This window comes from Hyperoodon ampullatus (assembly GCF_949752795.1).
Source record: "Hyperoodon ampullatus genome assembly, chromosome: 10".
Taxonomy (NCBI): Eukaryota; Metazoa; Chordata; class Mammalia; order Artiodactyla; family Ziphiidae; genus Hyperoodon; species Hyperoodon ampullatus.
In genome coordinates, this window is record NC_136923.1 from 81,517,127 (window position 1) to 81,589,215 (window position 72,089).

General features: G+C 46.0%; 1 protein-coding gene across 2 annotated transcripts; it reads right to left on the minus strand.

Annotated features, from left to right (window-relative positions):
• Nucleotides 1-22,515: 22,515 nt before the first annotated feature.
• Nucleotides 22,516-46,379, minus strand: ELOVL5 (ELOVL fatty acid elongase 5; the record flags this gene model as incomplete). 2 transcript variants are annotated; one of them, XM_079712339.1, is made up of 7 exons in its annotated part: nt 22,516-22,659; nt 24,131-24,265; nt 26,406-26,530; nt 28,211-28,382; nt 29,186-29,263; nt 43,014-43,201; nt 46,322-46,379. In XM_079712339.1, 7 exons carry the CDS (start codon nt 46,377-46,379, stop codon nt 22,516-22,518), a joined length of 900 nt encoding a protein of 299 aa, XP_079568465.1. The 2 variants fall into 2 exon arrangements, with proteins under 2 accessions (XP_079568465.1, XP_079568466.1); XM_079712340.1 differs by lacking the exon at nt 26,406-26,530 and having other exon boundaries at nt 22,523-22,659.
• Between the last annotated feature and the right edge of the window lie 25,710 nt (nt 46,380-72,089).

Consider the following 72,089-nt stretch of genomic DNA (forward strand, 5'->3'; position numbering starts at 1 on the left):
TGGGCTTGGGACCAAGGGTGGCCGAAGCATCAGTCCAAGGGTCAGTAATGATGCCAAAAACTCGACCTCTGTGCGCCAGTGCCGAATGGAATCTCAGAGACAGAGTTTTGGGTGAAGTAGAAAAGAATAGCTTTACTGCTTTTCCAGGCAAAGGGGGCCATAGCGGGCTCCTGTGGGAAGATTTGATGAGTTTTATAGCAATAGTTCAAGGGTGGGATTGCTGACAAGATTAGGGTGTGTGCAGGGCCTGCACTCCTCTAATCTGGTCACAGGTAATCTTCTTGATGAGCTTCTCTGGTGCCTGGCCTCAGGTGGTTTCTTGGCTGCTCCCCCCACTTGATAAGCAACTGTTCGAATCTGCCCTTTGGAAGTCTGGGAAGGTCGTGGAGGCTGGATTCTGTTCCGTACAAACAAGAAAATGGAGAACAGAAAGGCCCAGGAGCCCCACAGGGTCCTGCTCGGTTTCAATAAGACGGGAAGAACCAAATTCCAGTAAATAGATCCAAGTGCAGGTATACACGGAGTCTCTCTCAGCCTCAGCACTGTTGGCGTTTGTGACCAGATAACTCTTTGTTATGCTGCGGCTGTCCTGTGTGTTGTAGGAAGATTAGCTGCATCCCTGCATTCTACCCATCTGATGCTGGGAGCACCCTTCCTCAGGTTGTCACAACCAAAAATGTCCCCAGGCATTGCCAAATGTCCCTTGAGGGGCAACATCCCTAGTTGAGAACCACTGGTGTAGACTGGAAACCAGCGAGGAGAAGCGGCGAGCCAGTAGGTGAAGTCCAAGAACCTGCAGAGTTTCTCAGCCTGCCAGGACCCTCAGTGAGGGAGCCTTTGCCAGGTCCTTTGGCTGGAGCTTTCGGGCTATCAAGGAGCCACCAGGAGAGTCCAGCTGGTTTGCATGTTGGTCTCTAACTTGGCCTCCAGGTCAGGAGAGCTCAGGATCATTTGTTCAGGGGTTGCACTCTGGCTATTGTCCATTTGTTCAGGGGTTGCAAGCACAGGCTTCAAAAGGCAATTCACCTGGGCAGGTGACAGGCTTGTTTGCAGTATAAACAGCTTAGGATCTATTATCTTATTTCACTTCATCTAAGTTAACTGCCAGCTCTTCTGACCCCTGGTTTGTAAAGGAGGGAGAAAAGGAGGATGGTGGAGATTCTGGGACCCAAGCAGGGCCACGTCAAGCCAGCACAGATTAGTTTGTTTAGATCGGAAAGAGTGCATCTTTGGTGGGTGAATTAGAATAGCGAGTACCTCTGGGCGGGTCAGGGGCAGGGCTGGGAGAGCAGATGGCATGTGATCTGCAGCCCTGGGCCCACTCAGCAGGGAGCCCAGCAAGCAGCTGCCCAGCCCAGGGAGGCCAATCTCCACCTCCCACTCTGCATCCCATGTATTCCAGGAGACAGACGTTCACATGTGAAAACCTTGGGACTCAGATGAGGCACTGGGGAGTCCCTAACTATGAGAGATCCTAAACTTTCTTATTTTTTAAAAAATATTTATTTATTTATTTGACTGGGCCAGGTCTTAGTTGAGGCATGCGGGATCTTCGCTGCTGTGTGCAGGATCTTCATTGTGGTATGTGGGATCTAGTTCCCTGACCAGGGATCAAACCCGGGCCCCCTGCATTGGAAGCGTGGAGTCTTAGCCACTGGACCACCAGGGGAGTCCCAAGAGATCCTAAACTTTTTACCAGCAGAATCAGAATTTCATACAACACATGGTCGAAAACAAAGGCAATGATTCTGTAGGAATGAGTGAAAGGTAGTTTAGAAATATTCTAAGTGAGGAAAGGAAAGAGTAAAACGGGCAGTTAGAAGAGGCTGTACCAGCTGCCTCTGTGCATCTTGCTGGACGAGCCTGTTCATTTATAACTTTAGGACCTAGATGATGAGGGGGCCGCAGAGGTGAACAAAAGCTGTGCGCTTTTACGAGTGAGGGCGGACCTCTGAGGGCTCTCCTGAGTTTCAAGCACCAAATGGCCCAAGGCCACTAGTTTAGGAGATGCCGTTCCCCAAAGCTACCCATGGTCTGCTGCGTGCATTTCTGTGAACTTCCTTCGATGACCCTGGAAGACCAACAGTGCTAATCCTCTTCCTGGTTGGGCAAGGTGTCATCCTACCAAAGGGACAGAGAAAGACATTCTATAAACTTAAAGAAAATTTTGATTTATTTATTTGGTTGCGCTGGGTCTTAGCTGCGGCAAGCGGGCTCCTTAGTTGTGGCATGCGAACTCTTAGTTGTGGTATGCACGTGGGACCTAGTTCCCTGACCAGGGATTGAACCCAGGCTCCCTCCTTTGTGAGCTCAGAGTCACTGTGCAACCAGGGAGGTCCCAAAAAAGACATTCTAAATCAAGAAAACTCTCATTAAGCGCAGAGGTCTCCCTGTGTTATAGATGGAGACCCAGAAGCACAGTCAGGCAAGCTGCTGACACTTGCAGGGCCTGGGGTGAGAGAGGATAAGTATACTTATAAGACAAACAGAGGAGAGACAGAGGGAGGAGAAGGGGAGGCCATGTGACCAGGCAGCAGAGGTTGGAGTGATGCAGCCCCAAGCCAAGGAGTGCTGGCAGCCATCCGGAGCTGGAGGAGAAAGAAAGGAGTCTCCCCTGGAGCCTTCGGAGGCAGCACTGCCCTGCCAACATCTGATTTCAGACTTCTGGCCCCCAGAACTGTGAGAGAATAATTTCCATTGTCTTTAGTCACCACATTTGTGGTAATTGGTTATGGCAGCCCTAGGAAATTAGGGCTCATTACAATGATTACTAATATGTTGAGCATTTATTAGGCCTGATTATGTGCCAGGCACTCTGCTAAACTCCCCCCACTTTTTTTTTCCAGTATTATCTCATTTAAGCCTCACAACAGCCTCATAAGATATGTGCTTTTATTATCCCCATATTACAGATGAGCAAAGCGAGGTTAAAACAGGCAAAGTAGCTTGCATGTCTTGTAAGCTGGGGTTGGACCCAGGTCTTTCTGACTACAAAGACCTCCTTTAAGCACTCATGGAAGCCTCCCTGCCTGATTCATCCAGCTGGGTGGCTTCTGGCTGAGGGTCACGTGCTCTTTGCCCCCATTCTTAAAAAGAGGCCCAATTCTTTCAGCGCCCTCTCCCCCAGCCCTCCTCATCACCACCTCAGAAGTGAGGTGTAAATTACAACTGCCTGTTCTTCTAACTCAGCGGATCATGGGAACACCCTTTCCTGTTATAAAGAAACATTTTAGGCACACACAATCACACATAGTTCTTTGTACCTCTTTAGCCTCTAGGTCATTGGAGTTTATTTGCAGATGTTGCCAAGATGAATCAGAGATCTGGGGAAACTATATGTCCTTGGAGAAAGAGAGCCGTCAGGATGTTTTTCTGTTAGTTTCTTTTTGCTGATTTTGAATTTGTGTGAAGACTATCCCTGTGTCCCGGGAGAAATAGTTAGAAAAGTTTATTTTCTTAGGACTTAAACTATATTCTCCAAGCTCACTGAACTATCAGAACATCATCACTGGACTCTGCTGATGGCATGATCTAGGAAGTAAGCATTTCTTTCCTGCTCTGCTTTTGTCTTATCTTTTGGGGACTAGATGGGATGTTTTTCTCTATCTGCTGATGACCCTAATAACCATGTGTGTATATGTGTATGTGTGTGTGAGTGTATATGTGAGTGTGAGAGTGTGTGTGTGTATATGTGTGAGTGTATATGTGTATGTGTGTGTGAGTGTATATGTGTGAGTTTGTGTGTGAGTGTGTGTATGTGTGTGAGTGTATATGTGAGTGTGAGTTTGTGTGTGAGTATGTGTATGTGTGTAAGTGTATGTGTGAGTGTGAATTTGTGTGTGTGTATATGTGTGAGTGTGAATTTGTGTGTGTGTATATGTGTGAGTGTGTATGTGTGAATTTGTGTGTGAGTGTGTATATGTGTATGTGTATATGTTGAGTTTGTGTGTGAGGGTATGTGTGTGTATGTGAATGTGAGTTTGTGTGTGAGTGTGTGTATGTGTATGAGTGTGAGTTTGTGTGTGAGTGTGTATGTGTATGTGTGTGAGTGTGAGTTTGTGTGTGAGTGTGTGTGTATATATATGTGTGTGTGTGTATGTGGTGGTGGTGGTTGGGGGAAGGGGGTCTGGATGAAGTGGTTACTCTTGTTGCCCTTTCTTTTCTTTCACACAAAGCTACCCCATTTTACAGGTGGAAACGTTGAGTCCTGGTACACTGAAAGAGTTTTCTCCGAGGTAACTCCTCCAGACAGACTTAATTACAAATGCTGGCTTATCTTCCCAGGAAGCCTTCCATTTAGTGACAACGGGAGCTGTTATACAATGAGTTTTGAGGCTAATTTTAAAGCAAGTCATGTGCCCCTCCCGTTGCTCTGACCCAAATATGAAGCACGGATTCTAAGTTGCACACAAAGGAAACTACAATCAGTCTGGAGGCCCCACAGGAGCAGTTTGGTTGATTACAGGAATGCGAGCCTTGTGTCTCAGCCTCTGCAAGGCTCCATCCCTTGGGATTCACGTGGCATCCAGTTAGGGTCCTGCCTGGGGGACAGGGCAGAGGAGACCCCAGTCCAGTGCCAGGCCCCGGGACTGACCCTGGGTCATTATCTCTGCCAGATACCCAGAGCCATAAAGAGATGCTCCTCTAACCTCTCCTGTGTCTACCAACAGCAGCTGATAGAGGTTTGAAACCAGTACCAAAATGTCCTCTTGACCCCTTCGGGGGGCTGATAGTGAAAGGGAAGGACAGAGCCGGGACTGCCCACAATCCTTAAGGCAGCCGGGAGCTGAGAAGCGTTAGTGCAGACAGAGGGCTCTGCTTTAATAAAATGAAAACTTACCCCTGATCTCACCTTTCTGAACCACTTTTTTCTGTTCGAGGCTCCTGTACACAATCACCGGCTCCCCGGCTCCGGGAGCTTCCCTCCTCTTTCATTTCTCTAAATCAAAACCTGCTTCCAGGAAAACAACTTGATAAATTCATTTGCATCAAGAAGAATGGACAAATGTTATCTTCTGGGGTGCATTTGCATTGTGAAGACTTAAAGCAAAAGTGATGGGTCTTTGTGCAATGTCAGGGTCAAAGAAATTAGGTAAGAGGGGAGGGACCTGCTTAGGGGCAGGCAGTGCAGCAGGGGAAGGTGGGCAGGAAAATGAGTGGGAAAGCAGGACGTCATTTTCAGAAAGGAAGGCGAAGTCAGGAGAAGGGGTCTAGCAGCAGATAAAAGAGGTGATGGGAGCTGAGATGTGAGCCTCAAACACCTTGAACTGAAAACTCATGTTGGAAGTTATCTGCTTTTCCCTTCAAATAAAACATTCAAGAAAAGCAAGTGTGTATGTAAAACTCAACTCATTTACTCTTTTATCCATTCACTCATCCAAATGCAATTGTATTTACTATGTTCCATGTATCAGAGGCAGCCAGAAACAAGATACTTGAGGTCTCTCTACACATGGAACCAAGGAACATTCTCTCTGACTAGTGGGTGAGGTTAACAATAAACATAATTTCATGTGGTTGTAAGTGCTTTGAACAAAATAAAACAGGTAACGAGATGCAAGGGTGTTGGAGCTGAAGGGTAGTTGCCCGGGGGAGGGGTATCTAGATGAGGGGTAAGGAGAGACTTCTATTTAGGGTGGCCGGATTTAGCGAATAAAAATACAAGACAGACAGCTAAGTCTGAGTTTCAGATAGATGATGAAAACTTTTCCAGTATAAGTATGTCCCATGCAATATTTGGGGGCATACATGTACTACAAAAGTATTTGTCATTATTCTGAAATTCAGTTGTAACTGAGCATCCTGCATTTTATCCTGTAATACCTCTCCCCTTCTGGGACCCCCATGGAGGAGTGTTCCAGGTTAGAAAACAAGGAGTGCAAAGATTCCCAGGCAGGAATGAGCTTGGCTTGCTCAGGAAGCCCTCCGTGGTCAGATTCGAGGGAGCAGGGAGGACCGTGGTAGAGATGACCTCACGCAGGGGAGCAGGGGCCAGATCACGTGGGCCCCAGGCCAGTGTGAAAAGTTTGCATTTTATTCTGATCTGTGCCAAGTTTGAGGAAAGCTCTCAGCACTGCAATTATGTATTTTCATGAATACTCCAATTTAGTATTGTGTTTTCCAAAACAGGTGCCACTCACTTCGCTCTAAGACCAGATTTTAGGACTGGAGAGTAGTTGAAACTGAGCAGGATTCTGCAGAGTCTTCTTGGGGACAGACCCCCCATGTCCCCTGCCTCTTGTTTGTAGAAAAGCTTTAGCCTCCTTGTCCTTCCCTGAGTTCCAAAGAGCAAATTTAATCAGAGAAATGAGAAAACACAGAAACAAAAGAAAACGATGAAGCAAGACAAAAAAAAAATAGTTGAGTCATAAAACAAAGTCAAGGACATTCAGTTCTTCCTCAAGGGTTATAGATAATATCTTGAGCCATATCCTTGAGTTGTTTTACAGATACTAAAACCCTCACCAGGTGGAAGAAATCAATTGCTGACCACCAGCATGTAGACCCCAGACCAGTTGGAACCAGAAGGTTGATAATGTTAACTCCTGAAATACCACCGTTACCTGACTACCAACCAGTCAGAAGGATGCCCACGAGCTGATAGGGATCCGGCAACCTTTACCCCTAATGTTACCTTTAAAAACTCTTCCCCAGGGAATTCCCTGGCAGTCCAGTGGTTAAGACTCCACTCTTCTTCTGCAGGGGGCATGGGTTCGATCCCTGGTCAGAGAATTAAGATCCCACATGCCATGTGGTGTGGCCAAAAATAAAAAAATTAAAACAACAACAACCAAAAAAACCCCTTCTCCAAAAGCCATGTGGGTGTTCAGGTCTTTCTAGCATGAGTTGCCAGTCCTCCAAAAGCCATGTGGGTGTTCAGGTCTTTTTAGCATGAGCTGCCAGTCCTCCAAAAGCCACGTGGGTGTTCAGGTCTTTTTAGCATGAGCTGCCAGTCCTCCAAAAGCCATGTGGGTGTTCAGGTCTTTTTAGCATGAGCTGCCAGTCCTCCTTTCTTGGTCCCACATTGGGTGCCTTGCAATAAACACAGTACTTTCCTTCATCACAACCCGGTGTCAGTAGATTGGCTTTACTGCACATCAGGCAAGAGGACTTAAGTTGGGTTCAGTAATGTAGGTGATCCTGGCCTGAGGGAAAGTGAACAATATCTCCCCTAAATTCACTTGACCTCCCCCATCTCCTTCCACCCATTCACTACTGTCTTCAGTTTTCCTAGCACTGGATAGTCTTTTATTATACCATAAGAAATGAGCTTAAAATGCTATTGGGAGAAGAGATTTGGGGATTCAAATTCTTACTAGTGTGTAAATGACTACTAGAAAGTGTTTTGAAAGTGTGGACGGAGAGAGCATGTAGGTCAAGGGAAGATGGGGAAAGAATAAAGAAGGGAAATTTGAGGGTGCTGATGTCAAGCGCCGGTGGCTTGACAAGTTCACCTAGCTGTGACCCTGAAGCCGAGTGTTGGCTGAGTAGAACTACAAAGCAATTCGCCCCCCCATCTCTGTTAAGGTGCCCAAGAATCTCTTGGAAGAATGAGGCTGGCTGTGAACTGATACTGCCAGATGGCAGAGCAGTCAAAATATTTACTGTGAAGCCCACACTGTTTGGGAAAAGGCTGAACTTGCATTCCTGCCACAGACCTTGGCGGTCTCCTGCCTCCTCTGCCATTGGCTTCCGTGACTCACCAAGTGAATCATGGCTCATCTCCGCAGGGATTTATCGATCTGAACCAGCCTCCCCTCTGGCCTTCCAGTAAAAGATGCCCTGGGTTGAAAGGAGTCCTGACAGCATTTCTGTGAGAATGGCCCTGCCTTACTTTCCATGTAATGTAGGGGTTTAGGACTCAAAAATAATCTTGTGAGGTGAACAGAAAAGCAAGCATTCTCTCCATTTATACATGGGGAAACTGACTACAAACGGACCGTCTTGCCCCAGGTTTCAAGGGGACGAGCAGGAACTTGGACCTTGGACTTGGGTCTTTTCTAACACAGTAGGGGCTGTCAATTAGCCTGGAAATTATCTAAAGACTCATGCAAGATCGCATAGCTTTGGGCTTCCCTGGTGGTGCAGTGGTTGAGAGTCCACCTGCTGATGCAGGGGACACGGGTTCGTGTCCCAGTCCGGGAGGATCCCACGTGCCGTGGAGCGGCTGGGCCCGTGAGCCGTGGCCGCTGAGCCTGCACATCCGGAGCCTGTGCTCTGCACCGGGAGAGGCCACAACAGTGAGAGGCCCGTGTACTGCAAAAAAAAAAAAAAAAAGATCACATAGCTTCTTGCTGCCTCTAAAACAAAATGTTATTTTTCTATTAAACGACGATTTAGACATCAAGAGCAGTATCCTCAAGGGGAAAGAGGGTGTCTTCAATTTTTTGCAAAGCACTCATTTCAGATAGGTGGAATCTCTGGGTGATGGACTGACTGATTCTCTCAAAAAAAATTTAATGACTCTCCCATTATACAAATAATAAGTATTTATTGCAGAAATTTTGGAAATTTTAGAAAAACACAAAGGAGAAAATAAAAATCACCTGTAATCTTCCCACTCAGATACAATCACTGTTGACATTTTGATATGTATCCTTCCTGTCTTTTTACATACACATAGAACCATATTTTAACAAATTGGAAAAAATGAGGTATAAACTGACTAATAACTCACTTTTTCATTTAATATTTCCATGACCATTTTTCTCACATGATTCAAGTTTTTTCAAAGCATGTTTTTTTTAAATATAAATTTATTCATTTATTCATTTATTTAATTTTTGGCTGCTTTGGGTCTTCGCTGCTGCACGCAGGTTTTCTCTAGCTGCTGAGAGTGGGGCTACTCTTTGTTGTGGTGTGCGGGCTTCTCACTGCGGTGGCTTCTCTTGTTGCGGAGCACGGGCTCTAGGCACACGGGCTTCAGTAGTGTGGAACGCGGGCTCAAGAGCGCAGGCTCAGTAGTTGTGGCGCACGGGCTTTGTTGCTGCACGGCATGTGGGATCTTCCCAGACCAGGGCTCGAACCCGTGTCCCCTGCATTAACAGGTGGATTCTTAACCACTGTGCCACCAGGGATGCCCTTCAAAGCATGTTTGATCCACTGCATACTATCCTATGAATGATGTACGTAATTTACTTAACCCATGCGCACCTTTAGGTTGTTACCTTTTTTTTTTTTTGGCCTCACTGCAAGGCATGTGGGATCTTAGTTCCCCAACCAAGGATTGAACCCTTGCCCCCTGCATTGGAAGCATGGAGTCTTAACCACTGGACTGCCAGGGAAGCCCCACAAACTTTTTTTTTTTTTTTTTTAATTATAAACACCACCACAATGGGCATCCTTGGTCTTTTAATTTTTTTTTTTTTTTTTTGCGGTACACGGGTGTCTCACTGTTGTGGCCTCTCCCGTTGCGGAGCACAGGCTGCAGGCGTGAAGGCTCAGCGGCCATGGCTCACGGGCCCAGCCGCTCTGCAGCATGTGGGATATTCCCAGACTGGGGCACGAACCCATGTCCCCTGCATCGACAGGCGGACTCTCAACCACTGCGCCACCAGGGAAGCCCATCCTTGGTCTTTTAAAAATTTCCCAATGTAAAGTCACCCAGTGATCTTGTCTGGGTGTTGGCTTGCAAAAAATTTAAAATGAGGGCAGACATAGAGATAGTTAATAGGCTATGATTTTTGTCAGTTGGAGAAGGGAGAGAAGTGAGGCCACCGGTTCTCCTCTATAAAGGTGTCTCCTCTATAAAGGTCCCCTCCTTCCCCTGTGCTCTCAATTCTGCTCCTCTAACGTGGCTTTCACACTATGTATCATCTCGGCCTCCACTGCAGCTGCCACTGCTTTCAGCTGTCATCCTCTGCTCTCCTCCTGTCCCCGCCTTGTGGGTGTGCTCTCATCACAGCCCCTCTGGTCTCCCTTGCTGTTGATGAATGTTTTCTATGTCTCGACTCAGTGCCCAAAAAGTTATTTCTAAGGGCAGCACGTCCTTGAGGGATCCTTGTCACAAGTCATGCCCACAAAGCTCTTTGGCAAATCACTGCATGGTTCTCCTGTGGTTGCAGCCCACGGCCAGCTAGAGCTGCCCCGGCAAGTGGCGGGAAGCTCAGGAGTAATTAACAACGGGGCCACCTCTGGGTTTCTCTCGGTCCCTCACTGGACCCGGCTAACATCCTTCCATTCTCTTCTCATCAGGCACCATGAGTTTGTTAGTTCTAATAACAAGTAGAACAATTGGGATGATCATTATTTCCAAGCTGTAATTCAAGAAAACAGATGAAGAGAGGTCGTAAAATCAAATAAGGCCCAACTGAGGCGCCTTTAAATAAAATCTCGTTGGTTGCAGGCTTCTAAAAATAGTTCCCAGCCCCATCCCTCACCTTCACAATTATTTTTGTCTTCATTTCTATATCTGAAGGGCACAGAGCAGCAGAATTTATACATTAAGTTCATAAGAGAACAGACAGCTCGTTAATTCTTAACATTCGTGGGATATGACTCTTCACCATCATATGCTCCATTCCGAAATATATCTGGGCCCGCTTTGCTGACATGACTAAGATATCTTATTGATAACCATGGTGCCCTTCTTTTTTTTTAAATTTTTATTGAAATATAGTTGATTTAAAATGTTGTGTTACTTTCAGGTATACAGTAAAGCGATTCAGTTATACATATACGTATCAATATAAATATATACATTCTTTTTTTACATTCTCTTCTACCAGGGTGCCCTTCTTATGAGAGACAAGGTCACAGCTCTCCTCCCCCCCACCCTCCCCTACCAGAGGGTGTGAGCGACCTCCACGATAATCATCTCCTGTCCATTCATTCACAAATTCATTTTTTCAAACATTTGAGGGCTTCCCTGGTGGCGCAGTGGTTGAGAGTCTACCTGCCGATGCAGGGGACACAGGTTCGTGCCCCGGTCCGGGAAGATCCCACATGCCGCGGAGCGGCTGGGCCCGTGAGCCATGGCCACTGAGCCTGCGCGTCCGGAGCCTGTGGTCCGCAACGGGAGAGGCCACAACAGTGAGAGGCCCGCGTACCGCAAAAAACAAAAACAAAAAAAAATTTGAGACTCTTCTATGTGCCAGGCAAGAGAAAAGGCCCTTGTCTTCTAGGCGGGAGACAAACAAATAAATACATAAGAGAATGAAACTCTTACACAGGAAACTAAAGCCAAGTAAGAGAAAGGAGTGTGTGAGGAGGGTGTAGGGAGGTATTTTAGACCTGCTACTTAGGGAGGCCTCTAAATTTAGGGAGGTGGCATTTAAGTGCAGAACAAGTCACAAAAATAACTTATCTGGGGAGGAGCCACACGGATGAGGCCTCAAGATGGGCAGGGCTCGGCTACAGGGAACCAGCGAAGAGGACTGTGGCTGAAGCCATGAGCCGGGGGTGGGCGGGGAGGTCTGAGGGGGCCGAGACAGCTCCGGAAGAGCCTGCAGGCCATGGACAGATCTAGGATTTTATTTGCTGCTGAGCAATTGTCTGGAGGTGGCCCTGAGGTGGGGGAAGCTGGTGACCCCGAGGGGACCTTGGGTCAGCTCTACCATGCGCTATTCTAAATGCCAATTCACAGCTGACTCTCGAGTCCCTGAACACAGGGGTTCCCACCTTAGGGGGTCCCAACAAGCTGGGAACATTTAGGGATTTTTTTTTTCAATTGAGGTATAGTTGATTTACAATGTTGTGTTGGTTTCTGGTGTACAGCAAAGTGATCCAGTTATACATGTATATATCTATTCATTTTCAGATTCTTTTCCATTATAGGTTATTACAAGGTATTGAATGTAGTTCCCTGTGCTATACAGTAGGTCCTTGTGGGTGTTCTCCTTTATATATAGTAGTGTTTATCTGCTAATCCCAAACTCCTAATTTATCTTTCCCCTATACCCTTTCCCCCTGGTAACCATAAGTTTGTTTTCTAGGTCTATGAGTCTGTTTCTGTTTTGTAAAGAAGTGCATTTGTATCAGAGTCCCCCCTGCAGACCCTGTGATCTATGTGTGTCTTCTCCAATCCTGGACAGCCACACTGAGTTATAGGAAGTTGGGAAATTTGACAAGGTCACATTGTGTCTTAGTTCAGGCTGCTATAACAGCACCATAGACTAGGTGGCTTATAAACAAATGTATTTCTCACAGTTCTGGAAGCTGGAAGTCTGAGATTAGATGCCAGCATAGTCAGGTTCTGGTGAGACCCTCCTTCGGGCTGCAGACTGCCGACTTCTTGCATCCTCATATGATGGAGAGAGAGAAGCAAGCTCTCCTGCCACTCTTAGAAGGGCGCTAATCCCATTCACGAGGACTCCACCCTCATGACCTCATCTAATCCTAATCACCTCCCAAAGCCCATCTCCTAACACCATGACACTGAGGGGTAGGGTTTCAATATATGAATCTTGCGGGTGCACAAACATTCAGTCCATGACACATGGTGAGATTTAAACTTGGTTCTGATTGGCTGGAAAGCCTGTTTTTCTTACTGTACATCGTGTTGTCCAGCCCTTCCTGATCACTCCATCCATTCATCAAAACATTTACTGAACATCTGCTGTGTCAGGTTCTGTGCTGGGCACACACTAGGGATTAGACACAAATAAGTGACAGTTCCTGCCCTCAAGTGTCTTAGAATTGAATGGGCTGTTTATAATCCATACTGGCATCTTCCAGAATGGAGTGACATTATAACACACAGCCTCCACCACCCACCCACCCACACAGTTTTAGTCTTTCTGAAATGGAGATCTGTCTTATTCTTCTCATTAAAGGACCTTGGCAACTGCCAGGCAGGATGAGCCATGGCCAGGCATGAAAAGCAGTGGTTGACCCATTGTGTCCTTGGATGACATTGGTACTACCGTTCACAGTTGGATTTTGCTTATATTTGAATCCTTAATTGTTGCTTAAAAAAATCTTCAAAGAGATCACCCTATGGTGCAGGGCTGAAATGACAAGATATCAGTGTACAAGCCTGCCCGTCACGTGGAGAGCAGCAGGAATCCCAGATACTCACAGAACTGTCAGAGCCCAGCATGGGGCTCACTCATGCTTGGTGAAGGGCGACCATTCAGGTGGAGAACAGACAACTCTATCAAGACCTTCCTGACGGCTTCCTAGAGAAGGTGGGAAACTTCCAGTGATATCTTATTTGGCTCAAGAAAATAAGTACCGATTTAAACACATACACAGACACTCCAACATCCTTCCATATGCCTCAAAACTATCTCAAGTATAACAGTGCCTGAGATTATTCTCAATGTCAGTATCCTGCTTATGTCCTTCAGAACAGTTATCATAATTTGTAATTATTTGGTTTGCTTGTTTTTGTCTTTCTTCCAGAATGAGGTTATCTTTTCATTGCTGTTTCCCCAGCAACTGGCAAAATGCCCAGAGCAGAGCAGGAGCATCAGCAGGAGTTGGGGAAACAGCACGTTTCTGAGACGCCATATACTTACCAGTGACCAAAGCAATTTGGAACTGTCTTCAGTGTCTGAGAGAAACTGACTCAAAAGTTTTATTGTAATGCAGATGCAATAAGTGCTATATTGATATCTAAGTAAATATATGCTATTGTCAGTTCCTTAAAAACCGAATAATGAATGCAAAATGTGATTATTTTTCTGACCAATTTTTTTTTTTTTTTTTGGCTGCGTCGCACGGCATGTGGGAACTTAGTTCCCTGACCAGGGATCATACCTGCACCTCCTGCATTGGAAGGGAGGAGTCTTAACCACTGGACCACCAGGGAAGTCCCCTGACAAAAATTTTTATTAAATTTACAGATATGATTTGGCGTTACCTTGTATGACTTGGCAGTTTCTTTTACTCAGTGGCATCACAGAAGGAAGAGATAGTACATAAGTGTGAAAGTCTTTTAAATATGACAAAGCATTAAATCAGATAATTTAATATTTGGGGATCTCTGTACAATTCTCCCAGCATCTCTAATCCATTAACTGAAACCCCTCATTAGATAATGTGTACTTCCCAAATAATTTAAAATCACACTGATGTAAGCATGGAGGTAAATTATCACCCTGGTTGGAAGGGAAGCAGCCAGCATGGGAATAATGGAGCTGTAATCCTGTGCTTTAGGAGCTGGTCTGAGGGACTGCCTTCTGGGCAGCTCCCTGCAGGGTGAGCTCATCAGATTGGAACAGGTGGGCCCATTTGAACTGTGGTGTCACACTCACCTGGGCAGGTCTCGGATGCTCTCTGGGTCTCAGCTTCCTCATCTGTAGCGTGGAGATGACAGACGCTAACACCTGACACGGGGAGGAAAGCACCTGTGTCTTGTGCTCAGTGGGCGCTTGGTACAAGGCACACGTCTCAGTCGGTTGGGGCTACTGTGATAGAACACCACAGACCAGGAGGCTTATAAACAACAAACATTTCTTGCTCACAGTTCTGGAAGCTGGCAGGTCCAAAATCAAGGTGCAGATTCGGTGACTGGTGAGTCCTGGCTTCCTCACAGACGGTCATCTTCGCCCTATAACCTCACCTGGCAGAAGGGATGGGCTAGCTCTCTGGGGCCTCTTTACTTTATTAAAGGCGCTAATCTCAATCACAAGGGCTCCACCCTCATGATCTCATCACCTCCCAAAGGCCCCACCTCCAAATCCCATCGCCTTGGGCATTATGTATCAACAGATGAACTTAACAGGGACACAAACATGCAGACCACGGCAGCGCTCCACACCTGACTCCCTTCTGGAACACCTGAACCAAGCTGAGTCCTTTTAGCGATTTGTGAGGCTGGTGAGGGCACCGCAGCTGTTCAGCTCAGATCATAAGAGAAGCTGCTGCCAGATGTAAGCTATTATATATAGAAAGGATAAACAACATCCTGCTGTATAGCACAGAGAACTATATTCAATAGCCTATTCTAAACCATAACGGAAAAGAATACTTTAAAAATGTATGTAATTGTATAACTGAGTCACTTTGCTGTACAGCAGAAACTAACACAACACTGTAGATCAACTAGACTCCAGTAAGATAGAAAGGAAAAGAGAAGCCTCTAGAACAGCGCTCCTTCTCTGGTGCTTTTATTCCATCAGTGTTCCTGTCTTCTTCCTTTTATCTGGACGTGGTACTTCCCTCTTTTCCTGCCCCTGCTTCTTCAGAAACTTCATCACAAATCCCACCACAGGTCCTGGGACACAGGCCGTGTGCGCTTGGATCTTGGTCCAGTGTGGACACTTGAGAGGTTCTTGAATCCCTTGACCTCCTTCCATAAAGGGCCTTATTTCAATCACCTCCCACCCATTCTTTTCTGTATTGAGATACATTTAAAACATACTGTAAAAAACATAAAGTTCTTTCTCAAATATATTCCCCAAACATTAGGGATGAATCTAAAACAGGCCAAATAAAATTATGCTACATTAAATCCAGACAAGAAGGTCTCAATTTCACACTGACTATTCCTCTTCAGGGCTGTATTTTCCAAGCAGCCCAGGGTCCCACAGAGCCAGAGCAGTTGACTGTGTGCAGGATTCTCTGCATTGTACACTGTGTTCAAAGTCTCGCCTTAGAGATGCATAGGAAGCATGTCAGTGTCCTGGAGAGGCAAGGGGCTCTGTCTGAGTTCTGTTTTGGAATCACAGAATGTTCCATGGAAGGGCCTAGAACACTCCTACAACCCTCTCATTTATAGATGAGACCCAGAGACTTATGTGTCCTACCAGAATTACATGCAGTTAGTGCTATAAAGGATAATTTTTGTTTTTAAGTGACCACTTATGATTAGACAAATTCTCCTACTTAAAATCATTTGGTGAGACAACTAAATTTAAGACATCCAATTTACTTCTTTTGAAATCTGATTAAAAAATACAGTAAATCAACTATACTTTGATTTAAAAAGTGGAAAAAGTACAACAAACTAGAGAATATAATGAAAAAAGAAGCAGATTCACAGATACAGAGAACTAGTTGTTCTCAGTGGGGGGGGCAATATAGGAGTAGGGGGACTAAGAGGTACAAACTATTAGGTATAAAATAAGCTACAACACGGGGAATATAGCCAGTATTCTGTAAAAAGTGTAAATGGAAATTTACCTTTAAAAATTGTATAAAAAATCAAAAAAAGAAATTTGAGTTCCCTTACCAAAAGCTAGTATTAACCGAGCTTCAACCAAGGATAACCTAGTGGAAATAATTTGTGTTGAGCAACAGCATTTAAAATCTGATGAAAAATTGATGAATGTGCAACATTTCCTTACCTATTTGGTCTTTCATCCTTGATAATAAATAGGTGGCTGTTACTGTAAAGCCCTGTGCCAAACACTCCGAATCACATCTCTGCCTTTAACCTCAGCCATCTGTCACACACCCACAGCGCTCTTCACAGTTGAGGAAACTGAGGTTCCGGAAAGTGAGGTGACTTGTTTGCGGTCCCACAGTCAACAGCAAAGCCTGTATTCTAACATGTACTCGGTGCTGGACCACTTCCAGCAGACAGGGGCACTGCTTGTGGCCTAAGACACTGTGCCCGTATCCCATCACACCCAGTTCTGAAATAAGGATGGGGTTCAGGACCTAGCTTGGGGCCATCCCTTTCCTCTTCTGGAGTCCTGAGGAAAGCTAGACTTGGATGCCCTCTGCTCCCTTGTGTGGGCATGGCCCGACTTTGGGCCTTGGTCTTAAAATATATTTTACCAGGGGGGCTGGCTCTGCGTGAGTGGCACTGCAGGGTGAGCAGGCAGGCGGGGTTTGGTCACCCCAAGTCACGTGGCCTTACAAAGGACGGACCACCTCGGCACTTCACGAGGGGGCACAGGAGACACGAGGTTGCTGGAGCCTGGTGTTGATGGTTTGCTACAAATAGGTAGCTGTTTCATGGGGAAGATGGTCAAGGGGAAGGCACACAACTTGCTAAAAAGTGCTAGCTTGGTTGAAACATTGTGAAATTCAACCATCAAGGGAAATCCAAATCTATACCCATTATTTGAATAAAGAATGCCAGTAGTAATAGGTATTGATATAATCACTTAAGAATTTTTTGTTTACACGCCAACATGGACTCCTACCCCCGATCCATACCCTTGGGTGCCCCAAGTTGGGTTCGGAGGAATTTTCAGAAGGGCTGAGGCCCCTTTGAGTCTGCCCCATCTGATAAATGACTCCCACCAGTTTATAACTAAGACACGAGTGCCAATTCTGGCTGCAGTCACCCTTGGAGAAGACGAGGAGGTCATCTGGGCAGGAGGCATAGCTACAGATGATTCTTTCAAGGCTAATTACTAGGAAGCAAGGAAGGAAGGCAGGCGTAATTCCAGAGAAAGAGCCCTGGGAACTCGGAGCAACATTCTACACACTTGATCAATAGGAACACCCGAATTACTCCCTTTCCACTTTACCTCTTATTTTAAAAATAAGCAGTTTCTCCCACACATCCAATAGTTCAGTGAAATGTGTTGTGTCTCACTGTCCCAGCCTTCTACTGGTTTGCTGTACTTGTTTTCTGAACTTGGAATGCTGTCTCCCTGGCAACCTTCAGCCACCACTTATAGAAATCCAAGTCATCTTTGAAGGCTCAGATTGCAGGAGCTCTCCTTTATCACCTTGCTAGAAGAATTCTCTCTCCCTAGCCTCTTTATGATTTGTGTCAATCTCATGCTCTCACCACAAACCACCCTGTGTGGGAGTCATCTGTGTGTATGTTTGATCCCAGTCTAACAAAGGCCCCTTTGGGGACTGAAGTCTTTTCTCATGGATCCCTGTTTGCCCAATACACCTCACTCAGTCCTCTGCACCAGGCGCTCTCCCAGTGACCCAGGTGGTCAACGCAAAAAACATACACGGGCAACCGAGGGATGGTGAGCACCCTTCAGGAGAGTCTGAATGACCTGAGAAAGGGGACAGCCACTGACCACCATGATTGGCTGGCTCTCTGCCACCACTACATCACCAGTTACTGGGTCCTACTCTGCCTGTTCCTACAACTTCTGCCCCGGAGCCCAAGCTGTCTTCCACAAGCTGGGTGCAAACTATAGCAAACGTCAGCCTGGGAACTTTCTCACTTTGGGTGAGTGCCATAAATATGTTGGAAAGGAGAGAAAATGAAGCTTACAAAAATGTCAAGGACGACAAAGATGAGTTTTAAATCTATGTCTGGAATGAGATGTAGAGGCTGGTGATGCAATGCTATGAAAGCAGAAAGCAAACTAAGGCAACCACTCTTTTGCTGCCATCTTCCTTCCCCGTCGAAGACAAGATTCTCCAAATTAATATTGAAGAGGAGAAGCTGCTTAGTATTGAAATCTCCGACTGACGTCGAGATAGTGGGAGACACCTGTTTAAAATCAGCTCACATGAAATACACTGTGTCTGCGGATGGAATCGCAGAACTGCTGTCAGGCATCTGGAGGAATAATGCACCAGACCAGAGACTGATGAACCTGTCCTGTTTTCCCAAGAGGAAATAAAGCAGATTCCAGAAATTCTGAAACTGACAAAATCTGGAATAACATAGTCATACACTTTTTTTTTTTTTTTTTTTGCGGTACGCGGGCCTCTCACTGTTGTGGCCTCTCCCGCTGCAGAGCACAGGCTCCGGATGTGCAGGCCCAGCGGCCATGGCTCACGGGTCTAGCCGCTCCACGGCATGTGGGATCCTCCTGGACCGGGGCACGAACCCATGTCCCCTGCATCAGCAGGCGGACCCTCAACCACTGCGGCACCAGGAAGCCCAGTCATACATGTTTTGACTCCCAGCAATTGCTGGTTTCTTTTCAACTCATGCATTCATTTATTTAGGCTGCGTTGGGTCTTCGTTGCTGCGTGCGGGCTTTCTCTAGTTGCGGCAAGCAGGGGCTTCTCATTGCGGTGGCTTCTCTTGTTGCGGAGCACGGGCTCTAGGCGCACGGGCTTCAGTAGTTGTGGCACGTGGGCTCAGTAGTTGTGGCTCGCGGGCTTTAGAGCGCAGGCTCTGTAGTTGTGGCGCACGGGCTTAGCTGCTCCACAGCATGTGGGATCTTCCCAGACCAGGGCTCGAACCTGTGTCCCCTGCATTGGCAGGTGGATTCTTAACCACTGCGCCACCAGGGAAGCCCCTTCTTTTCAACTCTTGATTTAACCCAAGTAACTTCCTCTCCTTTTTGATAGGATTGTTAGAGCAACTAATCAAGGAAGTAACAGTAAAACAACAGCTGCTCCTTTAAAGAGACCAGCTAGGTGGACTGAGGTAGCAGCTAACACCGAGTTCACTCTGTGCTGGATGTGGTTCCAAGAGCTTTGTATACATTAATCTATTTAATCCTCATAATGACCCTGTAATGTAGGTACTAACATTATTGCAAGTTGACAGATGGGAACACTGAGGTGAAGTTAAAGCAATTTGCCTAAAGATCATACAGATAGGATTCTAACCAGGCAGTGTGGCCCCCAAGCTGCACTTCCCACGTTAGGCTACACTGCCTTTCCTATAAATGGCAAGGCTGCTCAAGAGGGGAAGTGGGAATCCTCCCTTTTCCATACGGGTGTGTGGACTTGCCCTTCCACTTCCGTACAGGAGAGCAAAGGGTGGGAACACGTCGGGCCTTGCTCAGCCCTCTTACCCACTCACTTCTCTGAGGGGAGGAGGGCATCTTTTTGGTTGCCAGGATTGGGAGATACTACTGAGCAGGTAAGGTCATCAGGGCAGAACCTGACACTGCAAGGGAGCTTGTAGTCGAAGGTGGGTAAATTCCAGGACTGATATTCAAAATATTTTAATAATCAGTTCATCACCACACCAACAGACCGGGGGCAGCCACAAACCACTGGTGTGTCAGTGCCGACCGTGGTACGTCAACAGGGTCAGCAACCAGGGTATTCACAGAGCCCTACTGTGGTCTTCGTATCACCAACCAGTCTTCCCAGTGACAGATGAGCTATTCTGATTTCCACCAGTCTGGTTTTTTGACGTCTTTTCAATTCGTTCTGGACCCAGAGGGGAAGGACAAGGATATAAGTAATCATCACCACCAAACCCCAAAGTCCTCTGCATGTTTCAGATGATATCCCTAATACTAAATTGTTTCTGATGATATTTTTAAGGTGATATTGACAAACCAGAACACACTCAAAGCCAGGGTCATGCCTGCACTGGGGACTCTGTGGTATGAAGTGGAGGGAAAGGAAGAGGGGCTGTCCGTGTCCTCATTTCCATAGTGGATGTGGACGGACCTGGTGAGTCAGAATGGGGGAGGCTTGGGGGGCCAGGGCCTGGGACGTGAAATGGTCTTTGGCAAAGAATGTGACACAGGTGGGCCCTCATTACTCTACAGTAGGGGTCAGGGAACTATGGCCACAGGCCTTCCGTTTTGCAAATAAAAGTTCTACTGGAACACAGCCACGCCCACCCACTTAACATATTACCCGTGACTGCTTTGGAGCTCTATACGAAAGGCAGCTGAACAGTGTAGACAGAGACAGTGTGGACTACAAAGCCTAAAACATGTACTATCTGGCTCTTTACAGAAAGAATGTGCAGACCTCTGGTCTAGATCTAGGAAAGTAACTCTAATAGCCTGGGGCAGGGAGGGAGGAAGGAAAAAGGAGTGGTCTTCCAGCTGGGGCTTTTACTGGGGAAACTGGGAAAGGCTTAGAGGAAGGAATTGGGGTTCAGCCATCACCATGTCTTACGATGTGGGGATCCCTCCTCCTGTGAGCTGAGCCACAATATAACCTTCCAAACTGAATTAGTTACATCTATTTGGGTGAGTTCCTAGATGGTGAAGAAAGCGGATTTTTCTCCAGTCATTCAGAATTAGCAGCATATAAACAATGTAAAACTAAGCACAGGTAATCAAAAACATTTTAATGATTAATGTTTAGACATTATTTAACATTGTGGGTATATCCGGATGAGCTAAAGCACACTTTGACAGCACACTATTGAATGTTATACTTTCTGTATTGAAATATGTAAAGACATTTGCAAACTAGTACCTAGGAAGACATACATTTACAAATACACACATTCTAGATTTGATAAGGTAAATGTAAACAGATGCTGTGACTCCTTCCAAACAGAAATCCCACAAGACTAATTAAGAGAACCAACTGGCTCCCTATAATATGAATGTGCAAAATTAAAGCATGATAAACTGATATTTACATAAATATCAAACCAACAATTCGTTCATACATTGTCAGTGACCTTCTCAGATGTGTCAAGAGTGGTTCAGTGAATGTTTTTTTCCTCCAACGGAGAAGGTATTCAGAGGCTAAATTCCAACACTTTAAAATGACACACACAACAGTCCTTATCTGTTTGACCACTGCCTCTAGGGTATGAGACATGATTTTATGATAAGCAGTCTTATTTTTAAACAAGTGTTTCTAAACAAATCTTTAGATTTGAAGCAGGATAAAAAAAGTACAGGTGCTATTAGATTTACATTAAACAAACCATCTCTATCCAGTCCCCCAGTTCTCTCACGCTGCAGCTATCTGTTTAATTTTACCTTACATTTTTCTAAGGTCCTTTCCCCACCTTTAATTCATTTTGGTAAGCTAGGCACATTTTCAAAGGAAGTTTGTGTCAAAACAAATAGTACAGAAATCAACCCAAATTTGGACCCTGGCAACCAGTTCCCCACTGCTCATCTATGGGACTCTGTCAAATGGTAAACATTTAATCATCTCTCTTGAAAAGTATAAATCTTCTCTCACAACTGGAAAGCAAAATGGGCTTTGTTTCCTGTATAAAAACACTTAGCAATTCTGAAATTTAAAACGGCCTGCTCATCCTACACACGTCCTAAAATCCTGAAGACAAAGAATATATATTTTAAGTTTCATCAAGACTGCTTTAGAACCCCCCCTCCCTTTTTACATTATTAATAGTGGCACTCAAAATAAAAAAATAAGATCTGTTAAAAAGTTAAACTGACTGTTCCACTAGATTTGAACCTGCCTGATTTAAAGCCGATATTACAAAACTGAAGGTGCCGATTTCACATGTACAAGTCACTTGAAACTATGTGTCACACGATAGTTTCATAAATCATGGTCTTTGATTTTTCTGAACAGAGCTATTAGAAATGAATAAAAACTTGAAACATACCCTAATTTAAACTAATAACGCTTTGGGCCCTGTTTTTTAACTTTTAAGGCATGTGTGTTTCTCTACTGTAACACCATTATACAAATTTACAATCACATGCATGATCTACAGTTAAAAAAAAAGTGTGGATTACAGTGTTATTAAATTGTGAATCACAATTCAGCACCTATCATGTTATAACTAATAAGGCAACAGCAGTGTCGTGTACTACAACAACACGCCCTCCACAGTCTAGCGCAGGGGTCGGTGAGAGCCCAGAAATGTTAAAAATCTTATGCCTACTTGGGTAATCTGTCTACATTTTCTAGGGGTTTGGAACTGATGGAAGAGGTCCTACGTGAGTCACACTATTGTAGGCCGACTAGTTACAGCAGCTGTTAACGAGCATTGGGCACAATTCATTTGTGCTTACAATCAGACGACGTGGTTCAGAGGCTGTCAACCCTCGGGCCTCAGTCCTTACGCTGCTTCCTCGGCTTCACATTGTTTTCCAGAGAAGAAAAGCTGCTGGTGTGGCCGTTCACGGCCGTCACGGAGCCGTTCTGGTGGTCCTTCTGGTGTTCTCTCCTCCGGGAGGCCCCTTTCTTGTTGTAGGTCTGCAAGGCATAAGGGCAGATGGGAACCACGGTGGGGGCCCAGCTGCGTCCCTAACGTTAGAGCCTTTGGGGACCAGTGCTATCATATCAAGAAGCAACGTCTGTTGTGGTCAAGCGACCAGGAAAATGTTTTTTTGCCACTGGTTTCAATCACTCTTCCATTTTTTGAGGCTCAGCCTGGGTAAGTTCAGTGAGTCACAGGCTCACTGTATCAATGTTATTTGAGAGTTAGACAGAAAACACAATTTACACTTCACTCAGCTCTGCCCTTCCACGCTCCCACTGCAGTACCTTCTGTCACTCACATCCTCTGCCTTCAAAACTGCCTCATGACTTCAGCAACTATTTCGGCCCTTTGTGTACAAAGCGCTCTGCCACGAGGGCAGTCAAAACAGGTGTGGCTTCAGCTTCGTCGGGCCCTATCCTTTTTTTTTTTTTTGAGGTACGTGGGCCTCTCACTGTCGTGGCCTCTCCCATTGCGGAGCACAGGCTCTGGACGCGCAGGCTCAGCGGCCATGGCTCACGGGCCCAGCCGCTCCGCAGCATGTGGCACGGGACACGAACCAGTGTCCCCTGCATCGGCAGGCGGACTCTCAACCACTGCGCCACCAGGGAAGCCTGGGCCTTATCTTTTAACCTCCCTCATACCTGGTGACTGCCCCAAAGTGTAGCATGAACCACCAGCCCAGCAAGATGTGAATGCAACTCAAAGCCGCCACCCCAGGTGTGTCTGGGGACAGGTGTCTGTCTGCGTGGGGCGCAGGGAGGGCTAACATGCTGCTCTGCCCCCTCCCCACCCCTGGGGGGGGGAGGGATGCTCAATGTGACCCGGCTTTACTCCCTCTGTCCTTGCTCCTGACCACCCCCTATATGCCTGCCCAGATCCAGGCCCTGCCCATGGAGCACGAACACACGAGCCCCAGGGGTGACGGGACACAGGGGAGTCAACAGTGGCCACAAAAGGTCAGGCTCCCCTGTAGGTAATCTGCCCTAAACAGACCCTTCCATGAGCAAAAACCTACATCACATCATGCACTTGGGAACGACCCGCACCCCCAAACCTGAGCAGCGGGGAGAGAAAGTGTAAGAAAACCAGGATGAAAGGCTGATTTCTGTCTATAGCTGGGGTCTGTGATGGAAATTTCTTCAGACATTTAATGAAGCCCCAAAGTTTAGGGCAGTGGGGCTGAGGGACATGGGGTTGAGACTCACCTATGGCGGGTCTGCAGTGGCCACGAGGGAAGCGGTACGGGGCCTGCTGGACGGCTCTGCTTTCCCACAGGGACCCCAAGCCTCCCTCATCGAAGACCTGGAACTCCAGAAGCCTGGACAGACTTCAGTACCTCCTCCTGCATTGGCAGTGACCCCCACCCCAGCCCCACCAAGGCAGGGGCTCCCCATTAAAGGAACGAATGAGGGCCTTGGCTTCAAGGACCCCAAATCTCAACCGCCACAGAAGAGTGAGATTTACCTGAATATAGAAGTTTGTGAAGAGGGTAATCAGAGAAATCATGTATCCAATCTGGAAATACAACCAACCAAGAGGGAAGGCGCACGGCCAGATGACCCCGCAGCTGGTCTGGATGATGGTCAGCACAAACTGTAGCTGGTGGGGGAGGAGACACAGCTGAGCATGCAGCCATGGCCCAGGGTCAAGGCATCCGCCAGATGGGCGCTCTACCCCGCACCCCCAAGTTTGGGAAGGAACACTGATTAACTTTTCTGTAGGTACAGAGGTCATTTCAAAAACACGGTGCATATGCTAAACGTACCCGAACTCGTTATACATCTGAATGGGTCCTATGTATACACTCCTCCCCTTCCAACTACTGAAACCATCTTCTCTAAAGCTTGGGGAATAGCCAGCAACACTGCGCTGTATATTTGGAAGTTGCTGAGGGTAGATTTCACAACAGATACATATATCAAATCATTACGTTGTACACCTTAAACTTACACAATACTACATGTGAATTATATCTCAATGAAGCTGGAGGGAAAAATGGAAAACGTGTTTAAAAAACCTAATACACACACACACACACACACACACACTTCAGGAATACAGTATAGGAGATGCAAGAGTTTTGGTTTTTATTTTCTTTGTAGAGGAAGGATGGGTGTGGGGTGTATGTTTAGAGGGACCAGGGACCTCACTACAGGACGTGCAATCCCACGGGACACCTTCCCCATCCTTACCCGTGGACCTTCTGGTTTGGTGAAGGCTGAGGCTGGCAGACAGACTTATACTCTGATTGGCATATAATGTTAATTCCCTAGATTATTTCTGACAAGTCAATCTTGAGAAGCAGGGGAAGGGCCTGGGGAAATGGGGAGAAGGGGCTAAGATAAGGCGTGGCTGCTGCTTCCTTTAAGGAGTAACAGCGGAGGGCAGGGCTCTGCCCACTGGATTTCGGGCCCACCTTTCAGTGCCTCCATGTAGGAAACTGTTTTTTGGTTTTGTTTGTTTCCTTTTTTAAGGTTAAGTATTCTAGACTGAGAAGAAACTGTAAGTGGTGTGTAGAATAAATCTAGGCGAACTGGGTGCGATCTTCTACCTCAAAGGGCAGAGCCTAATGGGAGACCTATTCTCCAGGCGGCTCTAAATTCTGCTTCTGCAGAGCCACGCTGCGTGGAGCACATCGATCTCTGTGTCACTTCTCAAGTGTAACAAGGAGGCTGAGGAACAATTATCCTTCCTCACAGGTGGGTAAGGAGAAAATTAACAAGGACTGTCCAGCCGCTGGCAAAGAGATGATAACGAAATGCCAAACACATAAGCAGCTCAGGAGGTCTCCTTAGATTTTTTTTTTCCCCAGGTTATCTTTCAATATTGAGAAATCGCAATTGGCTTGGAGGGATATGAATCAGCTTGGTTTCCTTAGAAAAAAATGTACCAATAAGGCAAGGCCAGGGCCAAGAGCTTAATATCTAATATCGACAGGTTAGCTAGCTCTGGCCTATTGCCCCCATGTCCTCATCTATAAAAAAATAGGGGTAACAACACGAAATCAGGCTACTGGGACAATCCATGTAAAACTGCTTACTTGACATGAGAGCCTGGCACGTCAGGATTTTACTGTGAGTAGTAATAGTGTTAATAATTAGTTTACGAAAGAAATCAGGAAGGGAGAGAAATAGGGTGTATAATATACTGACAGCTGAGGAAAGCTTCAAGAAGGACAGTGGGAAATAACCACCAAGTGCAAACAGCTGCTGGGTGGCCCTGGCACGTGGGCCCAGGAAGGGGGCCGTCACCTGAGGCACAGCAGTGCCATCCTCACCACCACACAGGCTGAGAGGTCGTCCGGCACCTGCACCCTTGCTGCCTAATAAGCTAGCACCCCGGGCTCACGATCCTCCCAGCAAATCCTGGAAACACAGATACACAGATTTCACCTTGGATTTGGGTTCTAATTAGAAGACATGTGCACACACATAGGCTCTGTGCACAAACTCAGAACAAATGGCTGAACCTGAAGTCAGAGAGTTAGATTTAATCCTTGTTCCGCAATCCAACTAGCTGCACGCTCAGAGGCACGGTCTCTCCATCGACTGAAATGAACACGATTCCCTGCTCTGCCCACTTCAAGGAGTTTAACTGGACCGAGAGAGAGAGGATGGGAAAGCCACATCTTAGGTACTAGTAAACAACAATGAAGCCAGGAGGGCAGCAAGAGCACCCCAGGAAGAGCTTGGCGTTCCCCAGGTGGCAAGTCGTGGGGGAAAGAGGCCACGTCACTCACCAGCTGCCCCTGCGTGATGTACTTCTTCCACCAGAGGTACGGCCTCATGGAAGGGACGGACGACAGACCGTAGTACGAGTACATGAGGACGTGGATGAAGCTGTTAAGTGTGGCACCAAAATAAGCTGCAGGAACAGAGGGAATTGGGGAGGAGGATGCCTCAATGTTTCATATGTAATAGGTCACAAATAAAATCCAAGATTCCTTTTAAATCAAAAAAAAAAAAAAAGTGTTTTTGAACAGGGGCTAGCAGACACCACGGCAGCAATCTGGCACTGCACGGGCATGCAATCAGAATTCAATTTCCACCCAGGGAAGGCAGTCGTCATGATGCTTTAAGCCCAGGGTCTGTTGCAGCTACCAGGTGGGCATCCAGCACAGGAGTCAGGAGACCACCTGCCCCACTCTGGCACCTAAAGGTTTTGCTGCCAGGCCCCCAGTGACTCCCAGAGGCAGCTGCCCAAGTGCCTCTGATTGCTGCGTTGAAGACGTGGGGAAGACAGCCGACGGGCGGTACGTTCAAAGCTGGCCGTCTCTACACATTTGCTGAGGTCTGGAGAGGTCTTTGAAATCACCTCCTAATTATTCCCCAGGACTGCAGTGCGGAGGCCATATATTCTTATCAATAATAGAGTCCAGAGCCTCGTTCCTTAGCGATGAGAGACCCATTATTTATGTCTTAATTTATAATTTCCAGTAGGACCAGCAGGTCTTTTTTCAGACTCTCCGCCCTCTGCCCCCACAGTAAGCAATCAAGCAAAGCTACCAGCTTTCCCCCTTGTGCGGCCAGACACACCAGGCTGGGCTATGACAGTAACTGGCCACGTGACCTTGGACAAGTCACGTCCATTCTCTGGCTGTTTCTCATGGGCCAGGTGGGGCTGGTGATGATCTGTCATCCTGTGGGATCTTTAACATTTAAAGTCCTCTTCTAATGTGGGGAGGTGCCGCTTCTATTAGAAAGTTAAGTCAGGTAACCCACGGCCATGAGGTGTGAGCTCTACCAACCCTTCTTTTGTCTCAGGGTTCTCCCAAACTGGAAGGAGCTGTACTTGGAAAGTCCTTTCTGGTTCTAAAATCCTCTGTGTGAATCCTGGTGGGCCAAGTTAATCAAGGGTGGTGCTATCCTGGGGAAAAACATATGTGAGTTGACTCAAGGGGTCACAGTCAAAATCTGTTGGTGATGGATGACAGGAATTTTGACTGGGACATGTTAGAACTCCTGGGCTGAAACTGACAGGGACAACTTAAATCTCTGGAAATTATAGGACACTTCAGACTACAAGCGGTCCACATCCTTCTTAGAGAATTTACTTCAAATGTTGGTGCTTGTCACAGAAGCTGCTCAGCTAAACATGCTTCAGGAAGGCGAGGGTCACTATATCAGAGTATGTGCAGACTCCCTGAGGTACTACAGCTAAAGCTTGTTCTCCGGTGCCCACTCCATGGTGCGATTCCATCTTCCTGGTCTGTCCCTGTCAGTCAAACATCTTCCAAATTATAGGGGAACAAGGATCAGGAACAATCTGGAATAGAGAACTCTGTCCTGATTTCTTCATGTGCCCCAGGCTGGGAATCTGGTCTTTCCCTCATCTTGCCAAGTCAGCACAGGATGTGCACCAAACTAGAAAAAGGTTCTGTCAGCTTGCTGAGAGCACAGGCCACGCAGACTATCGTTAAAGGCAACCTGGACACCACGTTCAAAGGCTTGACCTAGATATCTACAGAAACAACACCTTTTCTCAAAGCCTTAGTTTCAACTCAGCCTTCCCGCTCACACCTGTCCCCAGAGATGCCAGACTCACAGTGGCCACAGGGGACCCAGTTCATCACGAACCACCAGATGTTGAGCATGGAGGCGTGGTGGTACACATGCAGGACTGTGACCTGGTGGTTGTTCTTGCGCAGGATGAAGAAGAAGGTGTCCATGAACTCAATGAGCTTGGAGAAGTAGTACCACCAGAGCACGCGGATGATCTAGGAGGAAGAGGCCGTCAGCGTCTTCCGGGTTCTGCGCTCAACCCCAGGATCCCACCGCCCCCCACTGCCCCCCACCGACTGGCCCCGCCAAAGCCAGTCTCTCTGAAGTGCCTTCAACCAGAACACCGGGGGCTGGGTGGGGGGCTGGGTGGAGTGAAGGCAGGGAAAGCTCTCAAAGGTCCACCAACCCCTTTCAAGACTCTAACAGATCCCTGCTGGCCTCCTCTTCCCTCTGGAAGGAGCCTACAGAGCCATCGCAGGAAGAAAACCACATGAAAGGAACTTCTGCTTTCAGGGGCTGCCGTGGGGCAGGTGACAGACATGAGGCAGAGGAAGAAAGGAATCAGGGTATCCAGTGCCAGGTTCTGCCCAATTAAGCGTGTCACACGGGGTCTCTAAGGAAATGACTGCCACGCTGAGGGTAGACTGCAGCGTTTTGTTAAAAACAAAACCCAAAAAACTCGCCAGAGTGGAAGCTGGAATCGGCAGACCACACCCAGAGGCCACTTAGAGGAATGATTAGAACACTTAAGACATCCTTCCGATCCTGTTTATATAAATAGAGCACAAATACTGATAAATGCATGCACATTTTTTTCTCTGGAAGCTGTTAACAGGACTTACTTTTTGCAGAGAGGGAGATTTTAGTTTCCAATCTATACTTTTCATGCTGCTTAAGTTCTCATACCATGTGCACATAATGCTTTTAAAGTTCTTTAAAAAATGTGCACAGGGATTACCTGGACAGCCATCTTGTCTTTTGAACAATTTAGTTATTAAAAAAAAAAAAAAGACAATACCTTCATGTCTGCTTCTCCTCCACTGCGTGTGCCCTGACAGAAGAAGTTGTACTGGCCTTCCCATACTCCCGTCACTAACTGGAAAAAAAAGAAAAAGGAAAAAAGCGAATCACCAACAAAATAAGAACCAGGAGAAGCCCTATTCAATTAAAGTTCATTAATTTGGGAATCTGTGCAGACTGACCTTGGGCTGTGCTGAGGCAAGTTTGCTCCAGGCAAAAAACCATAATGACAAGGGAGTGTGAACCAAGGGGGCTTTAAATGACTAGGGACTCAATGTCACAAGGGGCAGGCCCTGCTTTGCCAGGCTGCCTCTCTCCAGAACCCTCAGTTCCCCTGGGCCCGTCACAGGCACCTCGCCAATTCCGAGGCCCAAGTTTTCCAATCATGGGCTTGGGTCCTGCCCTGCCACGGCCTCAGGGGAAACCACAGGCTTTTCTCAAACCTGACTGTGTAGGACCAGAATCACCTCAAGGGCACAGTGAAAGGCAGATTGCTGGGGAGTGTTTCTGGTCTGGCAGGTCTGGGGTGGGGCCCAAGAATTCCTACTTCTAGCAGGTTCCCAGGGGATCCTGATGCCGGTCTGGAACCCCCCTGCTGCAAGCCTGGGGCAACCGAGTCCAGCCTGAGCCTCTTCACTGTTTTCCGCTGCTGTGTCATCTCCGGATCCATGAGTGAGACCTCTGCGAGCTGAGGAACTGTGCCCATGCCTCAGAACTCACCTGCAGCAGAGGAGGCACTGTGGTGGCACAGCAAGGACCCTGGACTTGGGGTGCAGAGCTGCAGGGTTGCCAGTTCTCCATGAGGGCCTCAGCTGCCTCACCCACACGTGAGGATGACGCCCGGCTACGGGGAGACCTAAGGACCTGCTCCAATGGTCCAGAGGGAAGGTGTGATTTGACCACCCTGTGCGTGCCCACTATGTTCCAGCCAGACACCCACGAGATGCGCCTTTCTCCATGGAGACCGCAGCTCACCACCTCCTCCTGAAGCCTCGGCATCCTCAACTGTTCCCGGTGGCTCTCCCTCTGGTGGTCAAGTGGGGCCATGGGAGGAGAAACGTCAGGTGGTCTGTCTTGTCGTGCTTGAGCTCATCTGGGGAGCCAACACAAGGAGCCGGCCACTGGGCCCCAAGCGTGGTTCTCAACGTGTTCCCCAGTCCAGCTGCGCCAGCATCACGTGGGAACTCAAAAGACATGCAAATACCTGAGCCCTGCCTGGAGCTTCAGAGCCAAAACCCTAGAGAATCCAATCCTGTGGTCCCGATGCAGCAGCAGCACCACCCAGGAGTTAGCTAGAAATATAAAATCTCAGGCCCAACCCCAGATCCACTGAATCAGAAATTTCTGGGTGTGAAAACAGGTTGTTTCACAGGTGATTTTTTATGCCGCTGATGTTTGAGAACTGTTAAGCTGTGGTTCCCATTCCAGCTGTAGGACAGGCTCACCGGGGGAACTTTTAAAAATTGCTAATGCCTGGTGTCCCCCAGACCATTAAACCAGAAGCTTGCAAGGCAATTCCAGTGTGAAACTAGGAGTGGGAACCACTGGTTTCATGCTACCTGATTCACGTAAGAAACGGTTCACCTACCAGCGCTGCACGAAAGATGTAACCGAGACACAGGACTTTAGAACCTCGCACTGACCACCTTCCCCTACACTGTCCTCCAACAGAGTTTGGCTGGGGGGAGGGTGGCGGCACACAGATGCCCTCAGGGAACATCAACTGATCACAAGGGTCTGAAGACAAACAAAGTTCCACCCTCAGAGACAAAAGTCAGCACACTCAACACCCTGCTTCAATCTGGTTTTCCTTCTACCAACTTCTTTAAGAGCTAACATGGTTTTTGCGGCCAAAGACCAGCCCATCGTTTTATGATGAAAAGAACCCAGGATTAGGGAGCAGAAGTAACAGGGCTAGTTAGCAACCTGGGACATGCCAGCTAATTCCCTTAGGCCTTGGTCATTCTTTACTGTAAGCAGAAGAGGCTGGATTAAATTATTTCCAAAGGTTCTGTTTTAATTTTCTACAGTTACTAAGTTAAGATTTTTTTGAAAACAGACCACACATAAACTACACTATACTATCTTTGAAAAACCAGACCCATAGGTAATTTATTGGAAGGTGTATTATCTTTCTGGTCGTCCCCTTTCTCAAGTCATGCCAGTTAAGCACACCGCATGCAGACCTATCATAAGTCCCAACAATCAAGATACAAAGCCTGAGTCTAAAGTGGACTGCGTGCGTGTGCGTGTGTGCCTGTGCTGGGGTGGAAACCTGAGGGAAGAGAGGTGTCATCTTGGCACAATGTTCTTTGCTACCCTTCCTTCTACGCCATGAGGGTGCTGATAAATTTTCTTCTGTGGCTGGAGGGTACAGGGAAAGAACTTTCTGGAACTCCACTGGGTTAAAGGATGGAGATAAAGAAGCCTAGATCACAGGTGTGAGCCTCTCCCAGGTGACATACATGTTCCAAGTGCAAACTCTGTTTCCCTTGTAGAAAGTCCCACCCCTTGGGCCCAGCTGGCTGTTTCATGATTCCGTGTTTCTGGTCACAGAAGCAACTAGGAGAGACAGCGTGAAGACTTCAAAGCAAACTCGTCACCACTTCTGGGCATCCCCTCTAAGCACATCTGCTTTTGCCCCTTGGCAGTAAAAAAAGGGGAAACAACTTTCAAAAATGCCAGAAGAGAATGTAAAATCTTTGTTCACAGAAGCCTTTCCTTAAAAACAAAAACTTGTAGTTCTTTTACATCACCAGTGGGAGGGAGGGAGCACAAAAAATACTATGAAACAGCAAACCATGCCTGTTCCTTTATTTATAAAAACAGATGGCAGCTCTTTAGGCCTCATTTTCCTCACTCTTCAAACAGGATAAAAATAATACTCTGGCCTGTTCAGGCTGCCGTGAGACGTTAACAAGATGTGTGTAATGCTTACCTCACCCAACCTGGTATAGAGGATAAGCACAGCAACTGTTAGAAATGACCATTACTTTATACTTTTCAACTGCAATGCTCTCTGCACCCATGGACCCCCATCTCCAGCTCTCAAAATCTTATTCATCCTTCAAAGGTCAGCTAAAATTTTATTGTTTTTCATGATTGACCCCTTGAGCACTCCAGCTGAAGCCAGTCTCCTGCCTCTGACCCTAGGTGCCGTGACTTACACCTATTTGCTCACATAGGTGTAAGACCCGTCACCGGCTCTGTCTGAAGCTCCTCTGTAAGCTCTCAGAGGTTGTGGCTGCATATCTGCAACCACAGAATCCATCACGGGGGTGGGGGGAGATGGAACGGGGACTCGTACATAAGAGATGCTGAACAAATATTTGCTCAATGACAACAAACGAAGTGTTCAAGGTGCTGCTTCTTGCCCCTTAAATCTAGGCCCAATGTTTTATTTGCAGGGGAAAAAAAAAGTTTCTGTTCACAAGATGAAAACCAGTCCTCATCAAATGTCATACTGGTGACGTGGAGTTTAATTCTTAAATATCCTTGGCTTCAAAGGCATAGGATATGTAACACATGAGGATCAAGCACCCGAGTTCAAGTTTATTCACCTAAGCTTCTCAGCCACCCTCCGTACAAGTGGCCAGTATCAGGGTCCTGCTCTCTCCATTCCCATCAGAAAAAAAACAGCATGTCTGAGTAACAGACCCCGGAGGCTCTCAGCCAAGGCCTGGCCTTCCCTCCAGCCTGAGAGGAGCGCCTCAGAGGAGACAGTGCTCTCGCCAGGCCTGGCTTCCCTCCAAGAGCTGCTCTGGGCAGCTCAACACTGCAGCCCCAGGGAGGGCCCAGGAGGTGGGACCAAAGGGGAGGCACTGGAAGTGAGGGCAGGGCTCTACCTTGACTTCTGCAAGTCACCCCGAGAGGGCAGGTCCGTGCTCCAGCGGAAAAGCAGGCCAGAGCGAGCAGCTGGCCACCACCTCCCCAGCTCCGGATCCCACCGGCCACTCCAAGAGCAACCGAGGGAGCACTAAGTACCCTACACCTGGCTTTTCCCCAGTAACCAAGACACACACAGCACCGCTGTGAACCACCACTCCTTCTCTGGAGTAAAGCAAACTTCAATTAGGCCATGGGCGTGTGCAGAGCTATAATTAAAGCCTCGCTAGAAGCTTTCTTCTCTCCTTATGAGACAAATTCAATAACAAAAGTGGTTTCATGCATCTTTTCACTTAAAGAAGAAAACTGAGGTGAATATCACAGCTGGGTCTGGACGATGCAGTTCACGGAGTGATTCATCTCTAGTTGATTGTCTAGGTGAGAGTTGACTTTTCTCATCTAACACCACAATTTAACCACAAATGTATACCCTACAGCATGATAACCACTTCCACGGCACTTTCTGTAATGCCACCAAAGCATCTCAAGAAACAAGATCATTTGAAACACTTTAAGCAGAAAAATGTCATCCTGTGTGGCCCTTATCAGTCACTCACCCCCAAAACCCAAGATGTCAGAGCAGTAAGGTGACCGCTTTCCAAAAGGGGCTAATGGATTTAGTGATGAGGGTTTGATGAGCTGTGTGGTTATTTCCCCCTAAGCAGAAATGGAATGAAAGTTAACAGGAACAGGCACTATCCATGCTGAAATTCAACCATCCCAGGACCCGAGGGACTTTGCTAAAATAAGCAACACCACCAAAAGTGTGTGAGGCTGACATCTTCCCAGATTTGACTGGTCCTGTGGGCATCTACAAGTGTGTATTTTTTAGAACCAGTACAAGTTCATGTTTTTATTAAGGAAACAGAGACGAGTAGTGATATGGCTGGTCCAAAGTCACACAGCTTCTCGGTGGCACTGCTGGGACCAGTCCCTAGGAATCCTGACTCTTGGTCCAAATGCAATGTCTCTAACAGCACTTCCAAGCTCCTCTGACCTTCTTGGTCTGTTTTTGTGTCTTTAGTAAGAACACAATGGAGATACTCTATTCATGAAGAATTCTATGGAAAAGCAGACCTTTCACTGCATCTTTATCTTCAGCAGATGTTTGGTTTCAAATGAACCATCAGCTACTCCCAAATTAAAAGTACCTCTTTCTCCAAGGTTTAGCTGGCCAATATTGGCAGTGCCATTATGGAACAGGGTCAAGTCAAAGCATGTGGTTTTGAATTTCAAATCTTTCCTGTCCAGAGCAGAAGGATGCCCATTAAGATAATTTCATACCCGTGACCTCCCAAAGTGTTTTTTTCCACTGAGGCCCAGGAACCCCTTGGGTTACAGCTGACTGCAATACTCTTGGTTACGTCATAAGGACAGGCTCTGTACACTAGAGAAGGCTTCAGAACAAAGCACAAAGAAACAGCTTGTCCTCAGCCCAGCCTGACACAGGTATGTCTGGCATTCTTCCCTCAACCCTGGGCCCTGTCCACTTACGCTGGCAGTCCTTTTCTCTCACTATTCAGCCTCCTGAGAGGTGGTTTCTGGTAAGTTGCTTCCACATACCCCACAAGAAACACTCATTTTATATTTTATGGGACCGGCTGGGAGAGAAAACCCAACCTGAGGCTCAGTGTTCTGAGGCAGTGACGCACAATGGCCTGAAGCACAGACTCGAATCCCAGGTCCACCCGGGGCTTTGCCTCTGCAGAAAGGGGACAGTGATGAACAGTGAGTGAACCCAGTACCTGGCATAAGGCAGGCACTATATATATATAAGTCTTTGCTATGACTCTACACAAATGTCTGCTCTTTCTGCCCCAGTGCTTGAAGGCTCGTGACTAGGTCTGCACTGCGGCTGCTCCTACTGTATACAGAAGCCCCACCAGAGCATCCGCTGCAGAATTTAAAGAGAGACCTCCAGCTTACCTACTGACTCCTGCTTTACAAACTGAGTCTGCTTTAGTTGAGGATTTGTAGACTGGTTCCTTGTTACACCAGCTGTAAGGCTCAGTTACCAAGGTCTGTAGGGTCAGTTTAGAGGAGTCAGGCTTGGCTCTGGACCAAAGCCAAAGCTTCCTCTCTACTGGAAGGCATCCCTTCCCTGTCCCCTGGGAGTGTGGCTGAGGGGAAGGCTGTCTGTCAGAAGGCTGAATCCTTCTCTCCATCTTCCCACTGCAGGCATTCCCTCAGGGCAGTGCCAGGTAAATGGACAGGCAGGTAACTGAGGCACTGCTTCTCCCTGAGAGAAGCTTCTTTCTGAGCAAGGAGTTTCAGTGGTAAGGGAACTGTGAGTGAGAAGTGTTTTAGGCAATAGTTGGGCCTTTCCTATAAGTATTAATCTCACCAGAGTTTCAACCTCTGTTCAATGGGGAAAGGCAGAATAGTACTAAATGTCTTTTTCAAAGTATTTTGGGAAACAAAATCATTTCTAAATAAAATTCAGTAATTACTTGCCAGGTCTCTTAAGTGTTTTTCCAAATCCTATTTTTTCCCACAATAACATATCTATTTTAAGAAAGCCTGAAGGGAAAGAAAAACAAGACCGTTTAGAATATAATGTCTCCAGAGCAACTGCTCTGCAGCTCTATCGAGGACCTTCAAAGCCAGAGCCGGGGAGGCAGTGCTGTCGGGGGCCTGGGGAGACGTGCTGACAGCACCGACGCCACAATTACAGAGGGAGCGGAAAGCACCAGCAAAACACCCTCCCCGTCAAATGCTCAACTTCTCTTATCCTCCGCATAAAGCAGCATCGGAAATTTTCAAGAGAAGATTCAAAGAAAAAAACCACTGACGTCTGGTCCTGGCAAGGCAGCAAACCGCGCGAAAGCTGCACCACCTCCCCACCGTTAACACAAGGCAGAAATGCTACACGAAACACCAAAAAAACTCCAACACCACTGATGCCTAACTGTAAGGTGAGGCTTCCCTTAAAAAAATAAGTCAGAAAAGAGGAAGTGAGCTTACATTCAAGTTCTTTTAAAAATCTCTTTTATTTGGGGCAGACACGTTTACCTGAGATGACCCCAGCAATACTAGCTTGGGATGCTTACATGGGATACCCAACAAACTGTCCTGTTTTTGTTTTTAAAAAAGGTAAAGAGGGGCTTCCCTGGTGGCGCAGTGGTTGAGAGTCCGTCTGCCGATGCAGGGGACACGGGTTCATGCCCCGGTCCAGGAAGATCCCACGTGCCACGGAGCGGCTGCGCCCGTGAGCCATGGCCGCTGAGCCTGCATGTCCGGAGCCTGTGCTCCGCAACGGGAGAGGCCACAACAGTGAGAGGCCCGCGTAACATTAAAAAAAAAAAAAAAAAGGTAAAGAAATTTAACATAGGGTCTTCCCTGGCAGTCCAGTGGTTAAGACTCTGTGCTTCCAATGCAGGGGACGTGGGTTCGATCCCTGGTCGGGAAACTAAGATCCCACATGCTGTGCAGTGTGGCCAAAAGAAACAAAAAAAATTAACGTTGATATAATAATTATTCCCAGAGGCATGACCTCACAGATATAGTTGGAAGAAAATTTTTTAAAGGATATTTTCAAATAGCGATACAGCAAATGGTTAAGTTTGAGATCATAGTTGTATCTAACTAGGAAAAAAACCAACGTTTCCATGTTATGAAGTGAAAAAAAGAACAAGCAGTGAATTTTTAGAAATAAAAAATGTATAGTAACTGAAACTAAAAATGGCTGAAAGAGCAAATTAGACACCACTGAAAATACGAGTGAATTAGAGGAATGCGGGAGAGACATAAAGATGCAAAAAACACGAGAGAGAATACGTAGGGGTGAGAATGTCCAACACACGTCTAATAGGAGCTCCAGCCAGAGCTGGTGAAGGAGGAGGAAGCATCGAGGATATGATGCCTGACGACTTTCCCAAATTCAGAAACACAGAAATTCTCAGCTTGGATGCACACAATCCTGAGTGAGATAAATAAAAGTGGATTACTATCTAGGCACACTCTGTTTCATTCTTAAACAATTTTAGAACTATCTGGAAAGAAAAAGACTACCTACAAAATGAACAAAAATGGGAGTGCGGCAGACTTCTCCGAAATAAATCTGCAAAGCGCTGGGGGAAAATAACTGCTAATTTAGAATTCTGCGCCCTGCTAAAATACTAGTCAAGCATAAAGTCACATAAATGATGCTCAAACAGAGACTGAGTTTACCCTTCCCAGAAAAGGAACTACTTCAGAAGAAAACTGAACCTCAAAGGAAAGAATGGATTTCACAAATGAACAGTGTGCAAAGAAAATCAGTAAGCACAGACTGTAATGATGACTGTTTAGGACCTCAGAAAGAGGTGGAATGAAACACCTGCCAACAATAACATGGAAGATGGGGGAATCAGAGCCCAGATCTTCTATGGTCCTTGTATTGTTCAGGAGTAGAAACAGTAATTCACTTATACTTCATTAAGTCAAGGGTGCATGTTAAAAACTTATAGGTAATTACTAAATAATAGAATAACTTTTAATCAGTAAAATGAAAAAAAAATGCAACAGAAAGCAGGAAAGGAATAAAAAAAGAGCAAAGAAAACATACAAACACACAAACACACACACACACACACACACAAAGGTGATAGAAATTATTCCAATATAACGATTATACTAAATGAAAATGGATTAAAATTTCCTCACTAAAAGACAAGAGAGTGTCAAGATTCAGTCATTAACTCCTAAGTGTATACCTGGCCTAAATAAATAAATAAATAAAATTCGCACGCAGGGACATGTCCAATAACATTCAATGCAACATTGTTTCTGTTTGTTTGGGGAGGAAGGTTTCTGATCAAGAAAAAAACATACTTTTTAATTCCTTCTTAACTGCAAAAGCCTTTTACCTCAAATGCCAGCATATACATTTATTTCTAGCTAGTAAGGCACATGAGAATTGCTGCTTTGGAGAATAATTATGAAAATAATACAATTTTGTTTCTGTAATACATTAAAAAATGCAAAACGAGTGAAGTTTCTGCAAAGGAGAAAGATAGTGTTGGGAGAGAATTCTCCAAGGATCTCAATGCAAAATTGTTACATTGGAAATAACGTACATGTCCATCCAAAGAAAAATGGCATAATAAACTCTTAACACTGAAATAATACAGAGAAGTTAAAACTAATGAAATGAAATCCATAAGATTCAACATATATTCTCAAAATATAATGCTGACTGAAAAAAGCTATTTGATAAAGAGTATAAACTGTACACCATTTATGTAAGTTAAAAAAATTGTCTCAGAATATTCTGTTAAGTTGTCACATATACATACATGTCTAGTAAAAGTATAAAAGCATATCCAGAAAAGAAACGAACTTCAGAAGAAAGTTAAATCTGTGAAGGGGCTGTGCTTTAGATGCATTTTTGTCATGTTTTCCTTTTTAAACAAAAAATTCAAACCAGTAATGTCAATACTTGTTAGGTACATAGATAAATATATTTCTATGATTTTATTTTCCATATTCTGAAGTAGTTTTAGACTTACAATTTTAAGTAAAAATTGCAAAGGTAAAGAAAAAATAAGTTTTGAATCTATGCCAATTCAGATCACCTATCGAGTTAGCTATCAATCATTCTCTAAAATTACATTTTAAATGTTCTGAATGTTTGCTTCATTTCACTGGATTTTCTCACACTACTTCACAACACAGTTCTAACTGCAAGGGAATAAACAAACAATCAAAATAATCTTGTTTGTAATCTGTGATTTATCTTGTTAAATGAAGTAAAACGTTGTCGTTCTGGCATTTGCTTTTTTATGTCTTAATGCTGAAGCCATGCTAACAAGGGGACGGAAAAGATGTGGAAGGAACATTGTAACTACAGCCAGTGAGATGCGTGTGAGAGACGCAAGGGTGGAGGCACCGTGGGCACCCCCGGGGGCGCCGTGATGGGAGAGAAGGCGTCAGGCTCCTTGGGACCACGGGGAGGCAGGAGAGGCTGGGATCACTGCTCTAAAGCCAAGCCCTCTCAAGATGTCACAGAGGAACTGACCTTGAGAAGGGTCCTCAGTAACGAGACGGGGACTGTCAAACCTAGGCAGGCTTAGGTCTGAAGGAAGTGGAGTTTCTAGGTGGGCAGAGACCCAAAGGAAGGAAGAACCTGGTCTTGGGGGGTTGAGTGGATGGGGCACTGGGGCAGTCTGCTAAGGAGGGCAGCCAGCAGTTCCCTCCATTCAAGTTCAAGGTTGACGTGCTGTGCGTGCTGACCCTGCTTCCTGCTGCTACTGCTGAGCCCCGCGATCCCTGCACGGGGATGCTCCCCTCCGCACCGTGACAAACCAAGCAATTGGATCCTCCCTGCTTTGCTGACGAGAGGCCAGCGGCCAGGAGCAGGGCGGATATACCAGAAAAGTTCCAGGTCAGGACAGAGCAGCCCCCTGAGTGTCTGACATGTTAACTAAGGAGTTATACTACTGGGTGAGCCAGGGGAAACCTGAGTCCAGCCCAGGTACACCCTGCACAATGAGGGAAAAGTCACAATCTGGCAGCTGGTGGGTGGGGATTCTCAGTCTTGGGGACAAAGGGAAAGATGTGTGGATACACTGTCTGAAAACACAGTGGGGCTTCCATTCAGATGAAACATGCCCTGGAGCTGGGAGGTGGGGGGACGGGGGAGGGTAGCAGGGCACACAGGAGTTTCATGTCTGCTATGAGGACGCCGTTTTACAAAGCTGAGTGAGTCATGCAAACTTCTCTTCTATAACTTGACATTTTATGTTCGAGGCTTTACCACTGACGGTTATCTTAGACAACACCTAATTTAATAACTGAAAAAATGCTTGCCGTGAAGTCCTTTACTCCTAATCTAAAACATAACCACTTTCAAACATACTTCTATTCAGGGATTATGACCTCTTTCCCAGAAATAAACACCAAGTTCATGAGGCAATTAGAAGTAAAACCACGTCTCTCTTTTTAATTTTCTTTCTACCAAATGCAGAAGCTATGACCAAGCTCTTTCTACACCTTAAACTCAGTTTCACAGTTATAAGACAGTCATTTGGTTACTTTTCTTCTTCTAGTCATTTTAAAACTTCGTGACTCCTCTCGCATTTCCTTTTTATCTCCCTCTTTCAAGACTTCTCTTCTCTCCTTGCAACAGTTAATTTTCTTTATATTAACCTAGAACTTTGCCAAGGTAGCTGAGAATTCATACCACAGGATTAAACAAACAAAAATATCAATGGCTACATATTTTTTTTTTTTTCTTTTTTTTTTTTTTGCATTACGTGGGCTTCTCACTGCTGTGGCCTCTCCCGTTGCGGAGCACAGGCTCTGGACGCGCAGGCCCAGCAGCCATGGCTCACAGGCCTAGCCGCTCCGCGGCATGTGGGATCTTCCCAGACCGGGGCACGAACCCGTGTCCCCTGCATCGGCAGGCGGACTCTCAACCACTGCGCCACCAGGGAAGCCCTACATATTTATTTTTAAGATTCTTTACAGACCCAAAGATGCAGATAAGCAGGTGGATAAATAAAGACTAATTGTTGTGACCATGCCAATGGTGTGACCACAGGCAATGGCTCCAACTCTTGGGATGTTTCCCTGAAATGAGGGGCCCAGCTGGGCACCATGGTCCCCTCAGTTTGTTCTGCTGTAAAATGCCATGACTGCTCCGTGTTTCAGTACTCATTGGACTATAAATGCTAAGCAAAAAAAAAAAAGAGGAAAAACCAGTAGCTAAAATGAAATTTAATACTTGATGAAAGATATGTTATAAGGGTATTCCTGAGGGGTTTATGTAAGTACAGGAAAAAAAAAAAGTCAGACAAAATCAAAAAGAAATATCATCTAATGTGGGTACTAGGGTTTATTTTCAACTCGGGAATATCTGATCTGGGCCTATTTTTATAAACATGATTTAATTTAAAGATTATTGCCCCCGTATCCATTACTTCTCTATGTACTCTAAATTGTGGGTTAAGCACGTTATTTTCCTCCTCTGTTTCCTGAATCTCTCTATTCAGGGCTTAGATACTGCTCAACATCTTCCAATGTTTTCGCCAAGCTGTCTTGGAGGGAAATCTGTACTTCCTGGTACAATGCTTTTAGAACCCCCCAAATCCAGCCACATGCACTTGCAAGTGATCTACCCAGCACTCTTCTTCCCCTCTTTACCAGGACATTACCTGTTTGAGAGGTTAATTATGAAGCTGTAATTATATCTCTAGGGCTTGAGAAACATATAAGGCAGATACTTCAGTTCTGTAAGATTTAATAGTCTTAAATACTTTTTCTCTAGAATATTGCTAGGCGTAATAATAAACTCTATAAGAGTCTTCTTAAGGAAATGGCTCTACCATCTATCAAGTAGGGGAAAGTAAACGGTTCGCTCTAAGACACCTGACAGGGCCTCCCTGGTGGCGCAGTGGTTGAGAGTCCGCCTGCCGATGCAGGGGATACGGGTTCGTGCCCCGGTCTGGGAGGATCCCATATGCCGCGGAGCGGCTGGGCCCGTGAGCCATGGCTGCTGAGCCTGCGCATCCGGAGCCTGTGCTCCGCAACGGGAGAGGCCACAACAGTGAGAGGCCCGCATACCACAAAAAAAAAAAAAAAAAAAAAAAAAGACACCTGACAGCTTGCTGCGGCTTTGTCCCTGGAACACAGAGATGAGCACAGTGCTGGGCCCACTCCTGTGCACTGCCCTTGCCTCCAGACCCACAATCTCCACCTTAGAGGGTAATTAAACTGCTTTCGCTCTAGAACAGGCCAGAAAGGAAGCGAAAAAGGAGTTGTGAGCATTTCACAGACTGTCAGTCATAAAAGCAATGATAGTAGCATCTACCAGCCTAGTCATAAAACCTTTACCTTGGCTTATGAAACACATGTGGGGGGACCAGACCCAGACCTCTCCCAGTGGCAGTGCCTCTGACGATCAGACACGTGCTTCCCACCAGCTCCTGCATCACACACACACCCCCGCACACGCCCACACGCACACAGGGAGACCCCCGTCACAGCCCGAGGCTGCTGGGGAATTCACTGCAAGATTCGTATTGATTTCTCCCCTTTTCTTCTCCTTTACTACTCCTTGGAGAATTAAAGCCACAATGAAAGGTTAAAAATCCAAACAGGAGTACTTGCAAGTGTTTGTTTTATGCATGGCTTAAGTCTCAGCCCCAGAGATTCAGCAGTAGTTTTGTGCTGTAAACCTGAACAGTGTAGTTCTGCCCCTAAAAATGCATACAAATCGTACTTATCGCGGAGGGAGCTCTCCTCCCCTTCTAGCTTTAAAGGCTAAGTGACTATACTGTCAAAATAGGAGGCTTAAGTTTTGATTCCGATGTGTCTTTCACTCTTACTTAAGCCTTTGAGATCATCAAACTCGGTTTTCAACATCCCTGTTTTATAGAAAAAATGATCTGGCCTGAACTTAGACCATTCCAACCCTAAACGAAGACCTCACTATCTACTCTTCTTAGCTTTGAAAAAAATAACCTCTCAAAGCTCCAAGCTGTTTACAGTGATCAGATCAGGATGGAGAGGGCTGACCAACCACAAACATACCAAACGCAGACTCCACCCACTTCCTTCCCCGGCTGCCTCCAAACAAGAACCAGGCATTTTTCATAATAAAACGCTCACAGATCTGCTTTTTTGCGTTCTGTTCATTTTCTACTCTGTGTTCTGCTTGCGTTAAGAGTATTTCTGAAAATATTAATTTTAATTCTGAGTATAATACAGAACATAAATAACAAAAAAGAATCCATAGCAAAGCCTTCTATTTTAGATAGATGTGCCCAGAAGGCACATTTGTACAAATAACTCTGGCGTTTTGAAACATCGATTTTATAATATCCTCGAAACGCATTACTGTACCTGCCCTCCCTGTTCTCTCCCCCCATGCAGCTGCCTTTCTCCACTTAGGGGCACAATTCAGGACGGTGACACGAGTACATTTAAGTGACAGGAAGCTGTGTTAACCTCTGACCTACCTCACAGAACATATAGAGAGACAGCAGCGTGAGTCCAAGGTTATACACCACTAAAATCCCCCGACAAGAGAACGGCGGCCTATTCTTCATGTATTTTGGTCCCAGCCACACAATTAGCAAGTATAGGATGGAGCAGATCAAAGTCGGGATATAACTGTCCAGAAGAAACCATCCTTTTACTCTGGGATCTGGAAAATATTAAAAGAAACAACATTTAGTGATTAACAAAGTAGATACAAAAAGAGTAACAATGTTTTCCAAACATTAAAAATTAAAATTTCCCAAGCCAACGAAGCAACTGGAAGAGGAACTGTGAGTCTTCAATATACAGCCTCAAGGTGAGGCTCACACTCATGTTCTGAATAATGACATGCGTTATTATTCACAGGTTTTGCTAAATAATTTTAAAAAATCCTTTCCAAAGAATCTTAAAGAAACCAAGGAGAAAGCTCAATTGTCCATTAACTGGATTGATTAACCAGGCTTGCTGAATTATGCATGGGACAAGGAAACCCTAGACATGGCAGTCTTTGAGCTCCAAAGCCCTCCATCCCAGCCCAGTGTCAGCCAGTCTGCCCACCATGCGCAGACTCAGAAAACGTGCCACTCAGCCAGCTCAAAGATTGTCTGATTCAACAGGCAGCGTCTGCCACAAGTGCCATGGGCAATAGCAGCGGGGGTGATATTTTAAAAAGTGAGGGTGAAGCAGCAATGACCAGGTAAGTGAAGAACAGAAGCTTGGGAGGGAAGACCTATACTGATTCAAGGAAATTACTGGCACAGGAGGGACCTCCCTGGCTCTCCTCCCCTCTCCTAGGCAGGAAGGAGGAGGAAAAGGAAAATTCACTCCAAGTGGCTGCCAGCGGCAACCTGACAGCCCTCCCATGGCTGGGAGCAAACTCCCTGGCAGCCGGATCCCTTGGGTGTTATATGTCCCCTGCAAGACTCAACTCCATCCTCTGGCTGACTCCCAGGAAGCCACCTCTGCAGCACGTCCCCCTCTGCATCCTGCTGCGGTGAGCCCCCAAACCTGTAGCCCGCCCTTCGCTCTACATACCCTCCAAGGCCCCCCCACTGTGGAGCTCAGAGGCACATGCTGGTTTCACCTCCGTATCTTCTAAGCAGCAGCAGCTAGGTGGGGACAGTGTCTCAGCCCCTTCTTTGAGCTCCTGGCTGGACCATCTTGCTACTCTCTCCAGTGTTCTCTCCCTTGACCTTGTAGGACAAGCACAGGTTAAGTGGAGCATGCATCCACTTGGGGAACCACTGTCAGTCTCCTTTCTTGCAGACACCCTAAATTCCCCCAGTGTTTCTTCTCTTGGCTTTAGTGGGAGATGCCCTCCACCCTCTCCCCACTACTGATGCTAGGGTGGTGGCTGCCAGTTTCTGCCGAACTGTGCTTCTCAGAAGCCCTTCAGGGAAGCGGCTGCCCCAGTGAACTTAACAAGACGATTCTTAACCCCTTTTGTTCTCAGCTCTGGGCTGGAAGCCGTCAATTCTGAGAAAGCAAGTTCCTCCGTAGCAACTAACATCAGACTGTTACAAATGTTGATGTGTACATCATCACAAATACAATAAATGCGCCCACAAAAACCTCCCATTTCCTTTTACTTAACACTGTTTTGCACCGTGCTTTTTAAATTTTATCACAGATCTTCATTCTTCTATATGACCAAGTATCCAAGTACTTCCTGGGTGGCTGGCCCCAACCGCAGGCGGTAAATCCTTAGGGATCTGGTCAACTGTGGAGACCTAACCCACTCCCTGGGGACTGGCTCAGACATAAGCATGTGGAGCAACTGTGGCCACTGAACTCTGAGGAGATGACAGTTTGTGAAGAGCTCTGGGGAAGAATTTATTTGTTCTTAAAACCGCGCAAATGATCAGACTTCTCCCTCCTCCCCTGGAGGTGCAGCCTAGAGCAGCAGCAGCCACCTTGCAACCACGAAAGGTGGGGAAACCTATCCTGAGGAGAGAGCTGCTGATATACCGAGGATGCAAGGTAGGAAATGACAAGAACGGGGTTCTTGGGTATCATCACGGAGCCCCTGAAGTGACTCAGATCACATAATGTAAGCTAATAATCTTTATTATTGTTTCAGCCATTTAAAATTGGATTTTTGATCCAGCAATACTCAAAGAAGGCATCGTCCCAACACCAGCACAGAGACATAGATCTGGCTTGTTCTTTTCCAAGGGCTGCACACAAATTTGACTTGTCCCCTACGGATGGGCTTCTAGATTATTTCCGGTTTTGACAAGCGATGCTGTTAAGGACCTTCCTTATACATATCTTTGCTGAGTCAAAGGACACGAGCATTTTAATTTCAACAGAAAACACAACTGCCCTCCAGAGAGGTTACCCCAAGTTAGACTCTTTCTCTACATCCTCACTGTTATCACAGATGGTATCAGCCTTATTTCATCTCTGCCTTACTAACATATGAAGCTCCTTTTATTGTTTTCTTTTGTATTTTAAAAACCACAAGTGAAACTGAGAATCTTTTCATCTGTTTAAAAGCCTCTTGTAGTTTTCCTAAGAATCTTCCTGGGAACTCCCAAAGTTCCTTCTTTACAACTAAGACATTATAGATGACATTAGAAGAAGGTGTAATATGGAGCTGACCTACTTCCTAAAAGGTAATGAAAGATGAAGAGCAAAAGAGCTCAGGTGTATATATCTAGCCATTGACGTGACACAACACAAAAGGACATTAAAAAGCCCTCAGGGGCTTCCCTGGTGGCGCAGTGGTTGAGAGTCCGCCTGCTGATGCAGGGGACACGGGTTCGTGCCCTGGTCCGGGAAGATCCCACATGCTGCGGAGCGGCTGGGCCCGTGAGCCGTGGCCACTGAGCCTGCGCGTCCGGAGCCTGTGCTCCGCAACGGGAGAGGCCACAACAGTGAGAGGCCCGCGTACCGCAAAAAAAAAAAAAAAAAAGCCCTTAGAATTGTAAAAGGGGAAGAGTTTTAAACTCCTATTGCAGCAGTGCATTTTGGAAGTCAGTTTCAGCTGAAGACTCACAAGAACTGAGGAAACCATGCCACCAGTAGTGGTGAAATCTGTGGCATTCTCAGGCTGCAAGCTTGACAGCAAACCTGAGCTCCAGCCAAAGTCAGCAGAGGGTCACAGCACCTGTGTCTCTGCCCCAGCAGCCAGGGGACCTCAGAGGACGCCAAGCCCCTGGTATCCAGGACAAAGCATTAGTCTAATCACTGGAAAATGCTCATGTTTTCTAGAATGTCTTCGTGCAATATTTACATGTGCCTGTAACAAGGAGCGGGGGAGCAAAACCCAAAACCACCTTACCTCGGGGGCCGAGCAATGCCTGGAAATAGGTACTAAGTGATGCATCAAAGTGTTCCATTTTAAAACCTATTAAGAAAAAGAGACATTGATTAAATCTCTACTCAAAATGCTTTTTGCATTTTTTCATAAAACAACAAGAACAAATTCTTTTCAGGGAACATGCTCTGGACAAGGTTAAGTTCCTCATATTCAAACAATTTCTTTTTAAACTCACAAAAGTAACTTATGGGCTAAGTTCTAATTTGAAAATCAAAAGAAAAGACACAATCCCGTGAATCCACTTTATAAATGAAGTGCCAGTTTTCTGTGCTTCTTTTCTCAGCTCTGTAAAAACTCTCTCTGTGAAGCTGAAATCTCAGTGGGGAGAAGGATGGAACTGGATAGAAAGGAGGCAGACAGGGAAGCGCCCATCAGGGCAAACAGGACCGCCACAGGGAGAAGACAGTTCCTCTGCTGGGTACTTTTATTAATTACTGTCTTAACGTACTCACGTCCATAGTAAAAAAAAAAAAAATTCAAACATTTAAAATGAAAAGAGGAGGTAAGAAAAATCTCATCACTTTGCTCCAACACAATCCCTCCACCCCACTGTTACAAGGAGCCTACTGGTACCATTTCTTGGGTATACTTCCAGAGATTTGTCTCTTTTGAGCACAAAAGAAGTCATGCCAAATGGGAGTTTTTACAATTGTTGGTCACAACCCATTAACAGATGATCAAGTCAACTTCGCATTAGAAATAATAAACTGATCATAATAATCAGAGTGCTTTGCCCTTAGTGAGAATGAATACTGTCATGAATCTTCAGGGTTACTGTACCATACTTATGAGTATCATGTACTCAGCTGCGATGTGAAATATATTCTTACTGTGGTAACTGCAAAAAGAAAAAAAGCTTGGAAAAATATTGCTGATTGTCTTCACTGACAACATCTTGGAGATGATCTCCTATCACTGGTTACAGACCTACCTCCATCTTTAAGACTTTAAAACTCCCTATTTTCCCCCCATTTAAGATTTACATTCACAGGGTACTTTAAAACCCCCTATTTCCCCCCCATTTACATTTACATTTACAGGGTAGCGAAGCATCTTTTCATCTGTGTATTGACTAGATTTTCTATATTAAAGTTAGGAGGCATACGTTTAACTGTCTTGGTCATTACTCTCATAGAAATAACCACAAATATTTTTGCTTCCAAGGGCAAAGGCAAAATCGGTTTCATCAACTAGGCAGTTAATCATTTGCCATCAATGACACCTTGAAAGCAGCAGCGACCAGGGTTCCGTTCCAGCATCCGTCCTGCCCTGGGGGGAGACTTGCAGGGCGCGGCGGACTCCCTCAGCCAAGAAGCCACCAGCTCCCACACACCCAAGTGCCAACAATTAGATATGCCACCTTTGTCATTCAACAGTTACACAACTAGGTAGAAAAGCATGACAGGCTGGCAGGCGATTAAGAGGTTCCACGTTGGGCTCCTTATCAGACAATTTGGGTTTGAAACCCATTTTTTCCACCTACTAGTAATATGGCCTTGGACAACTTATTTAGCCTCCTACCTGTAACATGTGGGAAATAATAATTGCCCCTCAGGCTGTTAAGAAGAGCAAATGATCTAATACATAATACACCTAAGGTCCTTAGAGCAGTGCCTGGCACGCAGCAAGCCCTCCCCTAAAGGTTTCCTGCTGTGTGTCTGCCGCAGGGTCCACTCCACAGTGGATACCGCCAGCGTCCATGTGCCCTGCCCACTAAACTCCCATCAGTGAGCCCACAACGTCCAAAGCAAGTCCTAACACCCCCAGGGGGCAGCAATGGAAGGTGAGAGAGTTGACAACATCTCAGGAGAGAGGCACCTGTCAGCGTGAAGCATTACCTGAGCATGAAAGATGAGGCTGAAATGAACGTACTAAACCTACTGTGTACAAAGGATTGTTGAATAGGGAAAAACACAAAGAGTTCGCCTGGAGGCCTAGAACAGACTAGACTTTCACGATGGGGGAGAAGGCACGTGCTGAACACCAAAACCAACCAAGCTTGCCAACAAGCAGATGTTGGAAATGATGCATATGCGCGTTAACAACAAGCTGTAAACGTCCTAGCAAGTAACAGCATTCTGGGATCTAACATCAGGAACACACCTGACAAAAACAGTAAGAACGTCCTTCTCATTTTTAACTAAGAGCCCTCTCACAGGCGCCTGTAACCAGTTTTGGTTTCTACATAGGGAGGATGTAGAAAAGCTGGAAACAGGAGTAAAGGAATGTTCAAAAATGACAGGAAACAGACCTGTGGGGTGGAGGTGGGGGGAGAACATTCGTGGACTTAGGGAAAAAATGAGGCCCAGGAATGGGTATAAATGACCCATCATTACAAAGATGACAATGCTGACATCATGGCCACAGAAAAGCAGCCTGGCTAAACACAAAGGTAAAATTTCAGTCCCATCGCACTGAACCCAGCAGCAGGCCCCCAGAAGAGACTACGGGATCTAGTACGCGGTGATACTGAAGACTTCTGTTACAGGCCATCTGCCCTGAACGATCCGAATCTGAACCCGTCCTGAGCCCTGCAGGAGGTGGCAGCACAGGGGCTCATTCTAAGACGGAACATCTCCACGAAAGACGGAACATCTCCACACGCTCTGTCAGTAAGGGCCCAGCTGTTCTTAGACCACATTTCTTCTCAGCTTGAGGATTCTCTCAGGCCAGCAGAACTTTTCACCATCCAACTTAGGAACACGTGAAAAAGCTAGCCGAACAGTCACAACAGCAGTAATTTTCAGAGAGAGCTGCTCATAATTCCTGAAACGTCTATGTTGAAAAGGGGGAACATGGGGCCCTAACCAGCAGAGTCGCTGGCCGGGGAATCGGAGGCGTGGTTGTGGGCTGGACGCGGCCACGTTCATGGCTTTCCCCATCCTCTCCCTGGGCCACGCCCACGACTGGACACGTCCCGTGACCTGCTCAGAAGGGGCTGTTTTAACACTGGTCACCAGGAGGCTCCTCCAGCAAAGGTTTGCTTTCATCATCTCAGCACAGTTCTGAGTTCCTGTCCAGCCGGCCACACGTCCAGATCCCTTAATACCATGGATTCATTTCTCATTCACACCACACGCTTACCAAGCGCCTGACCCGTGCCAGGCGCAGAGGCAGGACGACCCTGACGGGTGCAGCAGGGAACAAAATTCCAGGCTGGGCAGGAACACACACGTAAAATATGTTACGTTAAGTGACTGTCAGCAAAAAAAATAAAGCAGGGTAAAGGGGATGGGATCACGGAGCGAAAATTGACTTTGGAAAATGCAGTCGCCACTCGGAGAAGGTGACCACAGAGCGGAGAGAAAGGGCACTCCAGTTTGAGGGCCAGCTGGGGGCAGTGGCCTGGGGCCATCGCCCCTCTGTCCTCCCCTCCCCGCCCACTGGGGTTCACAGAAATCAACCCCACGGCGCGGGGAGCTCGTGGCCACCGGCTGGCAGGGGAGGCGGCTCCTTAGCTGCACTCACACCGGTCCCCGCGTCCCCTTCGCAGCTCCCCGGCTGGCCCGCCCAGCAGGAACAGGACAAAAGGTTCCAGCAAGTGAACTCCTCCCGCCGGCCCGGCCCGCCCTGCTGGGCGAACTGCGCACTTGTTGAGCAGCCTGTGGGCTGAGCTGTACTCTTTTGTACTTTTCTAAAGGAACGGGAGAGGCACGGGGCCCTGCAAAGCCCTTGACACTCTGCCTGGCGATCTGGGATCACGGGAATGGCATGACCCACTTTGCACAAGGTGTCCAACCGCACGGCCAGGTCTGTGGCCCTTCTGACTGCGGCAGATCTCCATCATCCAAGCTGCACGTGGGCCGGGAACGTCACTTCTTAACAACCAGGCAACCTACTGGCAGCTTGGGCGAGCTGGGCCACGCAGGCACACAGCTGCTCTGGACAATTGTACTAGCAGGGACCAAGCCCATGCGCTGGGCCCACGCAAGAGGAGCTCTGGTCCTGAGCGCAGCAAAAGAATAAGCCATTCTTTGATGCAACTGGTTCCCCACACTCAGACAGGAAAAAGGGAGAGTCAGCACCTCCCAGGGGCCAGATCACGCTGACACCAAGCCAAGCATCGCCTCCCCACCCTCTTTAACCAGGAGTCTCTGGCACTCGCTCAACCTACAGGGCCTCCCAGAATGACAGGTCACGACAGGGAGTAATCAGATACAGTAAGGAAAATTCCAACCACAACAGCATCCAAAAGCTCTTCACGAGTTCAAGGGCCACACGCAGAAAATGACAACAATGAAAAGAGGATGAGGATAGAAAACACGGGCAGGTAAATTAGAATAGACTTTAAAGAACTCCTCTTGTACGCACATTTCCCAAAAGACACTCTTAGTTGAAAGCCACTTCCCACTATCAAATTCTGGAGTGTTTCTGGTAACCACGCAGCTGTATTACAATTGCGCCTCATTGTAAGTATCTCACTAAGAAAAGAAATGATTAACTAGGGCCAGTAATTACCCTGTATTAAAAGGGGATGAGAGAGCGTTCAGTACACCTTCATCCAAATCAAGGATTAGTTCTGTGACCCGCGCGCGGCAAGTTCCTGGCACGTGTACTGCGTATTTTAGGGTTGAGGTGAGCCTCAGGCCTAAATTCAAGAGAAACGTTCAAACTACCACAGCTCAGAATACACAAACCTGGAAATACTGATGAAATACTGATGAAAACAAGGCACCAAAGGGCAAAACCCGAATCCCCCAAAGAGAGCCGGGCTCCTGTGGAAGATCCATCTGTCCATGAGTTAGCTCTCCCCAGGAGCAGGCCCAGGTGAGTCATCTGCGTGAGGCTGAACAAGCATTCGTTTTCACTGTGATCTAGTATCACACAGAATTTGCTGGAGGCTTGAAACAAGACACAACAAGCTTTATGGCAAACCAGTGGCCCCCCTTTCCACGTGACCCCCAAGAGAGACAACAAACTGTGAGCAAATGGGGTGGTGGGGTGACCGCAGGGAAGGCTGCTGGGGTTAAGGAGAGCTGCTCCCACTGCGATTCTCAAGATGAAGTTATTGGTCTTGGGAAGAACGCAAATGCTGAGCATCTGGGCCATTTATACCTGGAGCAGGAGAAAGTGAGAAAGCTACTGAGCACGTGAAAAGTACTGGGATCTTAAGGCAAATTTGTTTTAAAGGATAGCAAGATTTAAAAAAATTATCATAGTAAAGGAAGTTAATTACCTAAACCCACAACCAGGCTGTCTGCTGACTCTAAAGCTTAGCAGTGACGATTGATTTTCAGGGTCAAGCCCTGGTTTTTCTTGCTGCCAAGGCAAATGGTGGCAGGGAGCAGTCAGCTTGCTTTGAAAGCCCCCTTTCCTGTGAAATCAGTCAAGTCACATTGCTTTTGGTTTAAAAATGTGTTTACTGCAGACATTTAACTACCGTTAGCTTCCTCATCGTGTCCTGTGTTATTTATTTATTCATTTAGAATTGTCACAGTTCATCTAAAAATGAGTCAGCTAAACTGAGCTTCCAGCTCCCAGGGGTCAGGAGGAAATCTCCCTCCACTTTCCTATTCTCAGACCCATTCATCCCCTTAACAGTCAACTCCTGTTAAGCAGGCATGGGAACATTCCAAGTTGCTGCCAATAACACAAAACATTAAATGGTGCTTTAACTTGGTAGTCACAACACTGTTTCTTGAATTTAAAAAGGTTTTTCTTGGTTGGAGAAAATCAGCTTGGGAATGAGAGGAGGAAAATAACCACATCTGCCCAGAAATGTTAAAATATACAACTGTCATAGAGACCCTAAGGAGAAAAACATCTAAGCACTAACAAGCTTCCAGATATGAAAGCAAGTTGACAAGAGAATCCCCTTAGAGTGCTGGCACTTAAAAAGAAGATAACTCCGGATTAAATCTTGGCTCGGGAGAAATTATCTGCCACATCAACAGTGGTCCCCTCATTCCGACAACCCAGGAATCTATGCTTACTCTCATTCCCCCACAGGCTTCTCATACTTTCTTACCCTCATTCTAAGGGCACATCCAACTCTCGTTAATACTCTGATGGAGTCATTCTCTCCTACTGTACAGCAAGCACATGCGAAAGGACACAGCTCTAGCCGGGCTTCAGGCCAGTCACTGCAAAGCTGGGGCACTGCCAGGCACCACCAAGTCCTGCTACAGGTCAGCGCTGCGGTTAAAGGCTGAGCCCCTCGTTCTGGTGTAATGGACAACTGGGGCGTGGGTGGGGGGAGTGGGGACTGTAAATGCTGCCACACTCAAGTTTTCCCTTATACAAAAGTTAGATGAGACAGGTTGAAAGGGAAGCCCACGTCACCTCCAACTCCTTGGTTGCCACCAGTTAACTGAAAAGCATTATTCTAACCATTGCCGGAGAAGGACATTCTATTCTTCTAAAGCGGTGGAGGGTCACACCCACTCTGTTCTTAAGTGAATCATCTGTGGTCCTTCCTCCCTGTTCATTCTGTCTTCAACCTTTTCTCCAAGTCCCAGGTTAGGTGTCAAGTGACTCCCCCTTGGCCTCTAGTAGCTTCTAGGGGAATTCTTATTCAGAGCCAAGGAACAGAACATATCACCAAAGTTCTTCCCCAGTAAAGATCCCACACACCAACCCACTTACCCCACAAGCATCTGGAGAGGGGTTCACTGTAGAAAATTACCCTTGGATGACTCAATTCTCATTTGAAATCAGAAGAATAAAACCAGTGACATTTGGCTTCGGTTGAAGCACACTGTCATCTGGAAGAAGACGAAGCGAATATAGACACAGAAAGCCCCTTGTCGGTGGATGAAGGCCAGGCTGCTGTGGACGGATGGAGAGTTCTGCTCCCACAAAGAGCTTTGCTGACAGTAACTCATCAATCCACAGGAGGCTGCGGTGAGACAAGGTGAAAGATCCGAGTGCCGGGATCAGGTCCTCCCATGACTGGTTTTATTTCTGTGCTCCCGGTGATGCTGAGAGCGACTGTCCTTCATGCTACCAGTCGTCGGAAAGGCAGCTGAATATTTAACAAGCGCCTACTAGGTGCCAAGCAGTATACAGCGCTGCTCGTTAGGAAAACGACGGTGACAGAGACATCACTCTGCCCTCCTGAAACAAAGTGGTTGGCAGTGTGCAAAGACCCTGTGGGGAGCACTGGTCAGGAGCCCGAGAGCCAGGGTTCCAGTCTCTGCTCCTCCACTTACTAGCTGTGTGACCTTGGGCCAGTTACTTAATTTCCTCACCTGTAAAAGAAGGGCCATTGACAGTGTCTTCTCCATGGGACTAAATGAGTTAATAATATATGTAAAATATTTACAATCATGCATGCACACAATAGATGCAAATGTATCTGTGTTATTATCATCATTACAAAGACCTCTGGCACTGACCAATTTCACATTCAATGTTCATGAGAGGTTTTGCTAAGCCATAGACTGGGGTCCCCTGCAAAGTCCATGGGCAATGAAACCTGCCCACATCCACACCTCACAGCTCTGGCATTCTCTACTTTGGATGGGATGACATAATATGTGCAAATCCAGGAGACTTTTAAGAGTCTCTAGATAAGTTAAGTCTCTGGAATGTTAAGGGGACACTGGTCACTGGCTTCTGAGTGGCAGAGAAGATCAGTGTTCATACCATCAGCACAGAGCAGAAGTCAGTCTGCACCTGACATGCCTTTTGTACTCCTAGCAACTAGCACATGGTAGATGCCCAGTGAGTTCATTCATTTACTGCAGCTGCAGAGGGGGCTGAGATGCCAAAGGTCACAGACTTTGGGTGGAGCCGAAGTTTGAAGCCAAGTCTCCCATCCCACAACCTACCTCTCTTAAAATACCCAGTATGGCCTTTCAAGGGGCATCTTCATAAGATCATTGTAAAGAGGATGGTGACAATATGTATTAGTGGTTTTGAGTTCACACAGCTTTATCCATGAGAATACATGCAGAATTAATTTTAAATAACACTATCAAGTTAAAAAACAAAAACAAAACCAGTTATATTCACAGTGGGATATTACTCAGCCATAAAAAAGAATGAAATATTGCCATTTGCAGCAACATGGATGGATCCAGAGATTACCATACTAAGTGAAGTAAGTCCGACAGAGAAAGACAAATATCATATGATATCGCTTATATGCGGAATCTAAAACATAACACCAATTAATTTATATACAAAACAGAAACAGACTCACGTAGAAAACAAACTTATGGTCACCAGCGGGGAAAGGGGGCGGAGGAGGGATAAATTAGGAGTTTGGGATTAACGGATACAAATTACTACATGTAAAATAGATATGCAACAAGGATTTACTATATAGCACAGGAGACAATACTCAGTATCTTATAATAACCTATAATGGCAAATAATCTGAACATATATAACTGAATCACTTTGCTGTATACCTGAAACTAATACAATATTGTAAATCAACTATACTTCAATTGAAATTTTAAAAGATCAGTTGTCGGGACTTCCCTGGTGGCACAGTGGCTAAGAATCCGCCTGTCAATGCAGGGGACACAGATTCGATCCCTGGCCCGGGAAGATCCCACATGCCGCGGAGCAACTGAGCCCGCGTGCCCTAAAGCCCACGCGCTGCAACTACTGAGCCCACGCGCTGCAACTACTGAAGCATGCTTGTTCGAGGGCCTGCGTACCACAACTACTGAGCCCGTGTGCTGCAACTACTGAAGCCCATGTGCCTAGAGCCCACGCTCTGCAACAAGGGGAGCCACCGCGATGAGAAGCCCACGCACCACAATGAAGAGTAGCCCCCACTTGCTGCAACTAGAGAAAGCCCTGCGCAGCAACGAAGACCCAATGCAGCCAAAAACAAACAAAATGAAAAAACACAAAAACCAAAAACAACCAGTTGTATTCACTCATGATGCTTGGTAAGAGAGACCTTAGAAATCTCCATATTAAGACCTATTTGGGAAGTCAGTGGGAAAAGGGTGGCAATCCTCCTTGGCCTCATTTTCATATGCCCATCATCACTTCCACTATGTCAATCAGTGATAAAATTATAGGCTTATGTTTAAAGTGTTGTGATTGTCAGTTATACTGTAATTATCTGCTCATTTGTTCATAATCCCCATTAAGCTCCAAGCTCTTCAAGAGCAGAACCTCTGATGTTCCCATCTGTGCCTTCAGAGCCTGGATCTGTGCCTGACAGATTGCCGATTACTGGCTGAAACTATGAATGAATGAATGAATGCCTTCACATCTTTCAGTTTCACATCAACGGGTTTGCCAATCTGTCTGCATCTCACAGTCACCTAGAAGCTTTAAAAAACAGATTTCTGGGACCCACTCCTATAAACTGATTCAGTAGTCAAGAGGCTGAGAAATTTGTTTTTTGAAAAGTTCCTCAGGTAATTTTGATGAGCAGCCAGGCTTCTTTGGGGACTACTGCTGTGTATATAAACTGGGCTTTGGGACTAATGAAATCTGTTGCAGACAGTATCCATGTATTATATTACAATGACAGAGTCTAGACTAGGACAGGGGTCAAGGACAAAATGTTTCTGATTCCTACAAATTAGGTTACAATTCCCTGTTTGCTCTAACTCCACCAGCCCGGGTGGGAGATGGCGGGGATCATCTCTTAAGCTGAAATAAACCTCATTAAGTCAGAGATCAGTTCTCCTACCTCTTAGACACAGTGTTACATAGCACATATAACATATAGCCAGCAGGCATTAAGTAGTATAAGCCCTTCCTCCACTCTGGAATGTTGTTAGAAGGAATACCCCGGGCAGGAGGAGGGACCCCTTACCCTCTGTCAGCACTTCCCAGGCTGACAGGTGTCATTGGAGGCCAGGCCTGTAAAGCGCAGTGAGGGAGGGTCTATCCTGCTCCCTGTCACCCCCAGCAGCTGTTCTCGGGACACAGGAGGGATTTAGTAACCACGGGCTTGGTCACACCGAGCTGGGGACGTGTGAGGTGCCACCAAGTGGCTGCCAACGCCAGAGCTCACAGCACAGACCTGCCCACAGCCAACTGGACGTACTCCTTGGAAGGAGGCAAGGTGGACAACAGGAAGCATCCGGACACTGGCCAAGAGGTGGGCTCTGGCTCAGGTCCCGTTATTATCAGTCCTACACTGAGCCACTTCCTATCGGCTTCATTCCCTGGATTAGAGGAGAGAGGTGTCTTCATGTGAACTTGTCATCTGTGGAAGGCCGCCTCTAACGTGGTCCCCAGGGATCCTCTCCTGCACTGGACCAGGGCTGTGTGTAGGGCCAATAGAACACAGCAAAAGGGATGGTGTGTCACTTCTGGGATGAGGTTATAAAAGACACTGCGACTTCCATCATGGTCAGTATGCTTCTCACATGACTAGCTTCGGGGGACGCCAGCTGCCCTGTCGTGAGCCATCCTATGGGGGGGCCAAGGCAGAAAGAAACCAAGGCCTCTGCCAACGCCCGAGTGAGTGAGGAAGCGGACTGCAGGCCCACTGGCACCTCAGCACAGACCCTGAGGCAGGACCACCCAGCTAAGCCTCTCTGGGCCTCCTGACCCTCAGGGACTGTGTGCGATAATACATGTTTGCTGTTTAAAGCTGCTGAATTTTGCAGTAATCTGTTACTTAGCAATAGCCTAAATTAACAGGTTGGGGGCGGTTAGAGGGGGTTCTTCAAAGCCAACTCCCCTTTCCCTTGCTGGCTTTTCTGCTGGTTACTACGCTCAACCAAGGCACCAATTAGAAGCACGGCCCTAAAAAATAAACACACGTCCCCACCCCTTGATTGAATTGGAACGGGGAAGGAAATGAAAAGGCTTGTAATTGAAAATATAGAACTTGGTTTTAAAAAGAATATAACTTTTATTGCTAGTCTGAAGCTTAAGACAAGGGAGCTAAAATTTATTGAGCATCTATTACATACCAGATTTTCAAAGACTCAGTAAGGAATTATCCCAATTTTCCGGATGAGGAAACTAAAGTTCAGAGACTTTAAGTAACCTGGTCAAACAACAAGCAGACCCATTTAATTATCTGCAGGTTTATATGACTTAGGGGGGCCAAGTGTCCTGATTTATTGGAACTTGGTTCCCTGGGATTCAATATCAGGAAAAAAAAAAAAGTCAGGAAAGTCCCAGGCACACTGGGAAGAGTTAGTTACCCTACTATGTACAAATCTTGCGCTCTTTGCAAACTACTACACAGTAGGTTTTTATTTTTTTAAGTACATTTTAAAGCTATCATTTTGGCAGCTTGTGATCTGCAATGACTTTTGAAATGTCACCTATGAAAATGGAAACCAGAAGCCTTTCTAGCCTTTATCCACAGTATCCAAGAAAGGGTGTTTTTCCACCCCTGCCCCAGAATGAGTAAAACAATTGCTGTTATGATAAAAGCTAGCAAGGAAAATTTTCAGCCTCAGAGTTTCTGCAATCAGGTCCCCAAAGGATGAGTAGGTAACCCCCCACCTCACCCAGCCTCCTGGGCCCTCACAGGACTGCACCCAAGTCAGGGGCTCTGGCATGAGGCTCAGGCAGGGCTACAATCTCCTCCTCCTCTACAGAAGCCCAGAGACAGCCCGTTGACACCACTGGGAACCTCCATATTAGCAGTGCCCGAGGGCTTTCCGTAGCTGGTTGGTCAGGTGGCCACCTCTACAGCTCTGGCCCTTTCTCTTTTAGAAAGATCCATGTGACACCCACTAGGAATGCTATCATCATAAAGACAGACACAATTGTTGGTGAGAATATGGAGAAATTGGAACACTCATACATCATTTGGGATTGTCAAATGGTACATCTGCTGTGGAAAATCGTTTGGTAGGTCTTAAAAAAGTGAAACGCAGAGCTATCATATGACCCAGCAATTCTACTCCTAGGTATATGCCCAGAAGAAATAAAAGCCTGTACACAAGTATTCAGAGCAGCACTATTTATATTAGCCAAAAAGGGGGGGGGTAAAAACCCAAATATCCACCGACTGATGAATAAATAAAAGGCAGTACATCCACACAATGGAATGCTCTTCAGCCATAAAAAGGAATGAAGTACTGATACATGTTACAACATAGATGAACCTTGGAAACATTATGCTACGTTAAAAGAAGTCAGACACAAAAGGTCACATATTACACGATTCTATTTTATAGGAAATGTCCAGAATAGGCAAATCCATACAGACACAAAGTACATTAGTGGTTGCCAGAGGATGGGAAGTAATTGCTGACGTGTATGGGGTTTTTGACGTAATGAAAATGCTCTGGAATCAGATGCACTTAAATTAAAAATAAGTATTAAAAAATGAGAGATACTTAAGAAAAAAAGCTTTAAAATTCTGCACACTCAAGCTCACTTGTAGAAATCCTTCTACTAAGGAAATAAAAGCAGATGTGCATTAAGATTTAATTATAAGATTGTCATCAGTGACATAAGCAGCAGAAAAATACCCATCTAAAAGTAGCTTGCTAAATAAATTATGGTACAGGCATACAAACAGCATGCCATCCTTAAAATAAAGTTACTGGGCATTTATTCCAGAGAAAAGACTGATATGCACACAAAAACCCATATGTGAATATTCACAGCACCTTTATCTATTATAGCCCCAAACTGGAAACAACCAAGATACTCTTCAACAGGTGAATTATTAAACAAATAGTGGTACATCCACACCATGCAATACTTCTCCGCAACAAAAGGAACACACTTCTGATACATGTAACAACCTGGATGAATCTCTAGAGACTTAGTGGAAAAAAGCCAATCCCTTTATATAACACTTTTAAAATGACAAAATTATAGAGATGGAGAAGAGATGAGCCGTTACCAGGGGTTAGAGATGGAGTGAAGGCAGGAGGGAAGCAGATGTGGCTATAAAAGGGCAACATGTGCTGATGGAAACGTCCTGTATCTTTTCTGTAACAACGTCAGCAACCTCATTGTGGTACAAAACTACAGCTCTGCACCATGTTACCAGGGAGGGGGAACTGGGTAAAGGGTACTTGGGATCTGGGATCTCTGTGTTATTTCTTAGTTATGAACCTGAAATTACCTCAAAATAACAAGTTACATTAAAAAAAAATCCACAAAAGTGGAAAACCAATAAACAAGACTAAGCATTTGACTTTTTAAAAAATTCAACCCCCTCACGCCTCCCCTTGCACCTCCCACTGACATACAGTTGTGACTTTTTGGCATCTCTTAATGAGTTCTGCTGGAAAGGAATAGTGTGAACTATAACCTCATTCATGAAAACTTAACCCTTCACCTAAATGCTAGAGTTTTCACTACTTTAATTTTCAGAGCTGTCTGATTTAGCTTCCCAGTAAACGCTTAATTACCCAGACTACTCAGGCGACAGGAATACTGTTTGACCAGCCTAATGTTCTGATTGACTTCAAGGGCCCATACCTCTCACACAGGCCAGTTTTCAGAGAGTAAGAAAATCATTAAACGTATCAAATAAAATCTTCCTGAATAAAATCAAAGCTTTGCTGATTCGGGGGCATTCTGTGATCTTGAAGTGTTCCAGAGTCTGAACTATGAACGCCCAATCCCATTTTACAGAACCATGGATGAGCAGGCATAGCTAATTGGGATAAATCTGTAAATCTATTACGCCTCTCTGGTTTAAATAAGAAGTTCCTGCCATCCGTTATCTCCGTGTCGCTTTCTATTCTACACAGAACATAGAAAACTTTAGGCATCATCAATAGTTTTGAGTTGTCAGATTCTAGACGTTTTTTGATAAATGAAAAATATGAAGAAAAACTTACTTCATTATGAAAAATAAAAACTGCTTTCTTCTATCTTTTGGGTCACTTTCTTGTCAATCCAATGAAAAACAGAAAGTGGCGAAGAAGCACTTTTATAAAGTGGAGGAGTCCTGCCATTCTGTGATTCCGGTTTCCTGGGTGTGTGCAGTGTGGGCACAAGTTGTGCCCTGCAGGGGGCCTTGCTGCCCTCAGGATGGGAAGGAACCTTCCACGCCCACAGCTGCCCAGAGCACAGACACTGTCTAGCAAGGGCTGCGGAGACTTCTGTAACCCTCTCTCAAAATTCTCCAGTAAGATTAGATCTCTTCCTAGCAAAGCTTTTCTCCTTTTCACCTAGTGCTACTTTCAACAACTGTGCCACTGTGTTTAAAACCCCCTTGACAACCATTAAAGGTGAAATAACTGAGAATTAGGCCCTAAAGTGATTACATTTTAGTGGAACTCCAAGTAGTTTAGCAAGTCACATTAATGTAAATGAATATTCTGACTGGCTAATAACAAGATTTTCCCTTCATTTCAATTCTCCCCAAGTACCAATATCCAACTAGAAGCTGTCATAAAAGCCATTTTGCCGTAACAAAACAAAACGAAGAAAGGCAAGCCAGTGATCAAATTAGCATGAAAATTAGGTGCCCACCTACAGCTGGAACACTGAGGGAGAGACACTAACAGATCTGAAAATGAAAATTAAGGACACAGTTAGGAGGGGCAAAAATATTTACGTCTAGAACTTGTAAGGCACTGCAAAGTAAAGGAGCTGTTACCGTGGAGGATTCCTGGACTGACTGTCAATATTATGACATAGTGTGAGTGTGTTTCGTGTTTGGTAATTGCAATCATTGTTGCTTTTGTTGTGGTCATCCATTTACAATGCTTGGTGTCAGTCTATTTATCTCTTGTAAAAATAAAATACAGTGTGTGTGTGTGAAAAAAAAAAAGAACTTGTAAGGTATCTTTCCTGAAGAAGTCAATCAGGTGAAAATTTTAGGAAAAGAATTGAGGCATATAAACCAGCATATACTGTTTAACAACATGCCTTTCGTGAGCATCAAATGTGTTTAAGGCATCATGGTAGGTGGCAGAGTAGGGAATGTGGTCCTTCCCCCTAAACTCAGAAATCTATCACCCAGCTGGAACCCACGTTCTTAGCTCATTTAAAAACACAAATGTTCCGAAACTAAAACTACGTATAAAATAGATAACCAGTGAGAACCTACTGTATAGCACAGGGAACTCCACTTAATACTCTGTGGTGACCTAAATGGGAAGGACATCCTAAAAAGAGGGGATATACGTATATAGCTGATTCACTTTGCTATACAACAGAAACTAACAACACTGTAAAGCAATTATACTCGATAAAAATAAATAGCCCCCCCCCCAAAAAACCCACAAATATTCCAAGACAAGAACATTTAATTGGGGGGGGGATAGATATAAAAGAATACACAATATCCTACTTTGATTTGGAAAAGTTATCACATATTCCTAGGCAGAACCAAATAAACACACTTAACTTGAAGAAAACTAACAGGACTACAGAAGCAGTGACATGTTTAAAATGTATTATGGTTTTCCCCAATAATTTTCTTCATATACATGAACAATTTAATATATGCCCTCAGGTTGGAGAAGGAAAGGAAGAGTGTCTTGGTCAGCTTGGGCTGCTGTAACAGAATACTACAGACAGGTGGTTTAAACAACAGACATTTATTTCTCACAGTTCTGGGGGCTGGCAAGACCAAGGTCAAGGTTCACCTAACCGTTCCCAAAGGCCTCACCTCCAAACATCATCACACAGAGAGTTAAGGCTTCAGCATATGAAATGGGGGTTGAGGGCACACAAACGTTCAGTGTATAACAGAAGGGTGGTTTTGAGAGGGAAAGGGAATGACCGTAATTGCTACTTTTAGAAAACCTAGTCTCTAAGGTGAATCATTTTCATTCATTTACTCCCTCAAGTTATCAAAACATATAATCTCTACTTTACAAAAGGGTTGTGTTCCAGATGTTACTTTGTAAACTAGTCATCTGGCCTTTGGAAAATTCTATTTTCTGTATTCTACTTTCCATAGAAATAATGTGAAATTAGCAGTTCTGGACCTTTTGGGGATCCCACTCCAATTGTAAAAATATGATTAAAGCAAAGGTTAAAAAAAAAGTGAAGATGACCCTCTTTCTATCCCCAGATGACAGAGAATTTGGGTAAAATTGACAAACTCCCCAAAATCCTAGGGACCCTCAATCCCCAAATTAAGAACCCTAGCTATAAGTAGATGACAAATCTTCAGATGGGCCCTAAACTACTTAACTCATAATGAAATGGTGCCTATGAGTACAGACTCTCACTATTTCTACAGGAAAATAATTTCATGTAATATGTATAATGTGAGGCTACTACCCTCTGGGCTCTGACAATTAACACTGTAATATGATCTTTGGTAAGCTGTACAGACACCGGTTCCCTGGACTTTAAACACGTGTGTAATGATGCCTACACCCCACGGGGTTGTTGTGGGATGATATGAAACGCTTGGGGCAAGGCAGGGGCACTTCAATTCGCGGCAGCTGCTTTTATGATCCTGGAGCACAGTCACTGCACCGTGGGAGGCACTGGGACACAGAGCCACAGGACACACACCTGCCTCCGGAGAAGTCAGTCTCGCTAGGGAGAAATGATAATTAGCAAGCTGAGGGAGATGCCTTGACAAAGGACGTACCGATTCTACGTAGGGACTGGTGGGTCACAGTCACGTCTAAGGCTTGCCAGTGGGGGACGGGACAAAGGGGAGGGGAGAGAAAAGTGAAAACCCATGTTGGAGAAGCAGCTAAGGGCTCTACTGGTTGATTTTAAATTGGGGGCAGCAGGGGGTGAAAGTGAGGGTTGGCGGGAGGCTGGAAAGAGAGTGATATCAAGGTCAAGTCAGAAGACTGCCACAATAGTCCACACAGGAGATGGGGACACCGTGAGGCCACAGCAGGGGAGGGAACCAGGGGCCACAGGAGGGGTGGCAGGAAGGCGAGGGGAGCAAGAGGAGGAAGCCCCAATTCTGGTTCTGCCTCTGCACCCTGCACGCAGTGCTATCCTAATGAGTCAGGGAGCACAGGGACAAGTAGGAGGGAGGAAGGGAATAGGGAAGGTTCTGACCATCTAGAAATGTACCGCCCGGCCACTGATTCTGTTCATCATAGACGCATCGTGCCTGCTGAGTCAACAGGCAGGCCGTGTGTTGTGAATTACTGGAGTGCAAATTAGTGAACATTCACTGTAGTGATGTGTTCCCTTATAGGGAAAAATCTGCAAGATGAACTGTGCACTGACTGAGTAATGTTAAGTATAAGAAGTTCAAGCTTAAGCTAGGACCTAAGCCACGCATTTGTTTAGGGGTTTATGTTCTTCTTGTCCTAAGAAAACACTAAGCCAGCTACACTCCAACATGAATTACACACTTCAGGGGGTTGAATTATTTAGCAAATTGCTATTTCCCTTCACTAAATGGTCTGCTAATGACTGCCACAAAAAAGCTTTCCAAAGTCACTCTCCCATCACATCTCTCTGTGAGAATCTGAAAACCACTTAGGACAGCACAGGCCACCATTTCAAATGATTTCTCTTATTTTCAAGTCCTTTTCTTTGAAGAACATCATGATGATAGCAAGAGCAACTAACACTCAGTCCTACTATGTGTCCGTCTTTCTGCTATAAATTTACAAGGATGATCTCACTTGACCCTCACACCAGCCCTTTCACACAGCCCCTTTTCACAGGTGAGCACACTGAGGCAGAGAGCAGCTAAGTCCTTTATCCAAGGTCATGCCAAGAGCAGGCAGAGTGACTCCACAGCCTGCTCTTTTAACCACTGCACTCTAGTTCCTATGTTACACTGAAAATAAAAAAGGGATGTTTATTGCAGGAACTTGAAAAAATAGAAGAGGTTTTTTTGGGGGGGGGGTCATTTTAAGGTAAAAACAAAAAGCCTCTGAGAGTGTGGTAGAATCCATGTCCCTCCTTCTGTCATTTACAAGCAGAGTGATCTTGGGCAAGTGAACCTCTGAAAGCCTCAGTTGCCTCACCTGAAATATTCCCTTCAAATGGGAGTAAAAATAATACCTATGTACTCAGATGAAATGGTTCGTGTACAGCATTTAGCACAGAGCTATGCTAGTATTATATAATAAATATATAAATAAAATATAAATATATTCCACTATTCTGTATGCTTTAAAAAAGCATATACTTGTATAATCTTGCATTTCAACACTGCAGCAATTACTATCTTCATGAACCTAATCTGAGTTTTGGAGCAATATTTATATAAATGCTTTAATTATTCCCCCATTATTAGTCATTTAGTCTGTTTCCAAGTTTTTACTATCCTTTTTAATAAATTTACTTATTTATTTTTGGACACGCTGGGGCATCGTTGTTGCACACGGGCTTTCTCTAGTTGCGGCGAGTGGGGGCTACTCTTTGTTGCGGTGCGCGGGCTTCTCACTGTGGTGGCTTCTCTTGTTGCAGAGCACGGGCTCTAGGTCTGCGGGCTTCAGTAGCTGCAGCACGCAGGCTCAGTAGTTGTGGCTTGCGGGTTCTAGAGTGCAGGTTTAGTAGTTGTGGCACACGGGCTTAGTTGCTCCGCGGCATGTGGGATCTTCCCGGACCAGGGCTTGAACCTGTGTCACCTGCACTGGCAGGCAGATTGTTAACCACTGCGTCACCAGGGACGTCCAAGTTTTTACTACTCTTAAATAATATTGTGATGGCCATCTCTGCACGTAAAACTTTAGCTGTATATTAAATTACTTCTTTGAATGAGATTCCCAGAAATTGGCCAATCATGTCTAAGGGTCTTCACATAATATATATGGCAAAATTTCTTTCCAAAACATTTTCACCTATTAACATTCCTACCAGCAGGGACTATGTGAACAGCCTATATATAAGCTGCACCCTGGCCAGGACTGGGTAATGTCATGAAGGAAAAAGAGTTTTTTTTTTTTAGTCTAATACAAAATACTCTATGTGTATATTAGAAACATAAATCATACAGAAAGCCCAACAGCTGAATAAACATTGAATAAATGTATAAAGAGTCATTTCTGGCTAATGGTCATAAGAGAAAAATGAATAATAAATTCTGTGTATCCTCTACTTAAGAATTGATTTGTGAATATACGCTGGAATTTAATTGGTCACTTATGTTAAGAGTTTTTCCTTCTCTCAGGTTATCAGTAAATGGAACTGTCTGCATTCCACAAAGATCCCCCCTCAAACCCAGGAACTCAGTCTAGTTACCAATTTTTAAACCTCTAAGAGAAGCATTCGTCTTACATACACAATAGTGATCCTTGAAGACGGCATGCATTTAAAAATCACAGTCCAAGCATTTGTTAAGTATCTACTTTGTCTAGGGACATGGACTGTTTTTTAAAAAGTGGACTCTACAAACCCAACCACAAAGGAGCCCCACAAAGCAACAGTAAATCCGGTTCTAGTAACAGAGGCTCATAAAACTAGCTTTTAAAAAGCCAAATGTTGGGGCTTCCCTGGTGGCGTAGTGGTTGAGACTCCGCCTTCCGATGCAGGGGACACGGGTTCAAGCCCCGGTCCGGGAAGATCCCACATGCCGCGGAGCAGCTGGGCCCGTGAGCCATGGCCGCTGAGCCTGCACGTCCGGAGCCTGTGCTCCGCAACGGGAGAGGCCACAACAGTGACAGGCCTGCGTACCGGGGGGGAAAAAAAAAAAGCCAAATGTTTTTCTGTATTTAAGAACTTGAATTAAGATGATGCTTCCAGGTGGTTTTTAACTGTGTATGTAACATTTTGCAGAAGACAGGGCATTGTTTGCTCATCAGCAGCCAAGTCAGCCAAATCCAGTTCATGTCATTAGTATTACTATCAATAAAGCATCATAAAACAGCTTGATTTTTCCAATCCCATGTGGAGGCACTGAGGGAGCAGTTAGAAAAATATTTTGACTTGTTCACAGAGAAAGTTCATATGCATTTCACAGGATACAAATGAGAAACCCCAAGGTGTCCTCTTGCCTGCACTTTTCAGCTCAGTCACCTGCATCCAGAACAAAAAAGGTTGAACCCAAAGCTGCAATTTAGAATCAACCAACTGCTACTTGGATCATAAAAATCCTCATAACGACAAGTGGTCCACCATCGGGGGAAAGGAGATTTTGATCAGCAAAATGTCAGGCAGGCAATGAGATAAGCTATACAAGGTCTAACAGGATGAAATGGCATTAACTCTGGTCCAATTTATCCCAGCATCAAACAAATCTCAGATCATCACAGACTGTAATGCCTCATTAACGAGTTAAGAAGGCTTCGTTATGAAATCATAATATTCTTCCTTTAGAGAATCCCTGGCTTCAGGGTGGTAAGATCATTAAAAATAGAAAACACAATGATGATTATCTGAATAGTAACTAACACTGAATGCTCAGTGTGTGCTAAGCATCACTCCAGGCACCCTCACGTGCACCACTTAATTCAATCTTCTCAGTAACCTTGTAAAGGGTCTTTTCCCTACTTTACAGAGAAAGAAATGGAGACTCGCATACTAGAAGGTACTGCACACGATGACAGAGGCTGTACTTGGTTCAGGGGGTTCACACAAACTAAGCTCTTAGCTGCCTCTCATGCTAAAATCTGACTAAGTTTAACTCTGTTAGGAAAAATGAAAGTACATCCAACTGGCCGCCTACAAATACCTATAACACACTACTGGGTTCTAAGTAACAATCTAAGGTTTTGTAAGGAATGATTTATGCCCAAGGCATCCTAACACCAAGACAATGGTGTACAAAACAGAATGTCACTGGACCCATGGTTACTACTGGTTACAATGTTTATGGGACGTACACTTGATTTGGTTTTTCTTCCCCATTCAAATGAGTCAGAAAGGTTGGTGTCCTGCTCACAGCATCAATGAGGTCATATTAAATCTCAGGTGGCAAGCCTGCTTAGAAATGACAGAAAAGCAAATAATGGTGATAATGTAATTTCAGTGAGGCTATAAGCTGAAAAAAATCTCAAGTGGAAACTTCTGGTTTAAATGCCCTGGTGGATAACATGATACGGAACAAGAAATGTGTCCATCACGTGAAGCACTGGTCAGTTTCTAGAGCCAGGATGAGTAATGAAATGAGTTCCCAAATCCCTTTAAAATATGGATATGCAGCATATAATTAAATCAGTATGGATCTATCTCTATCTCTAGATATTACATCAACTGATGTAATTAAAAATACGTAATTTGTTTTAGAACATGGATATATAGTTAAAAGATTTAAAAAATAAAGAGACCCATGGCAATGAGTTTGGGATAACGATCTAGTCTTAAACCAAGACAGAAAGCTGAGGAATGGGCTATCATAAAATCAGAATGTCTCCAACTCCAAAGAGTATCAAGAAGGAGAAGCATTAGCTTGAGGTTTGACATAGAACTTTCAGAGAGTACAAACACCAGAGAGGGTCTGTGGGGATATTGCATAAATAAGCACCTCCCCCCACCCAACAGCTGGGAGTACAGATTAACCTGAGGCCAAGGACTTTTTTTGGACGCTGATAACCCCGTTCCCACACAGCCTGAAAAAGGTAGAAAGGCACTGTGCCAAAGGTCGCTGGGTCTCCTGACTCTGCCCCGCCCCTAGGCCCAGTTCCAACGTGAGGATCCCATCCTGGGGTTAAGTTCCATCAGGAAGGTCAGTGCTCAGCTCATCCTCCAAAATGCCATTTGCTTCACACTCTATTTACCACCGACCAACCTCCTCGGGGTTGGATGTCCTGTTCAAGAACAAAACAATATGGAAAGCTACAGCAGAGGAGAATCATGTGGGTATTACTCTTCAATCCAAAACAAATTCTAGGTTAAGATACCCATTACTGTGTCATAAACCAGCATATGATACTTACATCCAAGTGTCACATCTATCTATTTCAGTACCCATATCTTACCTATCACTTACAGGAATTTAGGGTGGTTATGAGCCCGCTACGGATACGTACGTGTGCCAACTATGTACAAGCACTCTTCTTGATGGAGTGGACAGGAAACAGTCCACAACTGTCTAACTTATCTGGAATCACACACACAGAGAAAGTTAATACCACAAGAGCACCCAGTAAAAGAGAAGGAGCACCAAAGCACTGAGCACTGTGGGGAGGAGGGAGAGATCTGGGGCTGGGATGCCCAGAGAGGCTCCCCAGAGGAGGGGGGCCTGGACCAGCCCTTCAAAGAGCAGTAGGTGTGGGTAGGCCAAGGGATTTGGGAAGGGTTTTCCAAATGAAGGACATCATCCAAGGAGCAGAGGGGGAAGGGGGCCGCCACCCTTTGGGAAGAATGAAGCGGTCACATGATTGACTGGCATGTGATACGATTCCGCCTTCACCAGAGAAGTGTCGGCAATGACTTAAAACACATTAAAACATGTGAATGCTCCATAAATGTTAAATGAATTTAATAACCGAGCAGTGGATCAGGGCAGACTTCACACAAGTGGCATGGGGCCAGGTTATTAAGGGTTTTTACAAGGTGGAAGGCCTAGGAGGCAGAATGCTGATGGGTGTTTCAAGCTGAAGCACAGCATGAAAGGAGGCGTGGAAGCGTGGAAGGATACGGCAGGTAGGGGGCAGCACACCTGGGCAACAACATCATCTCTAAGAATGCTGATGCTCTCCCCTAGTACCTTATATACATCCACCTCTCCCATCCGCACCACTATCCCAGGCCGTGTTCTTCCATGTGGACTCCCAGCTGGTGAGTCCCGGGCATCCAGCCGTGTCCCCTCCCATCCATCCCCACACACTGCATCAGAGCCACCAAAATTTACAGGCCCACACCTGCCTGAAGCCTTTCAACAATGGTGTCCCTTGTTCTTTGGATATGACCTACAATCCCTCATTTGCTTAGAGCCCCTCCATCACTGGCTCACACCTGCTTCCAGCCCAAGACTGCCCTCCCCTCGTGCCCACTGCCCCGACCACACCCACCTCCCTCCACCTTCTCCTTTCTGCAGGCACGTCCTGTGTGGGGAAAGCTCCCTCAGCCTCCTGCATAAAGGTCCCTCTGACCTCACCTCTGCATAGCGGTCCTTCACTCAGACAAACCCTCCCTGACTCCTCTTCCCCAAAGCCCCAGGTTTGGTGAGGTCCCTCTGTTTACACTCTAATCACAGCCCAGATATGAACAAACACTGAGGACCTAAGTCCTCGAGGACAAGAGCTGTGTGTGTCTGCTTCACATGGACCATCAGCTCGGTGCTGGGCACACAGGGGTGCCCACTGCATATCTGGGGGATGAGTGCTGCAGGGTCAAGAGTCTGGAGAGCAGACTGGGGACAAGATGGGGAAGACCCTGAAAGTCCTCTGACCTTTATTCCATAGGCAGTCGGTGAAAACAGCCGGGGCACCAGGCAGCCTCGCCAGCAACGCCGCTGCCTCCATCACTGCTCCCGGCACCAACCAGGGGGGCTGACTCCCTTTATGACCTTCATCAAAGGAAGCAGCAAGAAAGGCTGGGGCTGCTTCCCACGCCCCACCCCACACCACCCCCCGCTTCTGAGGAAGTCCCCAGAGCAGCAGGGCTGCCTTGCCACCCAGTGGGGCAGGAGGACACGGCTTCCACCTCACCTGCCTCAGATGTGCAGTCGGTCGGTTCATGCAGCAGGCGGCACAGTGCCCCCTGATCTGCAGGCAGAAGAGGCTCCCTCCGCTACAGATAGGCTCTAACTCAGGGCCCCAAATTTACCCCACTCGGAAATAGGACATTCCTCCCCCTCTTAAAGGAGGGTCCTCCCCCGCCTGTCCCCACTGGCAGCCAATTCGCTGTGGTGATTACCATCGCCTGATCTAGAACTTCGATGCCCATCCCCCCGCCCCCAGCACTGGCTCCTGGGGTGTGTTTCCCCTCAGCCTGGACTTCAGTCTGTCATCCCACAAATACTCTTGATGCCACATCTGCCCCTGTGGAGCCTTAATCCTCGATAAATCCAACTGGCCGAACTGACTCGTTTTGCTGAGATTCAGGCTGTCAATATGAATTCCCGGAAACTCCCTCGCCTTCAAATGTCAAGGCGCTTGTTACATGCTACAAGTGGATGAAACTCCAAACATTATGCCAAGAAGCGAGACACAAAAGGTGACATACTGTATGATTGTTTATATGAAATATGCAGAATAAACAAATCCATAAAGATAGAAAGATCAGTGTTGCCCAGAGGATGCAGGGAAAGGGCAGGCAGAGAACGGCTGATGGGCACAGGGTCTCCTGTGGGGGATGAAAATGTTTCAAGATTAGACACAGGTGGCTGGAGCACCACACTGTGGATGAACTACATGCCACTGAACTGTCCGCTTCAAAATGGTTAATTTCAGGGACTTCCCTGCTTCTACTGCAGCAGGCATGGGTTTGATCCCTGGTTGGGGAACTAAGATGCCGCATGCTGCACGGCCACAAAAAAAAAAAAAAAAAGGTTGATTTCGTAGACTTTTGCTTAAAAAAAAAAAAATTCAAATACTTAAAAAAAAACCCAAAAAACAACCTACTCTTTCCCCTCCCAATTCATAAAAGGGAGCTTAGCATCTCCTACTTTCCTGCCTCCTTCAAGAATTGACTATTCAACTCCACTTCCCCCTTTACCTTCAATTTCCTCTCTCTGTAGGATCCTTTTATCAGCTGACAAATCTGTTCATGTCTCCCCAACCTAAAGTCTTTCCCCTTAACCCTATTTACCCTTGAATCTCACCTAGAACCACCTCAAGATCTCATAAAAAGCAGCCAACATCAAACAGCCTTTACTTTTTTAGCTCCAATATTCCCTTTAGTTCTGCTTCCGGCAGTTAAGGCAGTCTACAGATGCTGAAACCTATGTGCTACTTCTAAAATTGACAGATAAAATATACACAAAACATAAAAATGAATAGACGAACCTGCAAGAGACTCTGAGGTCAAGACTGAGCCGGGCATGAGTCAGTAAAAGGAAGCTGTCAGACACCCTGGGAGGTGCAGGGTCTAGAGAGACCTGGGCCACACATGGCTATTTAAATGTAAATTAATTAAAAGTAAATGAAAAAACTCAGTTCCTCACTTGCATTAGCCACACTGCAAGTGCTCTGTGACTGGTAACTACTATACTGGACAGTGCAAAATATATCCCAGAGAAACACCTCAGCATCTGGAAGCGAGCAGCTCAATGTGCACTGGCACCTCATTCAGACATCACAGAACGTGAGGTTATAAACATCCTGAAAGAAGTCCCTAGAGTAAAGGAAAGGGGAGGCAGATGCCGGGTTGACGAGTCCCCAGAGCAGAAATCTACATGATCAGACATACAAAAAACGCCAGAAGGGGCTTCCCTGGTGGCGCACTGGTTGAGAGTCCGCCTGCCGATGCAGGGGACACGGGTTTGTGCCCCGGTCCGGGAAGATCTCACATGCCGCGGAGCGGCTGGGCCCCTGAGCCTGCGTGTCCCGAACCTGTGCTCTGCAATGGGAGAGGCCGCAACAGTGAGAGGCCCGCGTACCGCAAAACAAAAAACAAAAAACAAACAAAAAAAAGAATTGAGCCTAAACCACTTAATCTTCTATTAAAGCCTTCCATGATTTCGAAACACTCCTGCAGGATTATCTCACACTACTTCCCTGAAGTACCCTAGCGCTGTCCTCAACCTGCAGAACCGGGAGGACCCAACACACCGGCTTCTGCTCCACAGCCACACGCACACCGCGTTCCAGTTCACACGCCACCTGCCCTCTCTCTGCCTTCTCTGAATGCTCACAAAGCCCTGTTGCGCCAGTTAGCCATTCAGCAGTGACACAAAGGGTTCAGGCAGAGGGATGACCCAGTGCTGCTCTGAGCCGGCTGTGTGGCCCGGGCATGCCACTTGACAGCCTTGCTTTCATCATCTGTCAAGTGAAAAGCAGCCCAAATTATTCTAAATCCGTTCCCAGTTCTACGAACTGGGGGGGTTTGTATCTATTTCTCTCAACCCCCAAAGTCACTGTCCAATCAAGGTCACCATCAC